At 39.0% G+C, this 70,779-nt stretch overlaps 5 protein-coding genes across 9 annotated transcripts; 2 read left to right on the top strand and 3 right to left on the bottom strand.

Annotated features, from left to right (window-relative positions):
- Positions 1–816: 816 nt before the first annotated feature.
- si:ch211-145b13.6 (ecto-ADP-ribosyltransferase 4) lies at positions 817–4,991 on the top strand. 2 transcript variants are annotated; one of them, XM_041784555.1, is made up of 4 exons: positions 817–903; positions 1,115–1,212; positions 1,311–2,032; positions 4,513–4,991. In XM_041784555.1, the coding sequence occupies exons 2-4, from the start codon at positions 1,153–1,155 to the stop codon at positions 4,583–4,585; spliced, it is 855 nt and encodes a 284-aa protein (XP_041640489.1). In that variant the 5' UTR covers positions 817–903; positions 1,115–1,152; the 3' UTR covers positions 4,586–4,991. The 2 variants fall into 2 exon arrangements, with proteins under 2 accessions (XP_041640489.1, XP_041640490.1); XM_041784556.1 differs by lacking the exon at positions 817–903 and having other exon boundaries at positions 928–1,212.
- Positions 4,992–7,226: 2,235 nt separating this feature from the next.
- Positions 7,227–20,628, bottom strand: tacr3l (tachykinin receptor 3-like). Of its 2 annotated transcripts, XM_041784436.1 has the most exons (6): positions 20,314–20,628; positions 20,029–20,194; positions 16,745–16,933; positions 16,097–16,247; positions 10,151–10,347; positions 7,227–10,052 (listed from the first exon to the last, which is right to left on the bottom strand). In XM_041784436.1, the coding sequence occupies exons 1-6, from the start codon at positions 20,396–20,398 to the stop codon at positions 9,809–9,811; spliced, it is 1,032 nt and encodes a 343-aa protein (XP_041640370.1). In that variant the 5' UTR covers positions 20,399–20,628; the 3' UTR covers positions 7,227–9,808. The 2 variants fall into 2 exon arrangements, with proteins under 2 accessions (XP_041640370.1, XP_041640369.1); XM_041784435.1 differs by having other exon boundaries at positions 20,029–20,628.
- A 7,876-nt stretch (positions 20,629–28,504) lies between these two features.
- Positions 28,505–36,391, top strand: LOC121508583 (N-acyl-aromatic-L-amino acid amidohydrolase (carboxylate-forming) B-like). 3 transcript variants are annotated; one of them, XM_041785529.1, is made up of 8 exons: positions 28,505–28,715; positions 29,948–30,060; positions 30,622–30,848; positions 30,945–31,137; positions 33,263–33,356; positions 33,458–33,565; positions 34,573–34,685; positions 35,015–36,391. In XM_041785529.1, exons 3-8 carry the CDS (start codon positions 30,622–30,624, stop codon positions 35,207–35,209), a joined length of 930 nt encoding a protein of 309 aa, XP_041641463.1. In that variant the 5' UTR covers positions 28,505–28,715; positions 29,948–30,060; the 3' UTR covers positions 35,210–36,391. The 3 variants fall into 3 exon arrangements, with proteins under 3 accessions (XP_041641463.1, XP_041641461.1, XP_041641462.1); XM_041785527.1 differs by having other exon boundaries at positions 29,948–30,049; XM_041785528.1 differs by lacking the exon at positions 29,948–30,060 and having other exon boundaries at positions 28,506–28,715.
- A 1,797-nt stretch (positions 36,392–38,188) lies between these two features.
- Positions 38,189–43,614, bottom strand: cldnd1b (claudin domain containing 1b). The gene is made up of 5 exons (XM_041785006.1): positions 43,419–43,614; positions 42,601–43,165; positions 42,008–42,115; positions 41,170–41,307; positions 38,189–39,759 (listed from the first exon to the last, which is right to left on the bottom strand). Exons 2-5 carry the CDS (start codon positions 42,881–42,883, stop codon positions 39,539–39,541), a joined length of 750 nt encoding a protein of 249 aa, XP_041640940.1. The 5' UTR covers positions 42,884–43,165; positions 43,419–43,614; the 3' UTR covers positions 38,189–39,538.
- Positions 43,615–43,767: 153 nt separating this feature from the next.
- glb1 (galactosidase, beta 1) lies at positions 43,768–57,170 on the bottom strand. The gene is made up of 16 exons (XM_041785005.1): positions 56,991–57,170; positions 55,943–56,112; positions 53,086–53,236; positions 52,151–52,211; positions 51,968–52,062; positions 51,701–51,881; positions 50,478–50,536; positions 50,267–50,388; positions 49,136–49,176; positions 48,432–48,544; positions 48,220–48,294; positions 48,042–48,131; positions 47,849–47,962; positions 46,985–47,116; positions 45,329–45,562; positions 43,768–44,850 (listed from the first exon to the last, which is right to left on the bottom strand). Exons 1-16 carry the CDS (start codon positions 57,036–57,038, stop codon positions 44,599–44,601), a joined length of 1,938 nt encoding a protein of 645 aa, XP_041640939.1. The 5' UTR covers positions 57,039–57,170; the 3' UTR covers positions 43,768–44,598.
- Positions 57,171–70,779: the final 13,609 nt, after the last annotated feature.

Here is a 70,779-nt window from a genome sequence, read left to right on the forward strand (position 1 = left end):
TGCACAGTTTTTAATATTCTTTAGGCTCTAGTAAACCTGAACATAGGGACAGCTTCTCCTTATTTGCTCCCTTTTACATACTGTTACCTATTTCATATTTTCATTTTGCTACTATATTTTTCAATAATAATCTACTTTTAGTTATAGGCTATTATTATTTTTACTCTTTCTCTGTGTTATTTGCTCTGCACCAAGCACCGAGTCAAATTCCTTGTATGTGAAAATGTTCTTGGCAGTAAAACTTGATTTTTCTACTTCCATTCAATGACCTTCTGATTATAACTACCTTTAAATCACTTCAACATTATTGTTGTTTTTTAAATTAAAAACAAGAAACAATGCCATGTAAATAAGGGCAACTAACCATAAATGTAAAAAATACATATAAATATGAATAAGCTGAAATGAAGGTGGATGAAATGGTGTAATAGAAATTGGTGACTCATTCTGCAATCATGCTTAAATTATGAACCTGGATTAAATCAAATTTGACCCACAAGTACAATGAACATGTTATCCAAATGAAGAAAATAGAAGGATTAATATAACTCCTAAATAACGACTACTCACAACAATTCATCAGCATTTAAACATGATATTTTGAAGCTGAACATCTTTACTTAAGATGAATGTTGGTTGAATGCTTGGATTGTTTAATTTATCTGGTTTATACAGACGTTTAGAAATCGACAGAAGCTTACTAGAGTAATTCAGTAGCCTGTTGAGAACAAACCCAAGCTCCCGGTGGCATATTACTTCCTTCCTCAGGAAAGGCAGAAAGGAGTTGCTTGCTGAGATAAGGTTTTCCACTTCCCACCAACAGCAGAGGAAGATCACACCCTGCACGCTTTCATATTACTCCATTTTTCACACACTCCTGGAGATTAGTGTTCCCCTCTTAAGGTATGTTCCTACCAGCTTTTTTCAACATTTGCTTTCAGTTAAGTTTTCCATTATTTGAACTTTGTGAGAGGGCGGTGTAATTGTTGAGGGCTTGTACGAACAGCGTTACTGAGAAACAATCCAGATCATCTCATTTCTGAGTTGTAGAGTCACAGAACTTTTAATCAAGTTTGATCCTGCAGGGTTTTTAAAGCATCTGTTTCTGTTTTAGCCTTTTCTGTGGAGACAAGAGACGAGCAAAGTCTTAAAATGTGGGACACAAGGAAGCTGCTTCTTGCTGGGTTTATTTGCATAGTTTTCTCTCCCAAAGTGAGTATTATCTTCTTCAAATGGTCATCCAGTACTCGTAGGGTTAACATTTGATGATATATATTTTTAACTGTTTAAACTGTTTTTTTCCTTTTAAGTTGTCTGCAGGGGCCACAAAAGTACTGGACATGACCCCTGATGCCGTAGACGACCTTTACACTGGATGCCGTGAACAGGCAATGAAGACGTTCATCGACTCAGGCTTGTTGACACAAGAGCTGGATCGTGATGAGGGATTCAAGAAAGCATGGACTGATAATGAAAAGTGTTCAAAGCTGATCCATGGAGGAGTAAAAGAACACACTACTGCCCTTTCAGCCATAGTTAACGGGGATCAAGATTTTAGAAACACCTTTAATAATGCAGTGAAGAGACTGGGAGTGAACGAAAGCATCTATGAACGCTCTTTCCATTTCAAATCTCTTCACTTCCTACTCATGGATGCAATTAAGCTTGTGCGAAATCCAAACACAAAGCAGTGTAGGACTTTGCATTTACTCACAGACAAATACACAGCACAGGTTGGCTCAAAGGTGAGATTTGGAGGGTTCACCATAGTCACTGATAGCTACAGTGAGCTGCAGAAGTTGGAAGACTGGGATGGGCAATTTATTTTTAACATCACCTCTTGCTTTTTCCTCAACCTGGATGACTCAGTTTGCAGTAAGGATTCAAATATGGTGCTCTTATCTCCAGCTGAAGAGTTCACAGTGATGAATGTGACTAAAGTAAATGACCAGGTGAACGAGGCTGAATACACTGCCATCATTTTGGAACAGCCAGAAATGAGAAGCTCACACAACTGTTACATTTTCTCACGGTAAGAATCACTGTTTTTGCATGAAATGTTAAGGTTGAAGTTTAAAGTTTGTGTTTGAATTTTTTTTAAAGTGCATTAAAGAGGACTTGAAACTAGCAATAGCAGTCACTAAATTGTTGGAAATTGATTACAGAAGAAATAAATCAGCTGAGAAGGGAAATTATTTGGTTGGACTTCTCTTCATGACCATTTGAGCCCCTTCTGCTGGCCTCTGACTGATATTTAAAAATAAGACATTTTGGCTTGGCTTCTTCCCTAAAAAAGGAAACAGAGAACTTTCCCTTCTTTTGTTCCATAAGTGGAGTTCACAGGGCCATGATTCTGTTGTAGACACTTTACATGGCAACTACCAGCTCCAAGAAGAAATGGCAGCTTTTATCCCTCTTTGCCAGATAGACTGTTTCACACATCTGGCTTACTGCCCATAGTCTGTGTTTGAGAAGGGCAGAAGCTTTGAAAAAATCCCAAAGGGTAACAGGAAAAATGTCCTGTCTGTCTCATTCATTATGGGCCAATCAGAGACACAGACACGCCCAGTCCAGGGGAGCAAACTACATAACATTAGCTCAATAAGCAGCTGCTATCACTGTTAAATACCACTGGAGCCACTTAATAAATAAAATTCTTGTCCAAACAAGTGAGGATAAGAGCAAAAAAACATCCTTTCCGCTAAGAAAAGCTTATGGTGCAGGTCTTTGCTTGTTCTTTTAACAAGGAAATGTTTTCCAGTGTGATAAAAAAAAAAAAATGCCCATAAGGCTAAATCAATTCAAATCACCAGTCATCATTGCCTGCAGTAAAACTAAACTGCCTGTAGCTTCTGCCTCGTTTTCTCTGAATGATGCTGATTGGTCCATAAATTCTCAGACCAGGGACAAATGTTGTAGAAGACGCTTTGCAAGATGGATCTGCCCGATGAGACAAAATCTAAGTCAAAAGATGTCTTTTAAAGGTGACAGCCTCTGTGGTCTAAATGGAATGCCTGTGCTGTGCTTTGGTAAAAATATAATACAGATGAAGCAGCAGAGGAAGTTTTTGATCCTAAACCAGCTCTGCACAGCCTTTCTCAGTTCACTTGATTTTGACGCATGTATCTTTAAATGTGAATGAGCCACCTATCCCTTTCACATGCATTTAGACATAGGCTGACCATGAATGTAGGACTAGGTTGGCTTATTTCACATTTTATGGGTCAACAGATACTCCATATACCTGGACGTATGTATAAGTATGAAATACTAAAAAGTGTTTTTTTCCAGAATGTCCTCTTTTATGCAAAACAGTCTGACTGCAGACCGTACATTTCTGACGGCCACTCTCACAGACCATTCATCTGAAATACATGCTAAAACTTTCAAAATAAAATTAAATTTAACTTCCCTTTAGGATTACGTGTAAGGGTTTAGGTAGCCGTTAAGATACCAAAAGTTAAAAGTTGAAAACCTGACCTGCAAAACCTGATGACCAAACATTTAATAAAGCTGAGTAAACAGTCTGCTGACAGGAAAAATGTTCATCCTCCATGAAAACATTCTAACAGAGCAAGCATATGTGCCTCCATTGGCTGTGTAAACTACATAGCTAACATAGCTAAGCTAAGCTCGCATAGCATCATCATAAGTTAGTAGCTAAATTAGCTTTAGCTATGTTTGCCAAAGCTCACATTGCTAAAACTAACTTATAAAGTAATGTTAATTACATAGCTAGCATAGCTATGTTAGCATTAGGTAAAGCTCACATAGCTAAAGTAAGCCACCATTTATTGTGTCTACTTCTAAATAAAGTTTAATCTTGGATTAGACCTCTTATCTTTTCTCTGTTTTATTCATGAAATTTTGCTTAGTCTGTAATGTTTGCAGTATAGCTATTTCATGAAACTGCCAGACTTTGTTCATGAATAAAGCTGACTTTAAAAAAATCTAAAACTGGATATATGTTGTACTGGTGAATTACAGTAGCTACTTCAGTTCTGAAGTAGATAAACGGTCTGTGGGTACCCTCTCCTTACTTCTGATTAGAAATAAAAACATCCCAATAAAAACAAAATTATGATCAGCTGAGAGCCTGTAGTATGTTCTTTTTTGAACATGCACAAAATTGAATGTGTTTTTAAGGAATTAAACTGGAAACATCAGACACTTCATCCAGACATTAAGACCCTATATGTGTGAATGGTTTAACTAGATCCCACAGACAATGCAGAGAGTAAAAAACAACTCAGCTAATTTTAGCTCACACTCCCCTAACTCCTGATTGGTGTTCCCACGTAGATGACATCGCCTGTTTCCAATTTAGCCCGGACTACTTATAAACAAGTGACGCAGAAATAAAGAAATCTTTCAGTTGAAATAAACAAAATGTGTTAGAAATTAAAGACAAAAATACTTGTCTGCAAACAGAAGGTTTAGATTTAAGACTAAGATAAATCAATGTTGTGAAATCTAAAAGAAATCTCTCTCTCTTGCTCCCTCTTTCTCCAGGTCCCCAGCTGTGGTTTCAGCTCAGTGGCTCATGTTGGTGCTCGTGGTTTGGCCTCTCCTCTTTTTATCCTGAAACTCTTGTGGGAACAAATTTAGGACTTCAGACTGCACTGAGATTTGTTACAGCACAAACACTGCTTTGTTTTTCCATTTAAACAGTGAACAATCTGTCCTGCAGATCAGCCTGCTGCTCGCTTTTGTCCACTTTAAAATATACTAAAACTACTTTTAAAACTGCTTCTATGATTTATGCACACTGAAACAGCCTTTCTTTTAAATATAACAGCAAATAATTACTTTAGTCAACTTATGAACAGCTGCCTTTCTTTTGGGATATAAAGACAAAATGAAGTTATTGATATCAGTGTTATTTTCTGCATTTAACAGCAGAAATGTGACACTTTCAGCGGATAATATCAGCTTATATGTAAGAGCTGAGCTGCGTGAGATGCATGAACAAATAAAGTGATTTAATAGTTCTATTTCTTGATTCATCATTTTTGCACCTCTTTGACAACTAGAATGGCCAGTTAGATTTCAAACCTCAGTACATGTTAACTTGACTGACACGTGAGGCAATAGCCTAAATCTCATACTACTGAAAAGCCTGTTTACAGGAACATGCATTTGTGGGATGAGCAGCAGAGCTGAGTATGTGGGTTGAGCCACGTTATGATCAGCAATGAGTCCAGATTTTACCTACAGCAGTTGGATCGCAGGGTCAAAGTGTGGAGAAGACACGGAGAATGCTATGCTGATTATTGCATTGATAGAGTAACATCTTTTGATGGAAGCAGTGTGATGGTGTGGAAGGTCATCTCCTTCATTGGTAAAACAGGGCTTATCATCATTGGAGGCAATCTCTGTGTAGGCATACTGAAATGAGATTCTGCAACCAGCTGCAACCACATATATTGGGACCAGACTCCATCCTCCAAGGTTACAACGCTCGCTCCCACAGAGCAGGGTTTATCAGGGAACTTGGGAGTGGAGAGGATGGAACAGCCTGTCAGCAGTCCTGACCCCAACTCCATTGAACACTTGTGGGCATGCTGTTTGTGCCAGAGTGACCAACACAACCCCATGACAAATGCTGGATGAAGAATGGGATGCCATCCCACAGCAGTGTGTGACCAGGCTAGTGAGCAGCATAAGGAGGAGGTGCCAGGCTGTTGTGGCTGTGTATGGTTCTTCCACACACTACTGAGGCTCCTGTTTGTTAAATTAATCAGTTGTTAAATTGTCAATATGTCATGTTTCCTCAGACTTCAATCATCCAATCCACCAAACACCAAACAAGAGTCAATGGCAGAATAAGCTGTTTGGCATTGGCAGAGAACATCTGGCAATTTATTTATAGGCATAACCCACATACTCAGCTCTGCTGCTCATCCCACATGTGCATGTTCCTTACAAATGTGGCTCCATTTAAAAGGGAAATAAAGAGGCTTTTCAACAGTATAAGACTGATAAATGAGGGCATTATACAGCAAATCTACAAAACATAAATTTCTTTACTTTCTGTACTAGGTTTAGCTCCTGTGAGGAAGTTTCAATTTGTGCCAGTTTTGATACCCCCTTGACAAAGCAGTTGGCTTATGGCTAAATTATACCCTATGTTTCATATATGTACAGATACAGATGGAACTTTCTGCCCGTACTCTGCATTTGTGTTGTGCTTATTTCTGCACCTTCTCAGAAAGCACATAGATACAGATCAAATGTTGCAATACCACTGTGACCTGTGGGGGCAGTGTTGAAACACTGTTGCCACTCAATAATTTCTGACCCTCTTCAAAAGCAAAGTGTTTCCCTTTTCTTTTTAATGTTTCTAGGTTTGCTATGTTAAGCACATTTATGGGTGTCAACATTTAAGTCAGTGTTGCTAAACTCCCTAAGAGTGTGAAGTGTGTGAGGGGGGAACTAGAAGAAGAAGCAGTAAGGATCTTTAAGAAGAAGCTACACTGCCCTTGACAGGGAGGGGTACTAATTTTGAGTCATCAAAACTCCAAAAAACAAAGTCCTCCTTCGTCTTAATGTTGTAGCTGTAATCATTAAAAAAGCCAAAGCTGTGCAAAACATGTCAGTCACCACACGCATTGCTTGCACATGATACCTTGTCTTACATGTTCTAATTCTACAGCTGTAGCTGTCAAAGTTTGTCTGCCTCGTTTACTGTATTATGATCACCTTCTATTTACACATATTCATGACTACTCTTCCGTTTTCTTGTGTGACCTCGAATGAATGTTTCTGCATTTTTGAAGTTGGGTTGTATGAGGTACTTGGTAGAAGTAGTGGCAATAGCCTCCAGTGATTTCAGTGAACATTGGAGGGGGAGAAGCTGGGCTATGCAGCGTAGCAGAAGTGTCAATCCTCCTTCCTGCCTGATGGTGCCCTCTGGTGGGCTTACAGGCTATTGCACACCTTACTTCAGTCTTCTGTTTTGGCCAAAACATTCCTAAAAGCTCTGCACAGTACTGTATATTAAAAATCAGTTTCTGAGTTAATTATGGAATAGATGATTTAAAGTCTGATGACATAAAAATGATCTTCAAAATTTACTCATAACAGTGTACTGTTGTTGATCTGCGTCCTGCAGAAGGATACATTATTTCTGTTAGACACCTCGCCCTGAAGTTAGAACTTTAAATAAAGTGGATGAGCAAACACAGAGGGAATGCCAGCTTTTATTGTTTGTTTTTTACATAAAAAACAAAAATTAAAACACACATTCACTTTATAACTGTAAATGATTTGTGTCTGTCTAGATGCTGCACACAAATATATTTTCCACATCTGTACACTTAAAGAATCTATCCAACAGTAAACAGTTTTATAAACAGTTTTAAAATGGCACACTGTATTTTTAACTATCAAAAACGACAGCTGTAAGCACTTGTGAGGTTACATTCTGTTAAAAACTCAGAGGACAGAAACACATATATAATACTGTCCTCTATCAGATTTAAGAGCATTAACGCTGCTTCAGTAGCATTAATACTGGCAGTAAATATAAGACTACAGTATTTCAGTTACAACCATGTTATATAATAGCAACACACACCATTAAACAAAATGTCAAAAGCAGCTTAAAGTATTCAGTTCAGCTGATGATGTATCCTGTGTAATATATTTAAAAAAATATTTAAAAAAAACTGGATGATTCACAATGAGCTCAGTCAGCATGAATGGTTTGTGATTTCATCATAGAAATTCCTAACAGTAACATCTGAAAGTGTAATATCAATATAACACAGTCAACATCCCCTAAAACAGTACTATTACAGTGTATAAAGTGATATAAAAGAAAAACACTTTTCACACTTTTGTGAAACTATATTTAAAAAGCCCAACAAATTCCTCACATTTGCCAGATCAAATCTCTCTGCAGACTAGGCAAAACTGTATTTTGCCTCACACTGGCCCTCATTTATCAAATGTGCGTACGCCAGAAAACGTGGGGGGGACGCTCATCTCCACACACAGATTGGCACACAGATCCAGATGTGAGCATATGACGCACTCAAATCCCACGCCAGGTCTGAGTTCGCGTACACGAACTTTTCAGGCTGCAGTGATTGGGTTAAGGGTTTAACGGGGAGAGGAGTTATTAGCTCTAAACTATTTAACTGTAAATCAGAAAAGTGTTTAAAAACTGACAACAAAACCAAAAAATAACTTTACATCAGATCATAATGAATCAGCCTGACTGGAGGCTTAAATAATCAAACTAATCTGCTACTGTGAGCGTATTATACCAGGACACATGGCTGGAGGCTGTAAAAGACAGGACGGTATCCAAGGTCTAAAATGTCAGAATTACGACTGATGTGCTGAGCAAGAAATCTATTCAGATTAGAAATAGAAATAATAGCAAACCATTCATCAGACATTTACGGCTTTCTGTTATCTCCTCAAATATGAACAGTTAGAAGAGAGCAGTTTATTAACATGAACAGGCATTTCACTGTCTGGCACTTGAAATTAGCCTACATTAGTTATAAACCTGAAAATGAGGTATAAAACCACTCTTCTCTAAGTTTTAGGTTGGCCTCCTCCTGCTACTTTTTAATAGCCAGCTTTATTTTCCTAATCATAAGAGTTGACTCATTTTTAAAACCTCAAATATAAAGCATGTTGATAATATTATAATCTAAATATAAAGTCTTGTGACAATATCACACAAGTTATACATCACTTATGTATGAATTTAATATTGTAATATCAGCTGGAGTTTAGTTGTCTGCAACATCGCTGTTAACTACAGATACGATTTCCTTTTTAAATATATCTGATCCACTTTAATGCCACATCTCAGGCTGAGAAACAACAAATATTTCATTTTTCCTTAACTTCCCTGACATGGAAACCGATACCCTAACAAAAAGAGCAGGTTTCTTCGCCGTAGTATATCCCCAAATCGTAAACTCAGTGGGCGAGGCCGGCTGAACCAGGAATATACAGATGTGTATTGTTAACACGACGATTGTTTTCAGCTGCAGCATTTATCAACATCTGCTCATTCAAACACCATGACTGGCCAGATATGCATGTTTCACAAATCAAACATGGACCTTGTGGTGAGGTGATTTCTACTCCAAATCTGCGCTTGTTTCCATGCAAGTTTGATAAATGAGGGCCATTATGTTTTCTTCTTACTGAAGCCCTGCCGAAGATAAACCTTCAGACATAAAATCAACCAAAACCATATTGCACAAAAACAGCAGCAAATTATAAATAAACCTATGAAATAAACCCTGTGGATCAATAAAAGGCATCAATCCTGATAACAAGAAAAATGAGACTAAAATGAGAAATACATATTCCTAAGCCTGTACTTGTACAAATTTCCACCATGAACATAAGCAGGAATAGTTTGGCTGTTTTCAGCTTGTAACTGTTGAACACAAATTAAACTTGTGGGATTTGATTTAAAGAATAGTTTTTATTTCTTTGAATTCTGAGAAGGTGTGTGGCTTTTTATTCACACTGGTCACAAGTAATAACCTCTAAAAGTTTTGGTCATGGGGCTATAAAAACATTTATATTTTGGTTGTGTGGTCTGATGAAGTTAGAGCACCTTTTTGCCTGTTTGAAATGTCAATGCAGCTGTTAATCAATGGCTCACATTGCTATAACTACTGACATCAACCTTCCCCCTCTAATCTGATAATCTCTGTAATATGTGAAAAATATATTCACCACACCTATCAGTTACTCATCATTTGTCAGCCTATTAAGTCAATAATCATTTCCGCATTTCTTAGCTTAAAACAAGCTTTTAAAAAAACCCTTAACAGTGTTCTCCAGACTGAGTGTTGACTGTTTTTATAGGCTCAGAGCTGAGTCTTGACCTGTTTCCATGGGAACAGAGACTCTTGTCTTTGCTAACAATGCTGGTGTCAACTCGAGAGAGGGTGCACATGCTGCTTTGGTTCCTTGGTCGAAGTCTTGTGTCGTGAAGTTCCAGCTCATCGTAGGAAGAGACATGCACGAAGGGACACCAGCGGAAAGCCCGCTTAAAACCAGCACGGAACCTGCAACCAAAACCAGCCTCTCTGTTTGTGAGTACGATTCTGTATGTGAAGTTAAACTAGAGCGTCTGTGTTGTTATGGAGGCTGCTTTTGTACTCACCTGCTGTTGAGGCAGCAGTAGATGATGGGATTGTACATGGTGGAGCTCATGGCCAGCCACAGCACTGACAGGTAAACCTGCTGGATGTACTTCCACCTGCTCAGACTCTTGTTGAGACCCGTCACGATGAAGTAGACGTGATAAGGCAGCCAGCAGAGGGCAAATGTCACCACGACAATGATCATCATCTTCACCACCTGCAAGAGGAAGCAGAAATACTATTTGATCTCAAACTATTTGTTTGATCTTGTATTTGCGTATGTGTCCAGCTTCATTATTAGCATTTAAAGCCATCTTAGCTGGTCACTGTACTCGATAACAGAAAGTGTGATCCGGTATTGGATTTCCTCAAGGGCCCCTAATATGCAGTAGCCTGTTATGCCAGTCTGACTAGCAAATATCGCTTTACTTTCAGTTAACAGTAATTAATTGATAACGATACCTTAAGGATGTACTGATTGTAAAAATTAGGGCCAGTGCTGTTACCAATATTTGACCATAAAATCAGATCAGAGTTTGTCCAACAGGTCATTTTTTTCTACCCTGCAAAATAGTCTTAATACTTTATTTATTCCAGCATGAAATGTTTGGCCACAACAGATAAACTTTGATAAATGGTAAATGCTCATGCAAAGTTTATGGTATATTTTGACGTTTATGTCCACATGGCAGTGCTTTGCAAGTGGCATGCAATATCAAGTTCATATCTAATTTCCTGAGTTATGTGAATAAAGTCTCTCCCATTCATGAGACCTTTTTGTTGTTAAAATACTGCCTAAAACTCCCCCCTTCCTGATATTACTCTTCAAAATAAAATTTCATTAATTATTAGAATTCAAGGCTTCAGTTGTGACATACTTGGCAGGAATAGAATGTGTCTATCATTGGATACTTTACTAAACTTTCACATCACACTGCTAACAGACGGGGGATTGAGCTGTTGCTGCTTCGAGAGAGACAAAGCCACAATCTGCTTCTTTAAATGGTCCAAGCCTAAAGAAGAGTGAAATATGGATTAAAACACACCTTCAGCAGGTAAGACATTTGTATCTGCTCAAGTAAAAACTAGACCAGCACTCCAGTAATTAGCCTGCCAGTTAGTTTGACTTTATGATGCAATATGGTCAGAGCACAGCTGCCTGGCTTTGGGCCAAAGCAGAGTCAAAGTCTGTTTTCTGTCACAAATCTCTCTGTTATGATGCTTTTAATGAACCGTAGGCCACCATGGCTGATAGATTTGGGAACCTGACAAACTGTAACAAACTGTATTAAGATTAGCTGCTCAGTGATTTGATATTGTTGAGCATGAGGGAGCCTGAGTAAATCACCATTACATCAGGTGGTGTCATGTGGCACTTTATTTGCTCTGCCCAAGTTTAACCTCGCGACAAAAGAGGGGAACAACTTTCTAATGCTCTGTATCCAAAATTCAGTCACACATAAATCTCAGTGTTTTCACGTTTACAGCAACATAATTAATTATATCTAGTGTTTTTGGATAAAAAATTTGGATTTCACTCTACAGGGACTAACTTTTTAATTTATACTTAATACTTAAGACCTTTTTCAAGTCCCTCATTATACATTAGAGACCCCATTGTATCTTTAATCTCAAACCAGTTTCATTGGTGGCACAGGTATCTGCATGTTTTGTGTAGATTATAAGATAGAAATGTGACAATGTAGTCAAAATACAGGTAGTTTTTGTCGTTGTAGAATACAAATACAGCTTTGCAGTGCTATTACTAACAGACTTTGTGCTAGTATTACCACTCGGCAAAAGCTTCACTGAAAAGCACCTTTTTATTTTTGCAAAATCTTGTAGAATGTTAACAAGCATTGGCCCAAGCCTCAGCTCTAACACCTTGTGCTCCAACCACTTCTCAAAAAACTTGCATGTATTGATCATTTACATGCACACATCACTCTATTACATAATTAACTTGCTAGCTAGGGACACAGCAGAGCTTTAACGAAGCAATGATGGCTCAATCGGCCAGAACATAAACAAGCGTGCAGACTGATGTTGGATCTGCTGGAGCTCTATCAGAATCCCACTTGTAATCAAAAGTAATTATAAAAACAAAAGGAGAGAAACTAGCTCACAGTCTCTTTAGACAGAAATAAAAATGGAAAGAGCTACAAATTTAAGACCTTGTAGTCTTGCATATACTTGCCTTTTGTAACACTGTAACATCCCTGGCTCTCCACATCACCCCTACCAGATATGTGCATCTTGCATGTGCATTGCATTGTATTTTGAAGATGTGCTAAGCCCTCACTCTGAACTGATGTGTCCGGCCACATAAACTGAAAAAATATCAGCTTCATGTTGAAAATATTCTTTATCTGAAATTTCACAGTAATTTTGAATATCTAAAGTCAAAGTTGCTCTTAGTGCCTACAATGTCTTTTACTTCTTTTCTGTTTCCTTCATTGTCATAACTTTGATGTTTCTATTAAACAGGCTCAGAATGGAAGGAAGAAAAGGTCAGTGATGACGCAGCAGACGCAGCAGGTTTCAGGTAGAGTGGCTGAAAGAGTGACACAGAAGCCATCAGCACAATGCAGAGCTGTGGGGGGTTAAAGAAGGCTATTAAAGCCTCTGCAGAAGCTCATCTGGAGGACAGAGATGAGAATGACTTCCTCTTATCTCAAACCCAGATGGCATTTGGCCAGCGTGGGTCTTTGAATTGGGCCTGGTATTGTCTTGTAGCTTTGTTTTATGACATTTATGAAATCTCTTTGATCTCTCATGGCTCAATTTTGCCAGCAATATTCTGCTTCTGATTATTCTTTTCAATAAAGCCCTCCAAAGATTGAAAATGGCACATCTGCACCTGTCCTCTGTGTGTCTGTCTCTACATTTGTGCACTGACAGTGTGAAATCAAAATGGTTGTATCACAAAATACATCACTCACAATAGAAACTTAATTTAAAGTGACTGTTAGGTTTTAAATGTCTTTAGCTTCTTTATGACTGCATAAATCTGACTTCAACTTTGTTTTTATAAGTGGATTTATGTACTAAATTGGGTTTGTTTTGGGAAGTGATTTGCCAAAAATCTTTGCATAATTTGATACAAAACATCTTTCATCAGTAAATACCTCAAACCTCTAACCTCTGCACTCTCTCTGGATGATGTTAACATGTTTTATTTGTGATCTTTTATCAATAAATTGTATTCTTTAGCGTTAATCCACAGCTGCCGAGATAGATGTTTGTCATTACAGCTGTGATGACCTTAATCCCAGTTAAACCGTGGAGACCCTCACAGCCGCTGCTGTGGAGCACACGGAGCGGTCCGACCAATGACGTCTAACGTAAGAGGAACAAGTGTCTGTGGACTCTTCTTAGCAGACAGTGTGGTATTAGATAACAGGTTACAAAAGGGGATATCAGAACAACTTAAACAAGCTGGTGATGGTAGAGGGAAGGTTCCCTTCACAGTGCTGAGTTAATGCACTCTGCTGCTCTGTATGACACTTCATACCCATTTAAAATGTAAGTGGTCCAGAGTGTTTTATCACACTGATTGTGTTGTGTTTTGTCTTCTCCCCAAACAGCACAGTTCACTCCAAACACGTGGACTGTTAATGCTGTTGTGGGCCAATGTGCTACTAATCCAAGGACATTACAACACGCTAATAAGAGGGTAGCTCTGGTAAATATACAGATGGGGATATGACACCAGCAGAGCTTTTGTTTTCTATTCAGACCAAATACTTTTAATAATCTGGACCACACTGCTTTATTTTGTTGCAACAGGGAACCATCTGGCTCTTTTTCCTAGCAAAATGTTGCAGCATTTTAAGAACTTAGGGAAATCTTCTTGATAACTGTTGCTGTTTTTTTTTTTAACAAAGACCCAATAAGCAGATGCTTCCAACCTTAACTCTAAGACAACATTTTGGTAATAACTGCCATCCACACAGATTTGCAAAATGACAAAACCCACTGAGGTATAGGCCAATAACTGGTGGTGAGACTTTGTAATGTAAGAGCATGCATATGCACATGCCCTTCCTCCTACAGGGCAGTGAAGTGTGCAACATACAAGGTGTAGTTCCTACTTCAGGTGATCCTAAACTACAGTGAGTAACTTTCAAGAACATGCTGGCTGACACTGAGCAGCACATGACGTAAGCAAGCAATGACAAGAGGCTGGATTGAATTATGGCGGAAGACATTTGCATGGATGCTGCTAAAGCTAAGTTTTATCAGAACTTGATGATATTTCTTTGTTAAAAGAAGAATAAAGAACAGTGTTGAGTTCATTTTCTCTTAAAAAAAAACAGCAAAAGTTGTGTACTGACATGTTTAAAGTCACTATAGTTTGCGTTATGCAGCTCTCTATGGAGTTTACTTGTCGTAAGCGGCACACCTCTGTTTGAGGCTACGATGTCACGTGTTTTGTTGCTCTGATTGGCCCATAAAGATGTGACGGACAGAACGTTCATCCAATCACCCTCCAATGGACCAGATGGATGAGTGAAACACATCCATCTGGCGTGTCAGGTTAGAAAGCCTCTGTGTTTGGCACTATTTTACATTGTGAGCTTCAGTTACTAGCTACATGTTCTTCCACCTCAGCGTATCTGAACAGTTGTTTGGGTCTGCAGGCTTCATCAGAGGAAACAAAAAGTAACTAATCTAAAACTAGTTATCTCAGCTCAGTTTTCCACTGTAACAGTTGATAAAATGTTTCCATAAAGTAAACATATTGTGTTGACTGTAGTTTGTCTTATTATCAGCCATTAGAAGGAATGAAGCACCAGTCATAAGCTTACTTGGATGATAAATTTCCATTCAGCTCTTCTGGTTGGGGTTGGTTTCTCCAAATTACTTTGAGAAAGTTTAGGTTGGTAAAACTCCAACATTCAGTAAGGCAGGGAACTCTGGATGGGGAGGGATGCAGGCTGCATGCATCTAAGAGCTGCTATCTTTGATCAGAAATGTCCTGAAGAAGTGTTGTAACTAAGTCCCACTCACGACACCAGAAGCTCTCATGAACATGGGCTCACAGTATACACACTTACACCACCAGGTTACTCAGATCTCTCCTGCTTACCAGTCTCCACTAAAGTATCTCTACCTGCTTACTTTCCGAGTCTCCATCTGTAGAAGTTGTTCGTTTGTGTGCGCAGGTTCATAAAGTATCCCCTTATATTCACAGTGAAGAGCCTATCAGCACTTGAGCCAAAATCGTTCATTTTACTGTTGTCTTAGGTTAGTTACCTCCGCCAAGGAGGTTATGTGATCAGGTGGGTTTGTTAGTTTGTTTGTTAGCAACATAACTCAAAAAGTTACGGACGGATTTTGATGAAATTTTCAGGAAATGTCAGAAATGGCATAAGGAAGAACTGGTTAGATTTTGGGAGTGATCTGGATCACCGTCTGGATCCAGGAACTTTTTAAAGGATTCTTCACCATTGGGAGATAGGGCTAATGGCGGAGGTCTGTGCTCTCCGAGTGCTTTTCTAGTGATTTCTTGTTTCCGATAACAAATTCTGCAGACCAAAACAGCTATTCAGATATGCTGAGGCGGAAGGGCACATAGCCGGAAGCCAAAGCTTGCATTGCAAAATAGTGCCAAGTACAGAGGGTTTTACAGTGAAAGATAAAATGCTTCAAAAATGTTTAATAAAGTGTACATTTGAGCCAGCATTGTATTTTGGCTCATTTTTTCCTTGAACTTCCTGAATTATGCAGAGAAACTATACCCATCTGCTATGCTGAATAGCCTAGCTTGTCATCAGCACAATGTCATATGTAAAGGGGCAACACTCTCTGAAATCACTGGAGACTATATTGCTAAGTACATTATACAACCCAACTTCAGAAATACTGAAACACCCCTTTGAAGAAATCATCAGTGCTTCCCCTTTTTAACAAACTAAATGTGTACAAAGTAGTCGTATATTGCTTGATATGTTGCCGTTTACCTTCCGTTTAGCTCTGAGTTGTCCATGATAGTTATCAGACGAGTCTCCAGGGATCTCCCCTCCCCACAAAGTCACACCCACAATGGTGTAAGTGATGCCCATCACCACTAGGGGCAGAACATAGACCAGGACCGTCACAATGATGTGATACCTGCAGAAATGGACAGAAATATTACAGGACTGAAGTTATTGAATGACAAGCAAATATAGACAGGTTAAACAAAATAACACATGGAGATAATTAACCCTTTGATGCACAGTGTCCCTCATTTGTGTACAGTTAATATAACTGCATTTTAGGTTGGTTTATCATGGTTATTTTTCCAACCCCCTTCAGGGCAATGTAAGTAGATAGCAGTATTGTAAGAGTAGTTTCTATCTTATCATCCAAATATTCACTGCTTGATGGTTTTATTCAATCCAAGATGGCTGAGAGTGATGGGCATGTGCTAAATCTTTCAAGCATATCTGTAAAATCCTTTTATTCAAGGAGGTCAACTGAGGTTTTAAAATCAGTGTGTAAAGAAAAGTGGGATTAACATGTAAAATAAATAAATAAGATCTACACATATGTTACAGTCATGCAATATTGGAGTCAAATGCATTAAGTTTGATCATCATGAGATGTAATTCCTGGTTCATTCTCACATGAAGGAGTCATCAGCCATGCGGGGCCAGGCCACATAGCAGATGGTCCTGCGGGGAAGAGTCCGGGTGGTGGAGAAGTAGCAGAGGGGGAAGGCCAGAACAACAGCCAGACTCCAGATACACACGATGACTCCTGTGGTGGCTTTCCCTGACAGACGAGGCTTCAGAGGATGGATGATGGCCATGTACCTGCACGTTAGATGCCACAGCGACAGAGTCAGAACTTTCAATTCCAGGATGAAAACTTGATATAAAACAAGTGGGCTTATAATGCGGCCATTATCACAGATTGGTTTTACAGAAAAGGTCACTGTGACTCACTGACTGTTTCTCAGAAGATTATCAAGGAAAGAAGTTCAAAGCTGTTTGATAAAATGAGTCTGTGGTTCAAGTGTCACCTCCTCCTGAAAGCACTGTCGACTCTGTTAAGTCATGAGTAATTGTAATGGTTTAAAGGGAACTTATTGTCAGTGTTATAATAAAATGGCTGCATTTGCTGTTACCATATATTGTGACAGACAAAGCAACACTTTGGACAGGCTGTGGTATACATCATAAACCCAGACTCATCTATGCAGACAGATAGGTAAAATATACATTTAGAGCAAGCGTTGAATAATTTTTTTCTGCCATGATGTTAAATTATTGTCATGATGATTAAAGTCCAAGTAAGCCTTGTTTAAATGAGCTTTTAAAACAATGGATGTAACATTATTATCAACAGCTCATTGCAGTGTTTTCAACTGTATTGCTAGGGGGGAAAGGGAAGAGAAAATGTGCCCAAAGTACTGTCACAAAACTTTCAATAACCATGAAAATGTGCTCCAGCAGAGACAAGGATCTGCTCTTCTCTAGACTGTACTGACCTGCAGGGTCTTTGATGTTTCATTGGTTCTGGTCCTAAACATTTAATGTGTGCTGTGGTTAGCTGAAGTGGCATCATTGCCAGTGACCAGCTAACTCTCTTCTGTGCATGTCGTGGCTCTATATTCTGTTATCAGTGCAAATGTCAGTGCCCGTCTTGGGGGTATAGCAGCTTCAATTAGGTACAAAAAGATGCAACTGGCCATCTGGAAATTGATCAAATGCCAGAAGGAACACCCAGCTATGGGCCATTTGAGGCACTCATAATGGCTCATTATTCCACTGAACAAATTGCTGAAGATATTTTCTCATCAGTGTTTTGATTTGAAAAGATTTTTGATAAAGCTCTAAACTTTTGCGATGGTCTAAGTTTAGAGCTTCAGCCATCTTTGTTTTCAGTTTGTTCACAAACCAAACAAATGCAGATGTTAAAAAAGCCTGCTAATTTGATATAACTCAGAATGGTAGCATCTGCTGATATACCAAACATATGTCATACACTGCATGGACAAATGTATTTGGCCATAACTGTTAATTATTGAGTTCAGGCGTTTCAATCAGACCTGCTGCTACAGGTGTAAAAAATCATGCACCTATCCATGTAGTCTCCAAACGATTGTGATACAAAATGGGTCATTCTGAAGAAATCAGTGACTTCAAGTGTGGTGCTGTGATTGATGCTTCCTTTGCAATGAGATAGTTTGTGTAGATTTATCCCTGCTGGATATTCCACAGTCAACTGTAAGTGATTTTTTTTTAAAGTGGAAGTGTTTAGGAACAACAACAACCTAGTCACGAAGCAGAGGACCTCGTAAAATCACTGGGGTCAATGACTGCTAAGGTTCATGGTGTGCAAAAAGTCACCAGCGCTCTGCTGGTTCCATACTTGAAGAGTACTGAATTTCCACTGGCATTAATGTAAGCACAGAAAACTGTGTGGCATGAGCCTCATGGAATGGGTTTCCATGGCTGAGCAGCTGCATGCAAGCCTCACATCACCAAGTCCAATGCCAAGTGTCAGCGTGGTGTAAGGCACACCGACACTGGACTGTGGAGCAGTAGAAACATGTTCTGTGGAGTGATGAATCAAATTTCTCTGTTTGGCAGTGACAATTCCCTCCCTTGGTGCCCTACTGTTTGAAAAATTTCTGCATAAGTGTGCTCTCTGATGCCCCTATAGGTAGATAAACATGATAAAGTGGCTCTCGAGAGCCCTCTGAATCGAGAACCTTTGACAAAGTGCTCTCTCAAGTACCCTTTAGATGAACCAAATTTGACAGCGCCCTCAATGGTGCCATTTAAATGGATGAAACATGATAAATTACCCATCATACTGCCCTTCCAGTGAACAATAAGTGATGAACTATTCGCCAGGGCACCTGAGAGTGCACATGTCCAGCGGTGGAGACAATACAATTAAGTGCTACAAGTTCCTAGGTATAAAATTTATTTTGCACTTATATCCTTCTTGTGCATCTTTATGAAATCAATTTTTTTTAATATTTCATTGTTACTAATCTATTTCACAGAGTTTTATGAGCTGTAATCATAATTAAAAATGTTGAATATTATCCAGCTTTTGTAACTGTTTTATGTAAAATATTTGACAACTTTTTTGGCGCTGGTGTCCCACTACATACATCAGGTGCCCTTCGTTACCATCTTTGCTCCTGCCCCTCAAACATGGTGAGTCAGCCCCTGTCATGGGTACAAAGGAAGAAGACTGAGAAGCTCTGTCATCTGTAAAAAGGTCTTGAGTTGGTACTGATTAAGATTGTTTGATTGTGCAAACCACATAAATAAATCAAAGATCAAAAATACAAAAGATGTTATAATTTTCTTAGAGAAGATGTTTGCTTCAAGTTAAGTATTTTACATCTGAATACTAGATTTCTACTAAAAACACACAAAAGCACATTACGGCTTGATTTACCAGCATTATATTAGCTTCTTGTGTAATGTAGTAAATTTCACTGTAAGAAATAACTATAGTAATGACACCTTTTAATATTACCTGTTGCTCCTTTGATCCCTATGTCAATTTAGTTGCTACCATTTTTCATTGTCTTCCTTATACTGTTGCTTTTCTACTTATCCTGCATTGCACTGCTTAGGGAGAAGTTTTAATTGTTGCACAATGAAAATAGAGACTTGAAACTCAAAGGAGCATTATGTGCGCCTTTGAGATTAAAATCACAAATCTCTCTAAGCAAAGCTCCAAGACTGTAGTTCAAGGGATATGCAGAATCATTTTCACTCTTAAATGTGAAGTTAGGCCAATGTAAAGGATAATGAATGAAAGGCATGTTGAAAATAAAATGTGAAATATCTCACGTTGTAAAATAGGGGAAGAACAAGAAATCTGATCTAATGCATATGGTCACTTTTATGGCATCTGTATGGTGGTATCCTTCTCCTACCTGTCTATAGCTATCGCTGTCATGCAGTAGATGCTGGCGAACACCGCCGTGACCGGGAAGAAGTTGTGAAACCTGCAGTAGACCTCCCCAAAGTACCACTCTCCGTGCGCAGCGTAAATGAAGTTGATGAGCGTGTTGAAGGCAGCCATGGACGCATCGGAGAAAGCTAAGTTGAGCAGAAAATAGTTTGTGACAGTTCTCATCCGCTTGTGCGCCAAAATAATCCAAATCACGATCAAATTTCCGAAAACCGCCACGGCGAGCACAGTGCTGTACAACACGGACCAGAGAGCGATGCGCCACGCGGGCTGCACGAACTGGTTTGTGTGGTTACTGCTGCTGCTGCTGGCGGTGGTACTGTTGGTTTCATCCCGTTCAGAGGCCATTTCTCAGCGGTCCTACACTCTCCACTGCTTATGAGGGCAAACCACACAAATCTGTCTGGCAACTCAGATGCGCAACGCGCGCGCGAGGGACTTTACATGTGATCAGAGAGAACGAGAGAGGAAAGAGAGAGAGAGAGGTCCTGATGCTGCATAAACACAGGGTATCAGCTTCTTAACCAACTAGTTATAAATTGTCCACAATTAGTATGCACAGTTTTCACATGCTGGTGAACCTCTGCCCATCTTTACTTCTGAGAGACTCATACACCTGCTGCCAATCAACCTAATTAACTGCAAAATGTTCCTGCAGCTGGTTTTATGTGTACCATTTACTTTCTCAGTCTTTTGTTGCCCTGTCCCTACTTTTTTAGTTGTGTTGTTGCCTTGATATAAAAAAGAGCTAATATTTTTAATAAAATTGTAAAATATCCCACTTTCAACATCCGATATGTTGTTTACACAGCGCCCCAACTTTTTTGGAATTGGGGTTGTGTAATACAGCTACTATTTTTGAATTAAGCTATTAATAAATAAGTTTTAAAAATGCTTTTTCTGGTCTCAGACTAGTCACACACTTATATTGAAGTAGTGGTAATTTAGGCAGCTATTTTTTATTTTAGTTTTAGTCTTTAGATGAACGAAAACTCAAAACATTTTAGTCTAGTTTTACTCCATGAAAGGTCCTCATATTTGAGTCTTTACTTTTAGGCCAAATCTTGCCTAAATCTGATACCAATTCATTGTAGTGTGTTCTCTGCGCTCTGCCAAACTTGGGGTCCCTGCTTTCTACAGCTGAGAGGCAGAATAGCTATAGATGCGTTGCATTTTGACAGATTTACCCACAGTGGATAAATATCAAAGATTTTGAATGTCCGACAAAAACTAAATTACATTTTAATCTAGTTTTAGTCATCTTGATGAAAACTAAACTTAGTTTTTGTCAGTTTTGGCCATCAAAGATCTATTTTTGTTAGTATTAGTCTAGTTTTTGTCATGGAAAAAAAGGCTGTCGATGAATAGTTTTAGTCATAGTTTTAATCGACAAAATGAACACTGTGTGAAGGTGCCTAAACATAATAGTAAAGCTCAGTGGTGTAGTGGAGCCTGGAGAAATGGGTTTATTCTCAGCTCTGTGCTCAGCATCTCTCTCTCAGCAACAGTGTTGAAACTGAGGTCTGTAAAAGTATCTGCCTCCCAGAGAAAATACCTAATTAGTGCCTTTTCTCCTGCTGAGCACTGTTGCCAATTAGCTTAACTCGACCTGCTGTGCTTGTTTTTAGGTGCTGCGTTACACAATGTGTCATTTCCTGTCAGTAGACCACTTGTCAGGTGTGACCTCCTTTAAGATAAAGCATCTCCTGTGCACTCTGATATAGACCAGTGGAGTCTACTTTTATCAGCCAGTTTATCCTAAGAATACACAGCTGTAGCAGAAGACCTGGAAACAGGTAAAACGTCTCTTTCCTCTCAGCAAGACCTCATTACCCAGAGGCCACCTCTTTCAGGCCACTCCCTGTCTCAAATGTCACGGTTCAAACCTCCTCCAAACACACCCTTTCCCCTCGTACCGAAAAAGGTCACTGGTTAGAAGAAACATGCTCATTATATCGTTAGCAGCTTTAGAAAAAAAATCCTCTTTCTCTTATTAATAATTCAGGATTTTTTTTAATCACAAGGGAAGCAACAGTAGGGAAGAGATGTGTGTATCTCTGTCTGTTGTCTGTGTGTGACAGGATCATGTTTGATTTGTGTGTGAAGCAAATGACAAGAAGAGTTTGATACAGGTAAGTCAATACAGGCCCTGTGGGGACGAGTCAACTTGTAAAAGTGCTCTACATCATTTCATGTCCTTAAGAAAATCAACAACAGCGTGGATGACTGATGAACACAAACACCAACAACACTCACTTCACCTCAGAGAGGAATTCAGCTGAATATTTTAGTCACAGGTGGTAAATGTACACAACTATTTTTTGCAAGTAAAATTACAGGTACTTGAGTTAAAACTGACTTACATGAAAGTAAAAGTACTGATCTATAAAGTAAAGTATAAAAATGTAAAGTTTGCTTTAAGTATAAAGTACTAAGTAGCTGATGAGGAGTTAATTATGATCTTTTCTTATTGTCAAGGACAACAAGAGAATTTGTATCTCCAACTAAAGCAAGGTGGGTCTCCTCTGACAAGAACAAATCATCATAGTCATAAATGGGCAAAGCATACAGTACTGATGACTATTACAGACTATGCACCCTTTGCAAGCACCCAATGTCAGAAGCAGGAACTCCAAGTGGATAACTTCACTCATGGTGCCAATGTGTCTCACATCAAAAAAACAACCACAATCCACCAGAAACATGATCAAAAGTACCCTAACAGGTGTCATAGTACAACAGGAAAAATCCAAACACAACTAGATACATATTAAACACATCTAAACACTCTTCCCAAGTACATGAAGGAAAACTCCACCCACGCATCCCCCAGGTTTGAAATCAGAGTGGGCGGAACTTAGATCAGCTGACTCTTTACAGAGTTAAACTAAAACGGGTGGATCAACCCTGTCACGTAACTCAAACAACAAATCTGCATTAGCATATATCAGCCAATCAGAAAAAGATTTCCCAACGTCTTCAAACGAATCAGAAATGATAGATACTACCAGTATTGGTGGATGCTGATTTAACTTTACTGTTTGATCTATGTCGTGACTTTCCCTTTAATTCTGTATCCCATTCCCTTCCCCATTCTTCGTGGCTGTATTGGACTTCTGGTTTGCTTAATGGGCCTTGTAATTCTATGGTGTCTTTATTGTTTTTCCAACCTGTCAACCTCCTAATCCACTCAGACTTACAGTATATCCTGGAACCCGCATCAAAAATGTTGAAGGCATCTGAAATGAGCTTGGACTATTTTGAACAGGATATCTTGTCAATTAGAGTTCAAGGATCTCATGCTCTTCAGGACTGAAACAATAGTGATGTGTGTTGGTGAACAAGACAATACAAAGAGCTGGCTCTATTATGTGAACGGTAAGATCTGTATCCCATTTGAGAGCCGCGTCATATTCTTATTCTTATTACTATTATATATTTTGTGTGTCTCTGTGTGTTATTTGATTGATTAGTAGGGATTATCTTTTCTCCACACATGCACACCATGTATTAGAGACACAAGCTTGATAGTGTAAAATTAATGTTACAGCAATTAAACACAATTGTGGTAAAGTCCCAGTAAATATCAAACATATGTCATGACATTGCTAAATTTTGCAGGCCAAACTGGTACCCGAATGTTGAGCCGTTTGGGAGCTGAAAGAGCCAGCTCTTCTTGGTGAGCTTAGCCAAACGACCAGATCTCTAAAAAAAGAGAATTCCCATCTCTATAAAACCCAGTCAGAACAAATCTAAACTTAAAACAAAAAAGTAAAGCAATTTGTGTTTGGTACATTATTTCTTTGTTGTAACAATGCTTCTTGGTAATAAATCTTATACCGTTGGAAAGCCTGTTTATTACCCTTTTAAATGGTGTCACATTTGTAAGAATCATGCATTTGTGGGATGAGCAGCACAGCTGAGTATGTGGGTTGCGCCCATGAAAAATGTGCCAAATCTTCTCTGCCAATGCCAAACAGCTTATTTTGCTGTTGCTATTGACTCTTGTTTTGAGCTTCTGGTACGCCCAGGTGCGTATCAGGTGCCTGACTGGCAGCACCTGTGAGCATGGGCCCTGATACAGTGGTCAGTAGATGTCTGCTTCAAGAATCGGCATGCCATGTTTGACTGATCTGGATATGGCCTGTCAGTTGGGCAACTTCAAGCTGGTGTTCTACAAAACCAAGTTGTGGCATTGTTTGGAATAAACCCTAGTACCATCTCCAAACTGAAGGCCAAGTTCCATATAATGGGGAATGTCAGAGACAGGCCGTGAAGTGGGCGTCCCAAGAAGACAACACCCCAAGAATACTGTTTTCTCACCCTGTCAGCAAGAACTCTATCCTCCAAGATAACAACACTCGCCCCAACAGGGTGGGGTTTATCAGAGACTACCTCCAGAATTTGGGAGTGGAGAGGATGGAATGGCCTGCCAGCAGTCCTGACCTAAACTCCATTGAACACTTGTGGGATCAGCTTGGGTGTGCTGTTCGTACCAGAGTGACCAACACATCCACGTTGGCTGACTTGCGACAAATGCTGGTTGAAGAATGGGATGCCATCCCACAGCAGTCTGTGACCAGGCTGGTGACCAGTATGAGGAGGAGGAGCCAGGCTGTTGTGGTTGTGTATGGTGCTTCAACACACTACTGAGGCTCCTGTTTGTTGAATGAATAAATTGTTAAATTGTCAATATGTCATGTTTCTTTAGACTTCAATCATCCAATCCACCAAACACCAAACAAGAGTCAATGGCAGAATTAGCTGTTTGGCATTGGCAGAGAAGATCTGACACATTATTCATGGGCGCAACCTACATACTCAGCTCTGCTGCTCATCCCACAAATGCCTGATCCTTACAAATCTGGCACCATTTAAAAGGGTAATAAACAGGCTTTCCAACGGTATAAGATTTATTACCGAGAAGTATTACAACAAAGAAATAATGTACCAAACACAAATTGCCTCACTTTTTGTTTTAAGTTTATATTACTACTGTCATACTTCTGTCATCAGACTGTGGGATCGCCCCCTCCTGACCATTTGAAAGAATGCATAACCATAACAACTAGCGTCCCTTTTCTGTGTAATGCTCTCTAATAATTCAGGCTTGCAGGAGTATAAAGACTAACAAGGAAACAGCATAATTAGTTATTTTTGAGTCAGCGTATCAAAAATCTTGTTAATATGAGGGAGTTTTCCCTTTCCTCATATGGCTAGAGATGCCGAATACAATCTTTTAATCCAGAGGCAGATTTACCTCAGATATTTTTCAAATGTTTTGGGAGATTTTACTCCAGAAAGTTGTTAACACTGACAAGGTTTACCTTTAGATTATTTACATTTGATATAACTTCCTGAGTTAATATTACCAAATTTAGATGTATGTAATCTTATGTGTATTTACCTAAATATAATACTTATTTGATGGTTTAGATCTTACAGGATTAAACTGCACTGACCTTACCTATCATAAAAATGTTGTTTGTTGTGCATCTTTCAGTTTTGATATTTGTTATTCAATCAAACAAATCTGAGAGGTTTATACTGGTTCAGTTTTTAGCATCTGTTCTATAAATACATGTAAATCCATGAGATGAATTGATCTGAAGTCACAGAACACCAGGAAATGAGTTCAGATAACAAAGAGAGCAGAAATAAACACATGCTGCTGCATTAAATAATAATGCTGATAGTTTAGTTTCAGTTTGACACTTTATCTACTTCTTTTGTTTCCCTCAGGAGAAATCAGAGAAGTATGAACATTTGGTGTTGGTAGAGAGCTTTTCTGCCATCTTCTGAAAGGAAAAACATCTGTATGTCTGCTTGAATCTGTAACCTTTAGACATGCAGCTGAAGGGAACCTGTGAAATGTCATTTTAAAATAAAATAATGACCAATTGTGATCGCTATCCATTACATTATAAAAGTGTAAGGTCAAGGCTTTGTAACGCCTTGGGAGGATCAACTAAATGTCATCAGATGCCTCGTCTAGCAGTAGGAACAGAATCCATTTGCAGCTCAGTGGATTTCACTGAATTGAAATAACCTGAAATGAAATGAAAAGAAATCCACTGGATTAAATTAAGAGACAGAAAGAACGAGAGGATAAGAGACGTCGAAACAGAGTGAACAAGCGAAAGGAAGCAGCTTATAATCAAGTGACTGATCCTGCAGGATTACACGTCTAAATAGAGCTTTAGGCTCCCCTTCAGGGAGAGAGAGAGAGAAACTGAAGAGGGCAGATGGGTTACACGGGGGAGAAGATTGGAAAGATGTGAGGTAATCAACATTTTTACATACAATAGATTAGTTACTCCCAAACTGAGGATTAGTGTCTTTCCAGTGTGCCACAGGATGCTTTTAAATGTTTGCATTTCAATGAGTGGGCCAAGAAAAAGTAAGACTGACTGTTTTGAACTATTTAAATGAACATGTTGGAGTTACATGGGAGTGAGGGTCTGCAACCTACCCACTCACTGATCGCACTTATATTTGTCATAGTGAAAATGTCTAAATAGCTTTGAGGAAAAAAAGTTCATCAGAGAACTTGAGCTTGTGCAGAAAGCTTATTCATGTTCTGAGATGAAGTTAAAGGGTATAGATGTCTGTAAAGCATGTAGTGGTTTTAACTGACAATACTGGGCAGAACGAAGTACTTTTAGGCCATGTATGGGCTAAAAAAATTAAGGCTGAACTAAGATGTGTAATTCCGAAAAAGTCCATCTGAGAGCACTATTGGGTCTAAAAGTGGTGAAAAAATTGAGAGGGACCCAACTGCAGTCAAGATGGCCGACATGGGCATCGCTATACATCCAATCCATGCTGGAAGTCCCAAGCAGAAGTTTCTTCTTCATGTCTTCATGTCTTTTTCGTGCCTAAGCCTAACCCTTGGTGCTGGATCTCAAATATATCACCTTCCCCACTGCCTTACCCTGAACCTAACCACTCGGGTTTTAATGCCTAAGCCTAACCTTAGACGTATGGATTTCTGGTTGAGACGTCCGGTATGGATTGGATGTATGTCAGCCATCTTGTTTGCATCAAAGTACTCTTGAAAACATTGTTAAGAAGTGACAAAAATGGGTCATAAGTGGCAAAAATGGGTAAAAACAATGGTTAAAACAGGCGAAAACAAGTTCAATAGGTGTTACAAGTGAAAAAAAAATCAATTTAAAGTGGCAAAAATGGGGCTAAAAATGCAAAAACTGTCAGAAAAAGTGGTGATACAGGATTAGAAGAGGCAAAAATAAACAAAGAGGGCAAAAGAGTAAAAAAAAATGGTTAAGTCTCAAAAAAGAGTCAAAGGAGGCAAAAATGGGTTAAAAGTGGCTAAAACATGCAAAAAAAAAAATGTGGTGAAAAGGTGTTACAGCAAAGAATGCTTGATGGTCGTCATGCTTGACATGTGACGATGCTATGTGTTTCTTTCGGCAGCCACGGTCAGGGCATCTCTCATCTTTGTCCAGGCCTTTTCACCCCTTGTAATATGCACAAAGGGATATAGGATATCCACAGCATGACCAGGGGCCCACGGCAATCTTACCATCTGCCTGCACAGTACTCTTAAGGTGTAGACGTTCTCATTTTCTCTACAAATTATATTCCCATGCCTCTGGTAATATGCAAGGACATCCAGAGCACAGCCTGGGTTGTGTCAGTCCTCCTTTGCACCTGATGATGCCCTCAGTTGGCTAAACATCCATGCCTTAATTCCGCCTCAATTTTTGGCCCAATCATGCCAAAAATGTATGCACTATATTGCATAATCAAGCTCTCTATTGCTTTGAGCATTTTTCCCCTGTGATTATTGTTTTTTATTCTTCATGCTTGTTGTTTGATATAAGTCATGGGAAGCCATAAAACATTTCACTATAAATTAATGTGATGATTACCAAATGTCTCGGATTTGTTTAAAACTTATTTGAGAAAAAAACAAAGTCAAAGGGAACAGTCAGAGCTCTTACAAGTGTCTCAAGATATGATCTAAATATCAAAACTTTTACTTTTGTGCTAATAACGTAACTAATTTCATTTTGAAAAAATATTCAGAAGTGCTGCATTTCTTTATGTCAGTACTTTTTTACATATAATATGATAGCCATTCCTTAATATAGGTAACAATATTATTATTCTATCCTAATTTAATTTATATTGTGGCTAGAATTGACAGATTCCTGATTTTTGGGGTCACCCCCATGTGGCCTGTCTGATTTTATTGAACATTAGAGACATCATGTAAACATGGAACTCAGTCTTGTTGTTGCTGTACTTGTTGATGTTGAACCCCAGCCTAGAGAGCCCTCAGAGCGGCTCCTGCTGGTTTGTAAGAAAATAACACAGAGCAACTTCCTGTGACATCAAGTGTGCTTGAAATTTGATCTCAAGAACGTACAGAGGAGGGCTGGAGGAAAGGATCCAAAGACATAGAAGTAGGAAGGCCGACCCTTTGTGGAAACATCCTGTTTGTGTGTGTTGATCTAGCTTGAGTTTGCGTTCACCTCAGCCTAACATGTGAATGGTTAACAGCTGGAAAGAAGCTTGTGTGACTGCAGGTTGTGAAATACTGCTGTAGGTCTGCCCTGATTCGACTTTCCTCAAAGTTCAAAGGTTGCTGGAGCTCAGAGAGCTGAGCTGAGGGACTCAAAGGTAAGACCTGCAGCTGTGAACGTTACTTATTTTATATTTTTAACATGTTGGTTTTATGTGCTGTCTATCATGTAAGTTGATCCGAGGAGAACATGCTGTGCAAAACATAAACAAACTGTGGGTGCAGACATTCAGCTGGCTATGACTCTTTGAATACCTTGTTTTCCCATTCATTTGAGCCTGTGTGTCTTTTTTTCATATTGAACTTTATCAGCTCTATTGAAGTCAGAGAGGCTCACTTTTTTACTGTGTTTTGGCCTATATTATGGCTGTTTTGCATGACTTTCTGGCAGTGACGTGTGAAGGCATTCCTCTGTATTAAGTTCTCTGTGACTGCTTGTTTTTGGGTGTTGTTGAAAGCCTGGGGGACATTAACTCAGAAGTCATGCCAAAGAAATTCATTCCAACACATTCTCAGTGATAATTATACAAAGAAAGTTGTGGTTTTTTGGAGCCTCAGACACCCTTGTTACATTTCCCACAGAATGCTTTTTAGTTAAATTTGCATGATAATAATTAGTGTGTTTAAAATGACTCATTGTTTGTAACACACTGTCATGTAGTTTTAGGCAGTAAAATGTGACATTTAACGTGTCTGTTGTGCTCTTTGATGGCAATTACGACTTTGTCAATAAAGAAAAATATATAAAATAATATTTTACATTTTATTTTACTGACTGGCTCTTTTTAAAAGTGCATTCCATTGTTTTAGACAACATGACACTGTAAACTCACCGCTCGCTTTATTAGGTACACCTGCTCAACTGCTCCTGCAAATATGCAAATATAGAATCAGCCAATCACACAGCAACAACCAATGCATCTAGGCATGTGGACATGCTCAAGGTGATGTGCTGAAGTTCAAACTGAGCAAGAGAACAGAGAGTAAAGGTGATTTTAGTGACTTTGAATGTACCATGGATCTTGGTGGTCTAGCAGGCTTTCCCATGGTTTACACCAAATTCTGACCCTGGTGAGCTTGTAATGGGTTCAGTTTTCTGCTCTGAGCTGACAAGAGTGCCCCCAAATGTGGTCTCCTGCTGCACCTGCTTCAAGCTTAGACACTGTTTAGCTCTCAGAGATGCTCTCTGCATACATCACAGGTTGTTATCTGAGTTATTGTTGCCTTTATATCAGTTTAAACCAGTCTGCTCATTCTCCTCTGACCTCTGCCATTAACACTGCATTTGGCTCAGAGAACTGCCACTCACAGGATGTTTCCTCTTTTTCAGACCATTCTCTGTAAACCCTAGGGATCGTTGTGTGTGGAAAATCCCAGCAGATCAGCAGTTTGTGAAATACTCAGGCCAGCACATGTGGCTCCAACAACCATGGCACGTTCAAGGTCACCAAAAAAATCACCTTTCTGGTGCTCAGTTTGAACTTCAAGACATCATTTTGACCATATCTGCATGCCTAAACAAATTCACTTGTTGCTGCCTTGTGATTGGCTGGCTTTATAAGCAACAAAGTTCAAGGAATAGACAACAGCCTTCAGTTTGTGAATGAGGGGAAGTTATCTCCTCAATCATTCACAAAATGTTCAAACAGACTACAACATTCTTTCATGTTATTAACAGTGTTTAGTTAAAGTTTACAGCTTTGCTTGGGTTTCATTCAGTATCTCTGAGACTGGGCCAGTCACCTATTAAACTAAAATACTCACTGAATGTAGCATCCATCACTTCTTCTATTCCTTTTAAATGATAGTATGTGTGGGTCATCTATAGGCTGAACCGGATTTCACCCTCCTGTCACTGGTTCCTCTTCTCTCAGCATGTTTATGTTTTAAACTGGGTAGGGCTGTTATAAGACATGTTAACCTCAGCTCTATTACTAATTGGCTTCCTGAGACAGACTGAGGAAGTGCGAGAAAAAACTTCCCTCATTTTTTTCCTGCAAACAGATGGAGAGTGTCACTTTCCCACCACTGTCCCGTATTGCCATTTGTGGTGGCACCCATGGGAATGAGATGTCCGGGGTGTACATGGTGAGAGAAATGCAGAAACAGAAGGCAGATCAGAGAGGATCTGTTTCTATAACCACCGTCCTGACAAACCCACGGGCTGTGGATGCCTGTAGAAGATACATAGACACAGATCTCAACCGCTCCTTCACTGATGCCTCATTGAGGTAACAACTGTTTCAAATTTTGAGCTTAATACATCTCAAACAACTAGGCAGGAATATATTTATATGAACTAACTCCTCTTTTCTTCCTGCACTCAGCACCCCTTTGACAGACTCCACACCCTATGAGCTGAGGCGAGCCAAAGAGCTGAATGCTCAGCTCGGGCCTAAAGGAAGTGAACAGGCTGTGGATCTGCTCTGTGACCTTCACAACACCACCTCCAACATGGGCATCTGTCTTATCTTCTACTCTTTAGACTGGCTGACCCTGCACATTTACAAATACATACAGGTCAGTGCTTTATCCAGTTATCAGGACAAATGTTTCAGAAAATCATCTGACCTCAGGTCATGCGGATTAAGATAGGAATGTGACCAAAGTTGCAGGAAAAAAGGTCAACCTCAGAAGGGCGTTTGACCTAAGGACAGAAATATTTAAATATACAGTGCATACAAAAAAACATTCACCCCCTTGGATGTTCTACCTTTTTATTGATTTTATAAATCATTCATCGTCAATATAATTTGGCTTTTGTGACAAAAATCCCTCAGTATTGTCAAAGTGAAAGCAGATTTACAAAGCAATGTCAGGTAAATAAAAAATATGTAATGTAAAATATGTGACTGCATTAATAGTCACACCCTCCAAGTCAGTGTTTAGTAGAGGCACCTTTGGCTGTAATCACAGCACTGAGTCTGTGTTGTTAGGTCTTGGCTTGCACATCTGGACACTGCAATTTTACACATCACGTATGAACAGCACTTTTGAAGTCCAGCCACAAATCTCTATTGGATTGAGGTCGGACTTTTGACTCTGCCACTCCAGAACATTTACCTTGCTGTCTTTAAACCATTTCTGTGTAGATTTCACTGAATGCTTCAGGTCCTTGTCTTGCTGGAAAATAAATCTTCTCCCAAGCCTTAGTTCTCTTGCAGACTGAATAAGATTGTCCTCCTAACTTCACAAGCCTACCAGGACCATGAAGCATCCCCCCAGCATGATGCTGCTTCCACTGTGCTTCATAGTGGGGATGGTGTGTCTTGTCTGGAGGCCAAAAAGCACTATTTTGGTCTCCTAAGACCAAAGACCTTTCTTCCACTTCACCACAGAGACTCCTGTATGCCTTTTGGTGAACTCTAAGTCGAGTCAAGTTTTCCTCAATGGTGGCTTTCTCTTTACCACTCTCCAGTAAAGTTTTGACTTTTGAAGAACCCAGCCAATAGTTGTTGTATGCAGAGTCTCTCCCATCTCAGCTGCTGATGCTTGTTCCTTCAGAGTAGTCCTAGGTGTCTTGATGACCTCTCTAGCTTGTCTTCGTCTTGGAAAGTCAATCAGGTTGTGAGGACGGCCTGACTGAGGCAAATTTACATGTTCCATATTCCTTCCATTTCTTGATGATGAATTTAACTGAACTTACACTTTTCAGTAACCTTTTCTCAGATTTGCCCAAAGTGTTCTTTTGTCTTCATGGTGTAATGGTAGCCAGGAATACTGATTGGCCAGTGACTGGACCTTCCAGACCCAGTTGTCTTGATATAACAATCACTTGAAACACATTCACTGCCCTTCAGTGATCCACAATTCACTAGCTGTGAGACTACTAGTACCAATTGGCTGGACCTCTGTTAAATTAGGTCAGTCAATATTCCTGCAGTAACTCCGTATGCAGTTATTTTACTTACATATTTTTGATTAACTGGGATTACTTTGTAGAAATTGGTTTTCACTTTGACATTAAAGAGGTATGTTTTTTCTGTCATAAAAGCCAAATTATATTGACCATGACTGATTTATAAATCAATGAAAGGGTAAAACAAAACGATCAACATAACTTGCTTCATTTAGAAACATGATCCTATAAACCCCATTTAATCTCATGTAGCTTTTGTAACCGTTTAGATAATACCCAGAAGCTTACTTTCACTTCCTAAGTGCTTTCACGAGTGATACCAGCAGGATTTTTATTCAATCCACTTACCAGCTACCAATGTTACTAATACAAAGATATTTTTGAAATTTGACATAAGAGGCAAACTTTTCACATGCAACATAAACTAAACAGTGTGTTATCAGATATGAGAGGAATGTAAATCAGTAGCCTGCTGCAGCAGCTCTGCATAACTTCAGTCATAGGGTGTAAATCAAAGGCAGTTTTACCATTAGGCAGACGTAAGCGATTGTCTGGGATTTCATGCACCAAGGAGATTTCACTCTCAGCTTCAACAATCCTCAAACTAGATTATACTTGAAGTTACACATTTCCTGGTGCAACCCAGAGCTTAAGGCTCAATGTTAGGATCAGCATGACATGTTCCAGACTCCCAGAGAAAATGGTTTCAGCTTGTGATGTTAAGGTTCAGTGGTCTGTTATGTATCAAAGCATGCAGTACTGATAGTCTGCTTATTTGGTCTTCAGAGCAAGATGACCTCAACCCCTGTGAGAGCAATCCAGTTGGATATACCCCTGTCTGAGGCTTATTCCCTAGAGGCAGTGGGCAAATGTGGCTTTGGTAAGTGTTTTCTGCCTGCCACTGTGCAAAGGAAAAGCTTTTTTGGAATAATTAAATGAAAAAGGATAAGATATTGGTACTGTTCCTTGTATTTTCTGCAGCACTGGAGGTTGGTCCTCAGCCCAATGGCGTGGTCAGAGCTGATATCTTTAACGCGGTGAAAGAGGCACTAGACCTGATGATTGAGTGGCTCCAGAGATTTAATTCAGGTGAGAGACATTTACATAAATAGAAGATATTTGTCATTAAGATCAGCAAACTGCTTGTAATCTTATCCCAGAGGTGGTCAAATGTAAGGCATTTTCATCTTCCTTAAATTAACTTAATTAGCTAGGGGGTAAAATACTCTTATTAATGAACTATACTTTAATTGATTTAAAATTAAAACTGATGACAAAACTGACATAACCTTTTTTTTTTACAGTTTTATTTTTACTCCCAATTCTGATGTATTGTTGTTGTTTTTGTGGTTTGACAAATTTGCACCACAAGTGAAGTTGTTGCCTCAATTAGAGTTTACACCTGTGACTTTAGGTGAACCTTAAGGAGTCATAGTATTCTACATCAGTATGTATTGTCTTGCTTTGAGGTTGACTATGCCTTCTTTCGTGCCAGAGGTGACCCAACTCGCAAAAGATTTTCAAGAGTTACAGCGGCTCTGTCCTACTGCGTAATATGAAATGCTTTCAAAAGTGTAGTTGATATGTAGTGTGGTCCAAAAGGGTTAAATGTAACTCTATATGAGCGTAATTAACACTGTCCATTTTGCTGTGAATTTTATTTTATTATAGAGGTGTGACTTTACCTGAACAACCTGGTTGGAGATCTATTCTCTTTTGTTCTTGCTGATAAGGAGAGATCACATTTCACTGCACAATTTGATGCTTGGTTTAATACTGCCCCTGATATAAACAGAAGAGTTACAGATTAAACCTACTGAACAGCTTGTGCTCTCTCTGCCACACTGCTTAACACGGGAGCAAACAGAAAAAGACACACACACACTCATGCTGCAGTCTGTCTTCATCTTTCCTTGTGTTTATGAACAGAGTGCAGAAATATCATGGATTTTAGATGTCCAACAGTCTAGCACTAACATTTCCTGTCTTCCTCTGAGTAAAAAGGTTGCCTGCATACAATTTAGAGTCATATTTTGACAAAGTTGACAAAAGGAACACTGATTAAAACTAAAAGCTCTTACTTTTTTTGCCAACAGGAGAATCTTTTGAAGGAGGTGAAGTTGAAGCATACACTCCTGTGGCTAAAATAGACTACCCAAGGGATCCTACAACCAGTGCGATTACTGCTGCCATACACCCACAGCTACAGGTAAAGAGTAGCTACACGCGTTTCATAATAACGATGTACCATATGTAATAAGAACAGTTAAAGTTGCAGCTCTAAGACTCTGAAATAAACAAGGAAAAAATGGGTGGGGATGGTCCCTCGAACCAACCAATTAAAAAAGTTTTCAGTTTAATCTCTTAGAAAGAAAGTGATCAACCATTTTCTCCCAAATGTCAAACCATTTTGTTAAGCATCTTACTTCCAAGCATGTTTAAATTTTCATGCATGATTTAAAAAAAAGAAGCCATTTACTGGATAAAAACGTCCCTGATGCACGATGACTCACTGTCATCTGTCTCTGCCTTTTCCAGGACAATGACTTCAAGCTTCTCAAACCAGGTGACCCCATTTTTCTGTCATTTTCTGGGGACACGGTGAGGCACGAAGGAGAAGAGCTCTACCCTTTCTTTGTAAATGAATGTGCCTACTATGAGAAGAAGATTGCTTTTCAATTAGCCAAGAAGTTCACTTTGACCCTCCCGTCCATAAGTGTGAAGAAAGACTGAGAGCAGACCGAAGGAGAGCAAGGCGGACTGTAGCCAGGTTTTAAACTGCAATCAGAAGAGAAATGAATGCACTACACATGTGATCACGTTTGTCATAATCTTAAGTGCACAAATTCAAACAATGATGGTTAAAAAAATTCTACAGATGTCATAAGCAATAATAAGAATTTTGCTTTACACTGTATAGAAATCAAATGCAACTCTCTGTAAGAGTACGACCTCTGTGAGGACTCGTCACACCAAAGATGTTTTTATACTTGATTTAGTGATATTGCACAGATTTTGGAGTAATGATTCTCCAAATGCATGTTTTAGTACACTTGAATATTAATACTTTGAACTGTGGAAGAAATGCACAACTGCATGTCTGAATAAATGTTGAACGGTTGGTAAGTGATCCTGATGGTGTGAAGTGACTGGATACGATTTTTTTAAGCAAACCCAAGATCCGTGTGCTCTGCAGATCGGATAAGTGCTCAGCGAAGAAGTCCCTAAACCCAGTTAAATCCTTACTATTTGCCTGCACAAGTCAACCGTGCCGACTGATGGACAGAAAGAAGTCAACACATCACCAGAGCTGTCAAGTGGGAACCCCCTTTCGCTAGTGTTTTGTCCAATTAGCCTTCCAACACCTCCAGAGGGTTGAACAGTGATCTCCAGCATCCCAGAACCACCCCTCTCCATGCCAGCATGGAAACATTCTCTTTCTTATCTACGCCACCACATGGCCAAACAGCATTGCCACTTTCAACAGACCCAGGCTTAGCAAGAGGGTGGAAGTAACAGAGCTAGGGTGAGACACCCTGACTGGGGCTGACACTCTACCTCCCCTAGCATGACTCATAATTGCAACCATCACTCAATATTCAGCCCCCAGTGGGCATTTTTTCCTCCTCATCCAAATCCACTAACTGGCCAGAACCTTGTCCTCTGACATCTCCCTAACTGTCTTTCGCGAACTCTGTTCCTGCACTCTTAGATTTCTGAGTAATGAGACAGTTGACCTTGCCACATACCCTCTACACCCCACATCTACTGGACAAACTCTGACTTTCCATCCTAACTGTTCAACTTCTGCTCCTAAATCTGCATATCTAAGCATTTTCCTTTCATATGGTTTCTTCACAGAATCATCCCAGTGAACTGTCAGCTCTATGAAATAAACTATACACTGACCAGCAGACCGTAGAAAAATATTTGAAAGAAATTTGATCACACTTTATTTTGGGTCCTAGTTACCCAGAAATTATGTAGTAATTGCAGAGTAATTATATAGTAATTTTAATAGTAAGTATAATTATCTAATATTTTCTCAAAAATACGTTGGTAATACTATTTACTTAGAATGCTACCAAGAAAAGCATTCAGAAATTTCCTTAAAACTCTAAAACAAGCATTAAGAAACTACCCCATAATTACATGGGAATTATGGAGGAAGGACTCGCCTCAATTCAGTGAGCTGATATGCAGAAATTACCCCAAAAATAATGAATTATGAAGGGAGTTTTTAAAAATTTGTAAATAAAGGCATTCAGAAATTACTAAGAAGTTACTTCAAATTATTCAAGAAGGACTTACTTTAATTTAGTGGACAAAAATAAAGAAATACCCGGGAATTATCAAGCAACTTATAGAAATACTATTATCTAATTTCTAAGAAATGACTTGGTTAACACTAGGTAAATACTTTCTTAATATTACCATAATTGTGAGGTATTGCTTGGTAAAATTCCAAATTATTACTTCATTTTCAGCTTATTTGGAACAATTGCTAGATAATTACTGTTATTAGAATAAAATTGCCATGTATTTACTCTAAAATTATTGAGTAATTACTAGGTAAAATTATTGCTGCTGGAAATTTAAGAGTTATAAGGCTCTCTGGTTTTACTCATTCAATATATTCTAAAAATAACATCACAATGTAGAGCAAAATTAGTGCCTAAAAATCTGTTTATTCTAAAGCAAAAAAGTCTACAGTCAAATTTTTCATCCAGAAAAGTGTGACACTATGTGACACGATGCAGGCTTCAGCTGCACATCATTTAAAACTCAAAATACATTTGACATTTAAGGAGAGAAACTGCAAAAATGTCCTCTTTTTCCCCCCTCTTCCACTAGGATGGCTACTGGCCTGAATGTTAACATGAAGATACCAGCTATGACAAAGATAATGGCTGTTAACCACGTATGAAGCAGTCTCAGTGACTTCACCCATTGGTTCCTGAGGTGGACTTGGAAATTCTGGCTCATCCTAACTTTAGGTCATAGAAGTTACAGGCAGAGGGAAGGAGCCGAAGCAAATCTGCCTGCCAATTAAATGATACCACATTAGAGAGAGTAAACACCATCACTGCTAGGATTCAATTACAGCATGTAGGCCTATGACCAAAAGTACATTGAACTGCTGATAAAACAATGTAACTATGGCTATTATTATTTTCCTGCCTGTTTGATTGAAGAGATGCACACATTGTTAATTTAAATTAAATGTTTTCATAGCACTGGCTGAGTTGGAGAGGTACTTACTGTTAAAAGTCCTACTGTCAATCACAGAATGCACCTTCTGAAAACAATGAGATTAGCTATTCAGACCAAATTTGTTTATTTCTGTTGGATTTATGGACCTTTTTTTTCAAAAGGGGTGTTGAGAGTTTCTGGGGTTTTTTGCTACAGCCTCAAGAGGACACAAGTAACTGCAGTTTATTTCAAACTTCCATCTTAAATTCAATTTTTCACACTTGAGGTAAATGCTTGCTGACAGCAAGCATTTCCATGCATCTGGTTATTCATGCTAGTATGCAAACATTTACTACAACACTTCAGGATATAAAACTAGAGCTCTAATTGTCAATAGATTTTTTTAAATAATCATCATAGAAAACTTGCAATAAACAATGTGAATGACAAAAAAACACATTGAATCATCAGAATTTATGGTTTGCCAATTCTGTTCTAAAAAGACTAAAAAACTACAAGTCAGTAAGTGACAGATTTATTGTTACAGAATCAGTTACAGTGTGCTTCAGAGTACATATAAACATTTACAAAAGCAAGAGTGTGTGTACACAACATACATGTAACAAAACCTTGTGATATGAAAATACCACAGTTTATTTTTTTGGTGCTATGAAGTAGGAAATTCATCACAAAAATCTATGCAGATGTTGATGTGATGCAGATTCATCAAATTTATTTGCAAATTTAGATTTTGCAAACTCAGTTCATATTTGAATTTGTCAGTCCCTCAGTTCATATTTGAATTTGTCAGTCCCTGGCATCTTTGAATGTAGGATATCATAGACATTTAAATAGGGTTAATTAATGCAAACCTGATAATTGGCAGTCAAACCAGTCAGTTGAGTGACTGATGAAACTAAATGACCATGATTAGAAAAAAAACACCTGAAGTGCTGCAGCTAAAAACAGTGAAACTCCTCTTCAACAAATGTGAAATGGCAGTAGTGTAATTTTGGGTTGGAACATTTGAATTTAAATGTTACAAAAAGATCACAGTTTTTTCTTGAGTGGCATCAAATCAAAGGAACTTTTACATTCAAATGAACTGCATTAATAAATACTAGATCTGTAAACACAGGAAAATCAGAGGTGAGTGGTTACATTTGAAGGAAGGTCATTGAGTAACACAAACCACAGAGAGAAATCAACAATTACCACAGTCAACAGAAACATCTGCCGAAAAAAAGCATGCAAAGCAAAGGCTGCATTTCTTAAATAATACAAGAATAAACATAAAAAATTACAAAAATGGGGCTTTTAAACTTTCATGCACTTAAATGTGAAAGCTACCCTGGCTTAGATAAGTGAATATCTTAAGTTTTGTGCAAGTTTATGGTCTGTTATTGATTTAAGGACAATATGGTGATGAGCAGCTTTTGAAGCAATGGCAACTGAAATGAAGGCAGAAAAAGAATTGCACAGCAACACAGCTCACACAAAACAATAAATCACTCTTTAAATCCAGGCTAAAATAGCTAAAGTACAGTAAAGAACATGCTTTTTAAGGTACATCTGAGATGCTAAAAAAGGCAGAATAAGACAAATCATGGATATGACACCCTTTTTGTTTTGTTTTTTTTTTACAAGCACTTAAGATGATTAGCTGCAAAATGGTTTGGTTTTTTTTGCTATACCTGATACAATGTGATAATTTCATCTACTTTAGATGGTGAAAAAGGAAGTGAAAAACTACAACCAGTACAGTTCTTTGACTTGCATACTTTTTTTTCTAAGAAACAAAATTATGTAGAAATTCTTGTCTGTTTACCAGAAAGCGGTTTTCAGGTAACTTGTTGTCGTCATCTCCCTTTAGGCTACTCTGTAAGCAGTCATGCGGGTGTAGTTTTTGCGGTGGCTCCTGGCCGCCCACATGAACAAAGCAGCAGCCATCATCTGCAGAGGGAAGGAGATGAGGGCGAGGTAGAGGGACCAGCCCAGCGAGCCCTCCACCCCTTCAGGTGGTGCGGAGAACTGGTGGAGCAAGTCCACCCCGGCCAGGAAACAGCAGACGCTGCCCAAAGTGCACAGGCCTGATGAAAAGAAAAAAACATGAACGGTGCACATTACATAGGAGAAGATTTAAAGAACACAATGAAAATATATCAAAGTGTCTACAGGCCTTACGGAGCCTATGTAACATATATTTTTCAGTTGGGTTCTTAAAAAACCTCTGGTATTTCTAAAAGTCTCAGTCTTAAATCATCGTTTCAGGATACGTCTTGTTAAGGTGGCTGTCATGACAGAGCGTCCATAAAAGACATGACTTGTTTGTTGCTGCCATGAAACCTTGGATGCTCTGTGAAAACTGTTAAATAATGGAAGCTGCTGGTGCTGCTTACTTGTGATGGACCATGATTATTCTCTGCCATCAGTTGCGACTTCAATCGCCCAAACTCATCCCCTGTAATGTGAAACTCCCAACCCTGAACCCTCCTCAGAAAGTTGCAGCCCCACTGAGCATTTCCAGGTTGATTAGAGGTCAGGCCTGCTGCTCAGAGCACCCACCTCTGTGTCTTCCCTCTTGATTTACATTGAGGACTGTTCAATCAAAGCTGCACTGAAGAGGGAGTCTTCACTCTGCAGTAAACCAAGGTTTTGGTTTCATGGATGAATTTCTCATAAAGAAGGAGAAAGGCTGTAAATAACAATTCCTGGTTTGCGCTGTGAGCCATTTCAAAATGCTAAGTGAGTAGCTTTTAGCATGAACCAGGAAGGCCACTTTTTACAGCTTTTCTCCCTCTTTATGGGACATGCATCAATGAAACCAAAATGCTGTTTAGCTGTTTGGTTTATTTGATATATACCCTTATGGAGTGCTGTTTTGTTAAACAGAGTTGTTTGGATTTAGAGGCCTGCCCCAGATTTTTTTAACTCTGCATCAGAAATTGAAAAAATAAATGTAAAAAATCTAAAGAAACTTTCACATGTACAACTAAGAAAAGTGATAAAAATGGAACCTATATATTTTTGACAGATGGATTGATCTATAAGTAAACTGACCTGACGATTAAACATTAAAAATTATGTAATTATAGTCTTGGGTGAATAACAAATGCCAAATTTAAAAATGTGCCCATTGAAATAATAAACAAAAAACAGCCTTCATCAGTGAGGTCGTGCTCAAGTTCCTGCATTATAAACAATTCAAGTGAACTTTCTGAACTTGAAGACCTGTGCTGTTCAGCTTTCTCATCATTTTACTAATTTACAAGAACAGCTATGAGCAGTCACATGGTTACCAGCAGTCTTGACTAGCTATACTTTACTTTGTAACTTGTTACATTTCTACATCACACACTGACATAAGTAACACCTTAAACCCTTCAACTACTTTGTCCCTCAGAAGCTCATAGTTAAGCATAAGGGCCCTGACATTTCTTTGTCATGCTTCTTTCTGTGGTTCAAAGCTGGAATTCAATTTATGCAGATGTCTGTCTTACCTGCAAGAAGATGGAGCACTCCAACCCCCAAAGTGGGCGTGAAGCTGCGGCACAGGCAGGCACAGACCCCAACAAGGCCACTCAGAAACACCAAAGCCAGAGATACCAAGGGCAGGAGAAACTGGCACCTCCACAGGTCTGATAAAGAGAGGATTAAATTAACTAAAACACTTTTACAGAAATGTGATTGTGTGTTAAAATATGGGAGGTGTACAGCAGAGCAGTGAAATGGGGCAAAACACAAGAAGGTCACAGTTTAGGGCACAATCTGAGGGGAAGGATCTTTTCTGAAATCTCAGACAATTAAAGGCATATCTGACAAAGACAAAAAAGCACAGGAAAAAAAAGGACTGTGTTCAGATTGAAACAGTCTAAAATACTTCCTCTACTGTTAATTTTGGCAGTTATTTCAAATTTAGTCTTGATTTGATTTAAATTTAATAACATTTTAGTAATTTTTGCTTGTGAAAGTTTAAGTCTTGATTTAGTTGATTAAATTTTTAAAAAATATGGTCCAGCTCTAGTTAACAAAAAGCGATTACATTTACTCTTTAGTCTCGCTCATTCTCCTTTACAAAAACTAAACACATTTTTGAGTTTTTTTCTTATTAAGGATTGTTTTTGTCTTAGTTCCCTATCACCCTGTCTTCCTCAAGGAAAAAGGTTGTCAACTAACATTTAGGCCACAGCATTAACACAGCTGTTTTTTTTCACTCTAATTAATAGCCTTTGGGTACACAACCCATATCGACAGAAAGACTGACCAAAGAACAATGGTACACCACTAAAGAGCAATCTCAGACAATTTAAATGGAAAAATATACAAAAAAAGACTCACATGTTCTCAGCACATCTTCTTCACCGTTGTCCTTTCCTGTGAATTTGTACTTTGGAATAAACTGCTGAGGAAGGGTGAAGCTCACACACTGCGTCTCCAACTTTGGGTCTAAAGTCAGAAACAAAGACAAAAATTAAGCTTAACTATTTATCATGACACAGGATGCAATGACTTCCTACGTAATGTATCATGATGAAGCACTAGTTAAATTGTTAGGAAATTGATCAAAACCAGTGCTTCAAACTGATAATTAATGGCAATTCAATACACCAAGTTTGAAATCAATGCTACTCTGCTAAAATACAACTATGCACCATGACTTGACTTGAAAACAGATTTCATTAACAGCTAGTTAGGAAATCAGTGAACAATAGTCTCAAAATCACAGAAATACACAATTTATTTATTCATTTTACACTTTTGAACCAAGATTTCACATCATGTGCCAAGTACAGTAAGTAAATTTGACATACTTTTAAACACAGTGAGTTTATTTTGATCAGCATGGTAATGAATTAATGGAAACTTAATGACTAAATAAATAGTAGTCTGTGAACCATGTAGAGATGTTTGTAATGCACAGAAAGTCTTACCTGGTTCTTTAAACCAGTGTGTCTGTCCAGGCACCAGGATGCACCTCCACCACAGGCCCAGGGTGCCATTCAGGCGAAACATGGTGTCACTATAGGACTTCTCATCAAAGTCTCCACTGATGAACTCGGAGGCATTACTTTGCAGTGCTCCCTCATGCTTTACTGGTGGACTGCTGTACTGGTACCAGTGCTGGGTTCCCACAGCCACAGAGAGGTAGACTGTGGCCAGCAGACTCAGAACAGAGCCGATGACCAGAGCTGTGGCATAGCGATTATCTACCATGGTTTAGATGGAGACAGCTCGATTTGAGCCCGTGTTTACACTGAGAAACTGCTACCTGATATAAACAATAAAAGAGGGCTGGCTCCAACTTAGTGATAAAGCCAGGCTGTGTGGTCAAAGGTGATATTTCCTTTTGATGTTTGGGCACCAAGGCATGTCTGTGAAATACAGTAGGATAGTATAATTGTGTCAGAGTAACATAAACATTGTACTTTAATCAGACATGTTGCTCCTTCTCTGCTGCAAGCTGAACAACGTCCCAGACATGGAGACGTCCACGACCTGCCGAAAAAGAAACACGTTGTAACATTATCGTATCATATCATGTTTATTTAACTATTTAGCCAACAGGACGACAGTAACCAAATGCCAGCTTGCTCTGAATGTGACAGGCAACATCTAACAAGAGACAGCTTCCTTAGCACCGCAACCAGGTGAATATATCATAAGCTAGCTAATGCTAATCACAGTGAGCTAGTGCTCGCTACCTCAGTGTAGTAACGGTTAACCGTTACCGTTCGTTCTTCATTTTTACCTCGTCGCTGAGACGAAGTCCAACACACCGCTTGACTTTAGTTCATTTCCTCGATGTTATTATTATTATTTTATTGCAGCAGGCCTCCCCCTCCTTCCTCCTAAGTTTTCTTTTTCCTCCTCCTCCCTCAGTATTTTTCCTTCTCGGGGAGTTTGGGAGTCAGTCCGTCCCGAGCGCTAACGCCACCCTCTGGACCGGAGTGTCACCCATAAACAGTCCCGTCACTGTGTTTTTCGGTCATCCTATTCTTGCCTTTTTTCTCTCTCTTTTTCTTCTTCGTCTTTTTTTTTTTTTTTTTTTTTTACCAGTTTTTTGCTCTCAGTAGCCCATTTTCACCACATTATTTCTGCCACTTTTAACCCATGTAGACATTTTTTCCTTTTTGCAATTATTTCATTACTTTTCTTTAAAGTTATTTCAGTTCCTTCTTCTTTATCAATCTATCATTCAAACTGATATTACCGATGCTGAAATACACTCCCAAACATGACATTTTTCCAATATTTTGCTTCTCCATGAATTATGTTCCTGTTTTTATTTAAAACATCTTCAATAAAAAAAGACATTTAAAAAACTAAAACCATTTGTACCCATCCACACACATTCACACACAATTGACACAGTAGAGGGAGCAATTAAGTGTCTATGCCAAGGACACATCCACATATGACTGTTGTAGCTCTCAATCTTCTGGTTGAGACGACTGACTCCACCTACTGAGTCACAGCCGCCCCGCTTACAAAAAAGATTATAAGAGTATTCCAAAATAGTTTTTAATTTACCTTCTCAAACATCCAATCACAGTGCATGAAGTACTTCTTTCAAAATGCGTAAAAGCAACAGATTAAAACTCCCACAATGCATCCAACATATTTCCCTGATGTGTTTTAAAAAAAAAAAAAAACATTTTCTAGCATACAGGCTGCAGTGGTGTGTTGGCAACAATCCCAGAGTGGACAGGAAAAACCTAAAATGCAAATGTACCAATAGAATCAGTGAGGCAGAGTCACCAAGAGTTCATTAAATCACACCGATGATTTGTCCAGGACTCACCAACTTAAAACATTAAAAGTACATTTCTAAAATCATATCTTCTCTGAGCTCAGACCAGTGCTGATCCTGAATCAGTGAGTAGTGCAAAGAGATTCCTTCGGTGCAGCAGCGAGTTCCTTGAATATCACTACAAATCGCTTCGAGTGAAGAGCTTCCTGTACAGCTTTAGGTCAGACTGCACTGTTGCATTGAGGATAGGGGTGGTGGTAAACTCCACACTGCATGTCCCTGAGCTGCAGGGAGCCTCCTCCAGCTCCAGGACGGTCACATTGTTGGGCACAGCCGTAGTCAGAATGTGGGCGGGGACAAAGAGGGTCACCTGAGGGCCTCGACTGGGCCAGTAGCGTCCCAGGTTGAAGCCGTTAATCCAAACTTGACCCTGAAAGAAAAAAAAAAACAGATTGTTCATTGTCATAGTTTCCCTCTTTTTTCTTCAGCTCCCTCTCTTTCTATTCCTGACTCCCTCTTCTTTTTATGTATCTTCCCCTTCTTTTTATTGTATTTACCTCCTGTATTTTTCTGAATCTCCCTGTTCTCTATTCCTGCATCTTCCTCTGTTCTCTTTCTTTCTCTTTCTTTTCTGATTTTTGAATTTCCCTCTATCCCTTTACAAACCCAACACAACTTCAGTAGACGGCTGTTCAATATGAGTCTAGTCCTGCTCAAGATTTCTGCAAAAAATGATACAAAATGATAACTCTATTGTGAAAACTCTTAGGATTCTTTCTTTTCAGTGTTTTAATCAATGACCAATGTCCATGTCATAAGAAATTAATGTTCCCACCAACAATTAGGGTTATGTTCCTGATGCATTTATCACATTCTACCAGTCTTTCTTAGGGAAAAGTGTAACTTGCCTTCTTCCACTGGGGCAGCTGGATGTAAGTGTCCTGTGGGAGGTCAGGGATACCATCAGGAATGACAAAACTTCCCTTGTAGAATGCTGGAAGAGAGAGAGCAGCAGGTGCAGGAGGAGCTGTTGGTTTTGTTCCACCAAGAAGGCCTTGACTGACTGCATCATCGACACTGAGACTGTACATGGTCCAGCTAAGGAGTGCATCTGCCCCCAGAGTCAGGTTAGACACCAGGCCCTGACAGGAAAAAAAATCAAAATGAGACATGAAAAAAGGAGAGAAAATGCAGAGAGGGAGCCTAAGTATGAGCATGTCTTAGAGAAACTCTAGAAAATTGAAAGGATCCATTAATTTTTAGTTAAAACAAACAAATCTAAAACCAAAAAAAATGCAATTAAAAATTTAAAAGTAATCATTTTTGATTTTCTAAACTTAAAAATCTCAAGTTCTATACTTAAAACACTATGAAGTTTTGAATTTACAAAAAATGAAACCAAAAACAATGGCTTGATCAGAATTGTCATGTGGATGCTGTCAGTGTGTCATTTTCTTTTGAATGGCAGTGTCCAGCAATGGCTCTACAAACTCCAGATGCTGAGATAATTATCCTGTGATGATTCTGGGCTAAAATCATAAGTAGTTCCTTTTTGCGCTGTTCCAGTGAAACGTATAATTTGATTACGTTTCTAACTGCAGTGGTTCTGCAAGCCAAACAGCTTTACTGGTACAATTTTCTTCCAAGCATTCTGCCATTTTCGACTTTATAATCTAAATAATTTTAAATATGGTTCTTGCACATTTCCAACATTTTAAAGTAGAGAATTTTTTTTTTTTCTTGAAAATTTATGAATTTATAATCCCAACATAAATTCAATTATTAATTATCATTAATCCTATGTTATCTCCCCTTAAAAATTAAAGCCCAGATCAGTGAAGGGCTGCAGTAATGGCTGTCCTTCTGTAAGGAGGATCTCTGGAGCTCAGTCAGAGATCTTGTCACCTCTCTTACTTAGGCCCTTCTCCCCCAGTTGCTCAGTTTGGCCTAGTGACCATCTCTCAGTAGAGTCCTGGTTGTGCCAAATTTCTTCTATTTGAGAATTATGGAGGCCATTGTGCTCTTGGGAACCTTCAGTGCAGCAGAAATTTTTGTTGCCTTGCCCAGTCCTGTACCTTGCAAGAATCCTGTCCCTGAGTGCAGGCAGTGCCCTTGACCTCATGGCTTGGTTTTTGCTCTGCTATGCATTGTGAGGCCTTCTATAGAGAGGCTTGCATTCCAAATCATGTCCATTCAGTTTGTTTTGCCAAGGTGGACTCCATTCAAGATGTAGAAACATGTCAGCAGCAAAGGATTTTGCAGAGGATCTGAATACTTATGTCAATGTGACATTTCAGTTTTTATTTTTTATAAATTTGCAAAAAATGCTGCAATTCTGTTTTCATTTAGTCATTATGGGCACCAAGTGTTGATTAATTAGAAGTAATTATAAGAAATAATTATAACAACTGCAGGATCAGGTTGCAACATAACAAAAGGGGTACTGAATATTTTGGTTATAATATATTTGGTTGTTGTGAAACCATTCCTCACTGTTAAACTTGCCAATGAGAACCAGATAAAGCATTAATGTGTACTGTCGTGTAAAATAAAAATGTAATAACCTTAAAGTCGTTGATATTTTTTCCATAGTTGATTCGGCCCATATTCTCTACCAGTATGTCCACCTGGCTGCCAGCTTTTCCGGTCACCTTCACAGTTATGGCTTTGTCCCTTTCAAGAATCCCCATCGGCACCTTGACGAGAAATCAGCACAGATACAGTATGACAAAACAATAATGAGACATAAGAAATGTTCTCCACAACTTATTCCTAAAACCTCCTTTTGGAAACAAGTTTTCATACAAGTCAAGTGGTGTGTTGAGCTGCATTTCAACAGCAATGCTGTATTAATGTGGTGTTATAATAATAAAAAATGTAGCTTACAATTGAAAACATTGGGAAATGGGAAAACACCTTGGAAATTGGGAAAATATCTTGCACATTTGATGCCATATTGCACAGAGACATGGAGGACAAAACTCAAAGTTTAATCCTAGAGGCAACTCATCTTAATTCTAAAAATTACATATGGATAGGAAAAGAAGCCTTTCAGTTGAGAAGGAAAACACCAACAAGAACCAAAACCAAGTCCATTTGCCTTTAATATTAAGCTTTGAATTGCCTTGACCTAGATGACTGAGGACATAAAAGACAAGACAGATGAAAGTTACACTTGAGTTGGCTTAGGTAACTAAAAGTTGGTGTAAGGTCACCTCATCCCATTTGTTATATGCAGTATAGAATAAGATTGTAATAGCTACTTGCTGTACATGTGGGGACCTAGATGAGATGAGTGACACATTTAAAAAGTAGCACCCATGATGTACCCAAATTATGACTTTGAGCTCTTGACTCTACCAAAGTTGGAAAGTCAAGTACAGGAATGGGACCAACAGATAAACACCTGAACATGACATAAGACTCACCCCGTCTACAGACACGTATGCTCTGTCATGGACCCCGTTCAGTGGAGATGACAGAGGAGTAGGTGTGCTGCAGTCAAAGGGCAGAAGAGTCCTGTACAGCACATAACCAAAGGCCTACAAAGCAAACATGTATGCAAGTGTTTAAAACAATCAAACAACTTGAAAGTTAAAACAAAAAAGAAATAAAGGATACCTGGTTCAGTTCAATGTAAGTCTGAGGATACACGCTTTTGACTGGGCCTGAGAAAGAAAGGATTTCTAAGGCATCTGACACAGTCTGGAGCTGTGAAGACAGAAAATTATGTCTTTTTAAAAAGTAGGTTTTTTAATGATGATTTGACTTTTAAAAAGGCTTGAATAATTTCAAACACCTGTTTCATCATTACAGTCCCATATGCAAACTTTGGAGTTGTTGGTGGTACCGGACCCTCTGGTATTTGGTGGTACTGTTATGAAAAGAAACAGCAGTTCTTCCCATTTAACATCAACATAATTTTTCTCATGGTTGTTGCACTTGAACTTTTCTCCTTAATGGTACAAAAAAAAAACAGCTAGAGTGATATTAAAAGCAAAACCTATTTACCATTTTGATGACCTCTCGAATAGCAAAGTATTTTTGTGTGAGGTCTCCTGCTTCCGTGAGTGGGGCGTCATAGTCGTAGCTTGTGGGCTGCGGGGCATAGGGTCCATTGGCACCTGAGGTATCAACAATCATAGTTGAAACAGAACCACTGCTTGAGTGGTAATGGCAGAAAAAATAGCAAATTAAAACTGATGAGCGTTCCATTAGTTTGTATATCGACCTGCAGAAGGCTTGTAATACAATAGATCAATGACAATTATTGAGAAAATTGATGATGTATGGGATACAAGGTGTTGCTCCTTACTGGCTGGAAAGGTGTTTAGAAAACAGACTGCAAGTACTGTTAACTTATGTAATAAGTTACTTTACACCCCTGTTTGTAATGCTGTTTTTGAGATTGACAAGTGAAATGCTGGTATCTGTTGTTATTTTCTTTGCATTTCCTGACACTGATAGCTTTAACTGATCAGAATGTATGATAAGCTTACATATGCACTTTGCTTCTGCCTATTCCTGTTCAGTCACAACTCAGTAAATCACTACTGACCCTGTGTGAACTGTCTCTACTGTATTTTTTGTGTCTGGGTTTTGTTTGATGATCTAATTAAAATACTACCACCACTACTACTACTACTTACTGTCTTGGAAAGAGGAAATTATACTGGCTCATGAAGGGATTACAGCATCTGCCAATGCGCACTCACCATTCCAGTATCCAAAGTTTGTTCCTCCTATAAACATGTAACTGAAAAAGACAAAAAAAAAAACAAACAGATTAGAAAAACTTTAAAGGGGACATATTTTACCCTTTTAAGACAAGTTTATATTGGTCCCCAAAACATGCTTGTGAAGTCTGTTGCTGAAAAAACACTCCACTATAGGATTTTTGTATGTCTAAGAAACCCTCTGTTTCAACCCTGCTCAGAACAAGCCGTTTCTGTGTCTGTGGCTTTAAATGTTACTGAGCTGTCTGACTCTGCCCCTCCCAGGAAATGGATGTGGCATAATTGATGTAGCTCTCCTGACCCTCCACTCAGCTGGCAGCTGAGTGGAGGAACAGTAGAGGAGGGCAGAACTTTCTTCCAAGCGGGGAGGGCCAACTGAACCTGGGGGTGGGGGCTAACTCCCCACATGAAATCATGAGGGGAAAAATCTAAGGACAGCAGCTTGTTTCAACACACATTTTCTGAAAAGTGTGTGTGTGTGTGTGTGTGTGTGTGGGGGGGGGTTCCAGTACTTGAGGGGATTATGGACAGGCCAGGGGCACATATTTTACAAGAAAAGCCTGAAAAAGTGATTTCTGCATTATATGTCCCCTTTAAAGTAGTTAGAGTCTCTCTTAGAATAAACCAGAGGTTTGCCAAAAATAAAAGCATGTACATTTCTGTCATCAACTACAGAGCATCCAGCAAATATGACAGTCAAATGTTGAATCTCTCATGCAGCTTCCAAATTCAGCAGGTGATCTGTACATTTTTATCTGGGGGGTAGCCCAATGTGGCCACTTTACCACACGTCTGCTGTACAAACTATTTCTGCAGTCATGCTTAGTCATCATTTCTGTGTACTGTTTGTACATTTGCTTAAGTTGCTAACAATTGTAGCATTAGGTTAACTCGGCATGATTGTTTTTGTTTTTTCTTTCAGCAGATACATCTGCATGGACATATGAAGAATGCCTTCGTTTCCCTGTATACAATAAATGTGCAGTGTGACTGTAACCTGTTGTTTTAAGTCTTCTTTGCAGCCCTCCTGCCCTGTGGAGACCAGGTCCCCTTTATCAACCCTTCAATGGCCTATGTGTCTAAATCTGTCAGACTTAGCTATAAACTCACAGGTTAACATTTGCTCCCATGGACAGGATCTCGTTAAGAGACTTGGCGACTATTGTAGACGACACAACAGAATGAGGTGAGCCCCAATGGTCTAGCCAGCCAGTGTAAAACTCCGAGTTCACCTGGAAACACAGCAGAAAAGCTTGTGAGCTTCAGAGAGGAGAGCCTGTTTGGTTTTAGAGCTCAGGTGATATCAAGTGGGAACACTTACCAAAGGTCCATGAGGCTCAGCGTGTCTCTGAGCTTCAAAGGCTGCAGTTACATTTCCACCTAACAGAATAAACACGGATATTCTGGCATGATAAAGTACAGCTTCCTCATGACTTCTGACTAAGCTGCAATGTGACCTAGGTCAGTTTGTTTAAAAAAAGGAAGTTGAAGACTCATGTACAGTCATTTCTCTAAGAACCCCACAAAATGCCACACCAGCTCACTATATTAAAGTTAATCTTTGAAAAACATTTCATGTTCTTAATCATTAGATTGAAAATTAAATCAATCTGTTTAATGAGCCTTTACCATATAATATAATTAGGGCTGTCGAAAGTGAGTGAAAAAATTAATCCTGATTAATCTCTAAATTTCTGCAGTTATTTGTGATTAATTGCATTGGCATTTTTAAATTCAACAGTTTCCATTTAAACTATGGATACAGACCTGCTTTTATAGGTAGATCAAAGATTACAACATGATCTTAACCATGGCAAAAGGAATTATTAATGATTGAAACAAATAAGAGGACAGTAGAAAGGTAAATGTTTGATACACCCAACGTGTAAATATCTTTTGATCTATCTATCTGAGCTGTCCGAGTTTTTTAAACCGATGTGAAACATTAAGGAGAAGTGGTGTACTTGTTTTCATATCACTGTGGCTGCTGGAAGACGCTGCAGCGGCTTACCCAAAGTGTGTTGAAAGGGACAGTAAAGCATGCAATTAATCATGTTTTTAAAAAATGAATGCACTAATTGTGGAATCTTAGTTAATAATGATAGATGTGATTAATCTTCACAGCCCTAAATATAATACCATAGGTCACATTTCCATATGATATATGAAACAATGTTGTACAGTAAAGTAAATATAAATATATATAATACTAATAATATATAATACTATATATAAATATAAAGTATATATAAATGATATTTCACAAAATATTGTGGCATTATACAGTATGAAAATTTGACTCCAGAGCACACAATAAACTGTCTCAGCCTATTGAAGGTAGTATAACAGTTTTATTTTTTTAGCACATTTAATCTTTTGATTAAATACTTTGATCTGCTGCTTCCTCTTATTTTTTAATTTTATGTCACTTCTTTTACCTGACTGTAAAGCATTTTTGGCAAGTGTCTATGAAAGGTGCTACACAAATAAGCTTTGCTTGCTTGCAGTAGCAAAGAGCATATTGACTGGAAACTGAACACCTACCTGGCCCAAAGTCAACAGTTGCATAGAGATCTTGAATGGAGCCACACTTCAGGTAGCTAACCCCAGCCCCATCTGTGGTGAAAAGTACCACGTCATCGCCCAGGTGAGACCGGAATAGCTTGGACAGGTGGCGCATGTAGTTGTAGTCACAAGCAAAATAACTGCCGTATTCATTCTCCACCTAAAAGAACAAAGGCACCACTGGAGGATAAATAATACACAACAATGAATAAAAACATGCAGATATGCTAAGAAATCCACACTCACCTGTACAGTGATGATAGGCCCTCCGTTCTGATAGAGATACGGCTTTATCATTGGCAGCAACTTCCCCATCCAATCATCAACTGCTTTGATGTAATCTAACAAAAACAGATCATAGTGTTGCACAAAATACAGCAAGGGGGTGGGATTGTATTTCATCATTTATCGTTTATCTTGGACTCCCACCTGGATCTGAAGACCTCAGCACAATGTCTTTCTTGTTAAGAAGCCAGGCAGGGAGGCCGCCCTAGTCAACAGAATACAGCAGCAGACAGCATAGCATTAGTTAAATAATCACATGCAGTTAAAGATCCACTCTATAGTGATACTGCCTCAAAGTTCATGTTTTTCATATTAAATAGGGCATATACACATAAACATGAAAAACAATGGCTTTCTAACAAATCAAAAATCCCTCCATACATCCAGATTAGAGTACTGTTCCTCTTCTCTGACACTGCAAACACTCATTGTTCACAAGAGCACAACACATACATGCACCATTAATCCATTTAGCCTGCATGCAACATCGTGTTTACATACTTTAAAGGCTGGATTGCATGTGGGTGTGCTTCGACATTTCGGATCTGATCCATAGTCAGTGGATTTTGGATTATCTTATTGCTTTTAAAACATGACTGACAAACTGCGAAAGATTTGCTAAAATACATACAGGAAGATGGATGCTTCTTTAGCCTCCAAATGAAAAAGCTGATGCTGGCTGACATCCTGAGAAAGGTAGGCATACATAGAGGCTAGCTACAGCAGTCTATTAGACGATGAGAACTACAGTAAGTAGAAGACAACCCAGTAGATGGAGGATATGTTCAAAGAGGTAGTTGATGATTTCAATTTGATGTTGGATTGTTTGAGGGGTACATTTTTCAAACCAGAATTACATTTAGATTCTGGTTGCTGCGGCCTAAAAGCACTGAACTCCTCAAAAGTTTCCTGGTGTGGTTGTATTGGTACCCTCTTGTTCATTAATAAGAGCAGTTGCCGTGTTATTGTATTATCCCCTTTCTAATGTGGGTTACAGCAGCATCATAACACTTTCTTATTTAAAAGGAAAAAGCTAAAAGGAAAGTCTATTTCTGTCCATCTCTGACAAACATGCTCACCATGTCCCACTCTCCACATATGTATGGTCCAGGCCGGAGGATGACCAGTAGGCCGATGTCGTTGGCCAGCTGAAGGAAATGCTCCACGTCTCGGTCTCCACTGAAAGTATAGCGACCTGGAGATTCTTCATGGTAGTTCCAGGGGATGTACCTTCAATGTGACAGAGACATCAGTTTAATCCAAACAAAACACCCACGGTTTTTACAAGGTTCATAAAGCTGATGTATGCATGACACTGTTCGTATGTACCATTATAAAGAGAGCAAGAAAAAAACAGAGTAAAGCAACATGGAGTAATGAGAGATGGGACTGTGAATCACCAAAGAGAACCCATATGTGTAGCTCAAACCTAAAACTTCAGTCTTTAGAAAACTTGTTAAAGTTGAAAGTTGAGTTTAGAGACTTTAACCCTTAGAACACACCTAGAAAGTTTAAGGAATGGGGATGAACAAAGGGAAAAAAACATTTTAAGCTAATATTTGCCAGTACAGATATCAAGTTGATATTCGGTATTCCTACTGTTGTATATAGTTTCTTTTCATTCTGTTCTCTGCACTTGTAATAAGTGTGTTATTTTTTATTTTTATTTCTTGTTTTAGTAATATTTCTATGTATATTCCTATATTTTATATATTATTTGTTGTTGTCAGCAGCTTACAGTTACTGGACAACTGTAATGCCCAAATTTTAATTCCACCTAGGATTATTTCTGATTCTGAAATGTAGTGCTTTATTTGACCAGCACTTCAAAATCCCAAAATCTACACTTTACAACCAATTAATTTTAAAAAGAAAAAAAATTCTAAGCTGTGATAACTGACCTGGGGCTTTATTTAGATAAATATCTAAAAGGGTTAATCCCTTCTCAAAATTGTTTCAGATTACTCCTACAGTATGCAACTAGAATGGCCGTCTGAGGTGGCAGACCCACGCCTAAGCAGTGCCACCGAGGAACTCACGCTCCCATTGAGTACTATGGAGTTCAAAATTTGAAGTGCGAGGAAAACTGAACGGGTGTGCGGATCATCACCAAAATCTAATCGATTCTTTCCTGTCACTATCCCAATATTCCCTGAAAGTTTGGTGAAGATCCGACCTTCTGTTCTTGAGTTACCTCGTACACATACAAACAAACAAACAAAAAAACGAACAAAGATACAGAACCCTTTACATAACCCCCTGCTGATTTCATCGGTGTGGGGTAATAATCACTGAGTATGGTGAGATCTCAGAAACTGGTTTAGCAGGAGGCCTTTAGCCCTGTCACATGCTAACATTTGGAGACTCATACAGATATGTCACAGTTAACAAATTCTCTCAGTCTACATTCACAATACAGTTAAAAGTGACCCAAATCATTTTGCTCAAATGTGACTCATAAATGATTTTTTTCCTGGTAGAGTAATGAGTGAAGGTCACATTGAATCTGACATGTTCATACGACATTGAGGCTACTTTCACACGTGGTTCTAAATCAGATATATCTCATGTTTTGGGATTTGACTGCATTCTGACCAGTCAAGTCAAATTCATGTGACTCTGACATCATTCTGAAGCAACACACATCACAGGTGTGTGCTTGCGGGCCACAGAACCAACAGAGGCAGGAGTCCTGTGCTGAATGATGACAAACAGGGAAACCAGCAGTTATAGAGGCAGTCAGAGGTGGGGCAGTGAAGTGTTATGCCTAGGCAAGTAAACAGACCTGCTTTTTTAAACAATTTCAAAAGAAATGGCTGAGCACTGCTGTTACGGCCTCTGATAAGGCAAAGTCAGAGTTGTTTAGGTGAATCCTGTTTTTGTTTGGACCCTCTCTCACCCTGATTGTGTTGCAGGTCTGCCACACCTCCCCCGCCCCATTCTGCCACACCTCAGGAGTCTGCAGCAGCTGAGACTGATCTGGCTCATCTGAGAGCTTACAAAAGACACCTGAGATAGAGCTTCAGTCTCTCTCCCTCCACTCCTGGGCCATGATGTGTGTTGACCTAAAGGTTGTAAGCTTGCTCCTGTTTGCCACTGATTAAATCAAACAATTTTAGTTAAAGACAGAGGAAGGGTAGGGGAAACTCTGCCATTTTTGTTGGGTTTTGGTTTTCTCCTGTTTTGTGGTCAGTTAGGTAGTTTAGAATTGTATTTTAATTTTGGTACAGATAGTCTAGGTTGGTTCTTTTGTAGTTAGATTTGGGGTTTTTGTTTGTTATTTTGGCCTTTGAGTTCCCCGAAGTCAATACTTCCATTTTCGTTTTTCATTAGTCAACTCTTTGTTAGCAGGCTTTTTCCTTTGTTCACCTCTTGGTCAATTAAGGGTTAATTTTGTTATTACTTATTGTCCTTGTAAATAAATATTTGAAACTTTTGTTTCTAGTCGGGAGTTTTTTGTTAGTTACTCTTGTTTGGTTTTATAAACTTATTATGTTACTCCTTTTGGTTACCCCTAGATTACAAAAAAGGTCGTAACAACTGCCAACGAAGGATGTGGCTGTAGTGTCAAAGAAAAGCCAAAATCATAAAAGTTATTTGTAAAGAGGCTAAAGGATCCAAACAACGTTGCAGTCATGGTTAGATCATGTATCTGTTTTATGAACTGGACAGTATTTTGGGGGATAAACCCAGCTGTCAGTTTAGTTTGGCGGATCAGGACTATGACCTTTTCACACAGCAGTCTGCATCTAGAAACTATATTAAAAATGTAATGTGAAGAGCAAACAAAAAATCTGATCCAAGCAAGAAAAAATCAGAATCGAGCGTTATGGCCTGCAGTATAACATAGCCTATCTTACTCTCTACAGCAGCTGTAACCTCAGCCTGTGAGCTGATGAAATGAGAAAAAGAGAATGAAACACGAGGCAAACGCACGTCTGGATGGCGTTCAGTCCTGCCATGTACATCTTCAGCAGCCGGTCCTTCCAGTACACTCTGGGGATCCTGCTGTAGTGGATACTTCCTGATATGTATCGAAACACGTCTCCATCCTTTCTGAAGCAGTCATTCTTGTAGTCCACGCTGAAGGATCGAGGTTCTCCTAGCTGCAGGTCAAAAACACAAGACAAGTTCATGCATAGCTACAGGTTTTTACTGATCATGACTTACAGACAGCTGAGTCAGCTTGTGTGGTTAAAGTTTGCTGCTTTTATGGCACAGGGCTGGCATCTCAGCTGACTTTGGATCAGCTGGTAACCTTCACTGTCTGTGAAAGGTTTGAATACAGTAACTTTAACTTCTAGATCAAACCTATTTTTATAAATTCTATTTTTTTTTTCCTTCTTTAGTCATTAAAGGGCTGATAAGTGTTTAAGACCATAATGATGAAAATTTGCCTGAACTGGTAGGCCTATAAAAAGATGGGCTGCCATGACAGCAGAATTTTAAACAGCTATGTGACAGTAGTAATCAAACTAAATTGGCACCTTTTGGGACACTACTTCTAATAAAGTCCCTTGCAACCAATATTGCCAACTTTTTCCTCTTTTTAATAGTTAATGACTGCAAACGAACTTATACATGCTCTCTAAATTGCCAGCTTTCCGCACCATAACTCTGCCAACATATTTGAGCTCCTTAGTCAGGGGAGGTGTTTACTTGTGATTTGTTGCTGACTTTCTCAGGTACGAAAAGTTTATTCTCTTTTAAAGCCCTTTCCAATACTACTGAGCAGCAAGACGAACATTGCATTGTTTCAACATATATTGTCGAAAAGTACCGTAATGTCATTAATAATGACAACCTTTAAAAAGTAGTTATTACACACAAGTACATATGTAATGTTGTTGTAATGAAATAGCCGAGTTTAGTCCCTTGTTTGAGTTCAATTGTCAGAGCTTTTCATTTACTGTCTATTTTATAAAAACAATAATAAAGGGAAAGCTCCTCCAGTGCTGACATTAGAGGTGGTCTCGGTACTTACTGAATGTGCAAACAGCAGCAGCGTGACTCCAAATCTCAGCAGAGACATGATGCGTGCTCACCGAGTAAAGCAGTTTTAGATGAATGTAGCTCTCAGTGTGCGGTTTACTTAAGCATAATGCGCTCCCTACAGAGCTCACTTCCTTGAGTACACTGTCAGCGTTTGAATCACTGTGGACTCGTGAGGGTACGGAAGTAAAATCATGTGACGCTGCATTGTCTTGATGTAACAGCGCCTCTTAATCAGTAGGTGGCGGCATTGTCCCTTTTCTAATTTTCTAACCGTAGCGTTTTTTAATGAGGTGAGTTGGCATGTACAGGTGTCATGTCCAGTTAAACAGCTACGTCATATTTTTAAACCCATCTCCAGGTCAATCGGTCACATTTTTCTTACACTAAATGTAGAATTGAATACATTGTCCTCAATGTCATGATTTGGACACCACTTAATATCCACACATTGGTTTCCAGCTGGAAAATAGTCTGCTGGTTAAGTTGTTCTAAAACAAATTTAACCTTATCCTCTTTTTACTGCCTCATTTGTTTAATTTTACGTTGGTTATGATTATGTGTAGTTCTGAAAATTAGATGTTAGTCTTTTAGCTGTGAAAATGTAAAAACCTGTGGTCTATGGGTTGACAACATGCGTCACTGCTTAATTGATTCTTATGAATTGGTTTAAACTTCCTGGAACGTTAATAACTTGTATATTCAGAGAAACAGATCATAAAACGTTTTCCACCCACCTTTTTTCCCAGTGAAATATCAAATTAAACCACATCAGCTTTCATTTTCGTAGCACTTCACAGCAGGGACGAAGCTAGGTGTTGCCTACATCAGGGGCTTAGCCCAGGACTAGGGAAGTCTGGGGGTATTCTCCCGGTGAGATTTTTCCTGCTTTACAGATGCCATTTTCATTGATTTATGCCGTTTGTATTCATGGAATGCACATATGTTATTTGGGAGAACTTAAGGTACCTATTAAAAACAATTTCTTTTAAATGAATTGAGTTTACCTTATCTAATAATAAACACATAAGTGTTGAGTTTACACCTGTAACCCTATTACGTATGTTTTTAAAATTCCCAAGGTCAAATAGCATAACAGAATGAACAACTTATCATTTATAGGTACTATCTGATCAATTCCTTTCTGACTCACTCTGTTTTCTGCTCTCTCTTCCTCCTCTAATCTTTAACTCTCTCCCTTTCTATCTCTGCTTCACTCTTTTACTCCTGGATGGAAGTTATGCTGCACTGAAAGAATCTAACAGATTCATGTAACGGACGTGCCTGTGTGTTTAGGTTTAATCAGAGTGGTGAGTCTGACCTAAACGGCACAGACACAAGTAGAAACATGACGTGAACGAGCTGTGGGCTCGGGCTGAATTAACGTGCTGTATGTTGGCTGTCTACTAAATCATACTTTAGAAACTTTACCTGTGTTTTGACCATCTGGTGTCGTCTATGCTAAATGATTCTTCATTCAACTTTGGTCTCGCTACCGCAGCCTTGGCATTTACCAAAGATTGCATATTGATGACTTCACCCCCAATTCACGCACAATCAGTAACTTATCAGAGGAGCGAGTCGCTCTGAGACCAAAAAGGTTCAGGGCTTTTATGAAAACATTTGGGGCCTAAGCCCATGTAGCCACCCCCTAACTCCGCCGATGCTTCACAGCACAAAACAGTTAATCGAAATTGCTTTTTAGTGTTCCTTTTTAGTGTTAAGAACAACATTAAAAGGAGACACAGAGGAAAAAAGTCAAATCAAGGGAAATAAAAAGTGGTCAGATGGGATTAATAATGTCAATAGTACTTGTCATAATAATAACAAGCAATTAAATAATGGCCAGTTTCTAGTAAGTAAGACTTTACTTCAAATTATGCCAATTATTCTCTATTTTAATCAAACAGTAAGATGACAAGAAAACAGGAGAAAATTAAAAATGTTTAAAACTGTTTCAGAATCTTTTATATATTTTTTGCACTTTTTGGATGGACCCCTGGTGTCAGTTTCTTCTTTGGCCACTTTATTTCTATGTGTGTTACCATTGCTAGTACTATCCATTAGGAGTGTAGAAGTGATGAGTCAAATTGGCTTGCAGATGTGTTGGGATTGCTGTTCTTTGGACCCTTAGATGCACATGACTACTCTCTTTCACAAGTGGGTAGAGAATGTCCTGAAACAGAATCAGTGTGTTTGTGTGCCATTTTTGTTATTTTGGTCAATAACATGTTACAGCCTTTAAAATGAAATCAAAACAACTATATCTCAAACAAAAAGAGACCAGCTCACACCTCACAGATTTAAGGTTGAATGAAAAATCCAAACTTTATCAAAATGTTCAGTGACAATGTAAATTAACAATTAGTTCAGTTAATCACTAATAAGTTCTGAAGGCACTGGCCAAACAGGACAAGAGGAGAAAGATGGGAGTGACCAACCCAGCAATGGGCCGGGGGCCTGCACCATACTCTGCCTAACCAAAGCTTAGTATTGACAAGTAAGAACAAATCACATAAAATTGGACTACCAACAAATTATAGTACAAACTACAAAGCAAAACCCAGCAATCTAGATGTACGGGGCAGGAACAAGGGAGAAGCAATCCTTGGAAGCCAACCTACTCTTTGTACGGTCTTTGTCCTGGAGAGTGTGTGCCAGCCATATGATCCTCCTCTCCAAATGCAGATCACTCTCAGGTGTGCCACAGATTGAGGGAGGAGAGAGACAGGCTGCAGACCAGACCGTTACAATACTCATATGCAGGTGCATCTAAAAAACATGGAATATCATGAAAAAGTTCATTTTTCCTCTGATTTACTCCAGAAAATTAAACTCCCATATATTCTAGACTCAGACAAAGTAAAACATTTCAAGTCTTTTTTGTTTTTATCTTGGTGATTTTGGCTTAAAGCTCACAAAACAAAAAATCACTATCTCAAAATATTACAACATTGTGGAAAAATCCAGGTTTTGTGAGCCTTATTCTCTCACTCTGGTTTGATACACACAACTGCAATCATGGGGAAGACTGCTGACATGAAAAACTGTCAAGAAGACGATCACTGGCCCCCTTCATGAGGAGGGTAAGCCACAGAAGGCAATCGCTGAATGGACAGGCTGTTCTCAGAGCCTGATCTCTCAATTGTGGTAAGAAACAATGCAACAGTGATGAGCTCGGCCTTCAGAGGATTGTCAAACAAGTTTTTGGGAAAACACAAAAAACCTAAATACACATTATATGATATTTGTGAATCATTTCAGGCCAAAAGGCTTAAGCAATCGATGCCTGTTGGCATACACAGAACGCTGTCAGTTATGTAACATATACGAATAAAGTGATTCAGGCCAATTTCTGAACATCCCATTGCAACTTAGCCCACTTAAAAACTGAATAAAACTGCTCTTTAATAACATGGTGCAAACTCAAAACTGAAATCAGTGTTAGCTAAATTAAACAAATGGCAGGTAAATCAAACATTGATGAGGCATGCCCATCTCCTCACTTCTTCAACTGTTCTTGGCCCTTCTTTGTTTGGTTCTAGTTGTGTAGGTCTTGGTGTGTGGATTTTTTAGGGTGGGTGTGTCAGTGTGTGTCTGGGTGTGTAGGACTGGGTGAGAAGGTGTGTGGCTTAGGGTCTAGGTCTGTTGGTCTTGGATTTGTGTCTCTGGGTGTGTGCGTCTGCATGTGTGGGTCTGGATTTGTGGGTATTTGAGTCTGGTTGTGTGGGTTTCAGGGTTTGGGTGTGTCTGTGGGTCTGGGTTTGTGGGTACGCCACTGGGACAACTTAACCCAGGCCCTTTGGCACAAATCACCCCAGCCCCACCATTTTGAAAAACTAGCATGATCCAGCAGTTTAGAGCTAACATCATGCTAACTGTATAGACTCATTGTGTAGCCTACTAAAGCACTAAAACATGTGTGAAATGTTTTCAAACTTGTCTATAATTGTTCAGACACAACAATCAAAAAACCTTGATCATAGAAATTTTACTTTGAAAGGCGAAAAACAGCTTTTTGAGCTAAAATGTGCTTATCTCTTATGTCATGTGTCTCCCTTTTATGCAGAATGAGTAAAATGGATGGCTCTTCAAAAATATGTCACATTACCAATTTCTTCTATGGTTTTCTAGAAACAAGGGGTGGCACTACTTCCCCGTTGGCACAAATCACCCCACTCTCCCCTACGTGCAGTTCTGAAAATTAGATGTTAGTCTTTTATTGTAAAATGTAAAAACCTGTGGTTTATGGGTTTGACAACATGCGTCACTGCTTAATTGATTCTTATGAAATGGTTTAAACTGCCTGGAACGTTAATAACTTGGATATTCAGAGAAACAGATCATAAAACGTTTTCCACCCACCTTTTTCCCCAGTGAAATATCAAATTAAACCACATCAGCTTTCATTTTCGTAGCACTTCACAGCAGGGATGAAACTAGGTGTTGCCAACATCAGGGGCTTAGCCCAGGACTAGGGAAGTCTGGGGGTATTCTCCCGGTGAGATTTTTCCTGCTTTACAGATGCCATTTTCATTGATTTACACCACTTGTATTCATGAAATGCACATATTTTATTTGGGAGAACTTAACGTACCTATTAAAAACAATTTCTTTTAAATGAATTGAGTATACCTTATCTAATAATAAACACTTAAGTGTTGAGTTTACACCTGTAACTCTATTATGTATGTTTTTAAAATTCCCAAGGGCAAATAGCATAACAGAATTAATGGCTTATCATTTATAGGTACTATCGGATCAATTCCTTTCTGACTCACTCTGTTTTCTGCTCTCTCTTCCTCCTCTAATCTTTAACTCTCTCCCTTTCTATCTCTGCTTCACTCTTTTACTCCTGGATGGAAGTTATGCTGCACTGAAAGAATCTAACAGATTCATGTAACGGACGTGCCTGTGTGTTTAGGTTTAATCAGAGTGGTGAGTCTGACCTAAACGGCACAGACACAAGTAGAAACATGACGTGAACGAGCTGTGGGCTCGGGCTGAATTAACGTGCTGTATGTTGGCTGTCTACTAAATCATACTTTAGAAACTTTACCTGTGTTTTGACCATCTGGTGTCGTCTATGCTAAATGATTCTTCATTCAACTTTGGTCTCGCTACCGCAGCCTTGGCATTTACCAAAGATTGCATATTGATGACTTCACCCCCAATTCACGCACAATCAGTAACTTATCAGAGGAGCGAGTCGCTCTGAGACCAAAAAGGTTCAGGGCTTTTATGAAAACATTTGGGGCCTAAGCCCATGTAGCCACCCCCTAACTCCGCCGATGCTTCACAGCACAAAACAGTTAATCAAAAGTGCTTTTTAGTGTTCCTATAGAGAACAACATTAAAAGGAGACACAGAGGAAAAAAGTCAAATCAAGGGAAATAAAAAGTGGTCAGATGGGATTAATAACGTCAATAGTACTTGTCATAATAATAACAAGCAATTAAATAATGGTCAGTTTCTAGTAAGAAAGACTTTACTTCAAATTATGCCAATTATTCTCTATTTTAATCAAACAGTAAGATGACAAGAAAACAGGAGAAAATTAAAAATGTTTAAAACTGTTCCAGTATCATTTATATATTTTTTGCACTTTTTGGATGGAATTAAGTGGAATTTAACTGCAAAAGGCTGCTTAAATGGGCGAAAAGTGGCAAAAATAGGCAAAAGGGGGCAAAAAATTGCTATAGCAGGGTTTATACAGGAATCCTAAAGTTGAATTTATTACCTTTTAACACCTTTTTTACTACCTGTACAATATTTTTTACCACAAACACGCAATATCTGTGCTCATAGCTGAGCAGTTGCACTGCTCTGTGTCACACCAAAAAATGAAAAAGGGAGCTGCTCCCCCCTGCTGCTTTAGACTTCATAAAATCTCGAGTCCATCCAACCTGATTTTGAACCTCCAAGGGTTGAGCAGTGTGCTTCACGTGCGGTGAGGCACCCTGCTCAGGTGGTGTGGTGAGGTAAAATAACTCAAAGCACGGATGAGTTTTCTTGAAGGTGCAACATTATGTCCCCTGGTACTGCCTGTTATGGGACCTCGTAACGTTTGCCGGTGTTTTGTGCAGCCGCTTTGACATGCTGTTATTGTTTAGGAGGGGGCAGGATGAGTGTTTGTGAGTGAGGGACAAGTTGTGCCTGCTTTAGGGTTCCCCCAGGAACATATTACTCAGATATACATTCCTCTTTCTAAAAAACACAGCATTTCAGTCAAATTCATTCAATTTCCACGATTTCCATGTGAAAATTGTAAATTCCATTTTAATTGACCAAGTCCACGATTCTGTTAACGCAGAAATCATAGGGCCCTACATTTATGGTGTTTTTTGCACACTCTACAAAAAAGGTTCCCGGTCATTCCCCATGACCAGCTTAAGCCAGTCTTTAAATCCTGGGTCATCAAGCCAACATTGTGAAAAACTTACATTTTCCCATTGTGATGCTATTCCGACACCTAGCGTGCAAAGAAACAGACCGGGCAGCAGAACCAATCGAGGCTATCAACACCAACCCAGGTCCTGCCATCCTGCTCACACATGTATTTTATTTTAGATTTTTTTTTTTAGCTAAACAAACTTAAAACAAAAATTCAGGATCAATGCAAAAGTCATACTATATTGCAGGGGTGATGAAAAATTTACTACCAAGTCAAATTGCGTGTTACCTTTTACTACCTTTCAATGGCTTTAATTTGAGCTAATTTCATTTACTACCTTTTACTACCCCGTGGATACCCTCTTAAAGCAGGATTAAAGTGGCAAAAATGGGTGAAAAGTGAAAAAAACAAGTGGCACAAATGGGAAGAATGTTTCAAATTAAGACATAAAAGAGCCACAAATCATCACAAAATAGCCACATGTGGCTCTAGAGCCATGCGTCTAGTATCACTGCTCTACCTTTAAGTTTGCTATGAAGTACTTATGCTCAGGTGATATATTGATACGTGGTGTGGTGGGAATTTTGTATGTTTTGTATATTTTAACCTCTGATTTAGTTAGTCTGTAGGTTTAGCTGTGCATCTGTCTTATTGACCAAGGAATGACCTGGTGAATCCTTTTGTTCCAACTCCACTGTAAATCACATCATGATCACCACAGGGCAGTAAGTCATGAGCTGAGCAGCTGTATGTTGTAAAAGGTCATAAAGACCACTTTTTGGGAAGTGACCATCTGTTTTATTGCACCCCAACTGAATTACCCTTCTGCTCAAGAAGTTCTTTGAAGGTGGTCAAAAGCTCATGTGTTTGGTCAACTGCTCAAAGGCATGCTTTAGATGGTATAAAAAGGGGGTCCTCCAGTTGCTCAGTGGGCAAGCCTCATCACTGCTAAACTGCTGTGTGGTTGTGTGTGGGTTGCTCCCTCTGAATCAGAGAATTAAACTCTTGATGCATGCTATCTTACCAGTCTTGTTTTTTGACTCTCCATAGGTAATCAAGAAATTTCATTAACAATGGTCTTTCGCTATGTGAGGCTCCAGCCTTGAGAAAGTTCGTGAGAAGGCAGATTTTTACTGTACCGGAAAGAGGGATTAATGTGTTAAATGGAAAAAGGGAGGCTTGAAACAGTGCCTGGACTCAGACATTGTTCAGTTCCAGTTAAGTGTTTTTGTTTTTTTTTGTTACCAAAGGAATGTTTAATGATTACCAGGTAATGTCGTGTAGCTAGGTGCATAGACACAAACAACAATCGGGAACACAAAAACACGACTTTGCCCTCCAGTTTCCCATGAGAAAAGAATTAACTAGCAGAGAGGTTTCACTTTCCTAGACTTAAAGGTTTCGGAAAGGTGAGATGAGGTTACTGCCCGTTACTGCCCATTTGCTATTTTAAGTCATTTTCTTGCCCCATAAACCCCTGTTTTGCTTTTTTTTTTAGCCATTTTTAGACACATTTAAACCATCTTTGCCACTTCTTGCCATTTTTCACCACTTTTTCTGCCAAATTTTTGCCACTTTAAATCCATTTCTGTCACTCACAACACATTTTTAATACTTTTTGACTGCTGTTCACCATTTTTATTGACAATTACATAACTATAAGAAGATTTTTTGCCACATTTAACAATTTCTGCCATTTTTAGCCATTTTCAGCCACTTTCAGCCATTTATTGCCAACACAGAGTGATAATAACTTAATAAGAATGTCAAATTAAAGTTAAATGTTTAGAAGTAAACCTGTTACCTAAACTTTTCTTCGCTCTCTTAATAAGTAACAGTGCATGCAATTTGATGCTGCATTGTGTTCTACTCCAGACTGTAACAGTTCTCTCCTCAGCTCTCTCCATCCTTGCTGTCTGTCTATCTGCCTCATATCAGAGCACTACGTTAATACAGGCACGTATTGGCTTGTTAAGCAACCAAAGGGAACTATAGTATCTACAGAGGGAATTATTAAGCTAACTGTTACTCGAATTTAACATCATTTGGACTTCATAAAATCTCGAGTCCATCCAACCTGATTTTGAACCTCCGAGGGTTGAGCGGTGTGCCTCGCATGAGGTGAGGCACCCTGCTCAGGTGGTGTGGTGAGGTAAAATAACTTAAAGCACGGATGAGTTTTCTTGAAGGTGCAACATTATGTCCCACAGTACTGCCCCTTATGGGGCCTCGTAACGTTTGCCGGTGTTTTGTGCAGCCGCTTTGACATGCTGTTATTGTTTAGGAGGGGGCGGGATGAGTGTTTGTGAGTGAGGGACAAGTTGTGCCTGCTTTAGGGTTCCCCCGGGAACATATTGCTCAGATATACATTCCTCTTTCTGAAAAACACAGCATTTCAGTCAAATTAATTCAATTTCCACGATTTCCATGTGAAAATTGTAAATTCCATTTTAATTGACCAAGTCCACGATTCTGTTAACGCAGAAATCATAGGGCCCTACATTTATGGTGTTTTTTGCACACTCTACAAAAAAGGTTCCCGGTCATTCCCCATGACCAGCTTAAGCCAGTCTTTAAATCCTGGGTCATCAAGCCAACGTTGTGAAAACTTACATTTTCCCATTGTGATGCTATTCCGACACCTAGCGTGCAAAGAAACAGACCGGGCAGCAGAACCAATCGAGGCTATCAACACCAACCCAGGTCCTGCCATCCTGCTCACACATGTATTTTATTTTTGATTTTTTAGTCAAACCAACTTAAAACAAAAATTCAGGATCAATGCAAAAGTCATACTATATTGAAGGGGTGATGAAAAATTTACTACCAAGTCAAATTGCATTTGTTACCTTTTACTACCTTTCAATGGCTTTAATTTGAGCTAATTTCATTTACTACCTTTTACTACCCAGTGGATACCCTCTAAAAGCAGGATTAAAGTGGCAAAAATGTGAAAAAAACAAGTGGCAAAATGGGAAGAATGTTTCAAATTAAGACATAAAAGAGCCACAAATCATCACAAAAGAGCCACATGTGGCTTTGGAGTCACGTGTTGAGTATCACTGCTCTACCTTTAAGTTTGCTATGAAGTACTTATGCTCAGGTGATATACTGATACATGGTCTTTGGCTATGTGAGGCTCCAGCCTTGAGAAAGTTCCTGAGAAGGCAGATATTTACTGGACCAGAAAGAGGGATTCATTTGTTAAATGGGAATTGGAGGCTTGGAACAGTGCCTGGACTCAGACATTGTTCAGTTCCAGGTAAGTGCTTGTTTGTTACCAAAGGAACATTTGATAATTATCAGGTAATGGTGTGTAGCTAGGTGCAGAAAGACAAGGAAGTAAATCAAAAACACAACTTGGCCCTCCAGTTTCCCATGAGAGGAGAATCAACAAGCAGAGAGGTTTCACTTTCCTAGACTTCAAGGTATTAGAAAGGTTAGATGAGGTTGAGAGGTGAAAGAATGCATGCAGATAATGAACAGGGGATCAGGCCTGTCCACAAAATTGGCTGGTTCCCAGAAAACCCAGTAAATGGGCCCTCCCCAGTTGTGATTTATTGATGATATCAATACATGATATCATTGATGCTGGTGTCCTGGCTACAGTTATTTCATTTTGAAGCTTAAAAGTGTATGAAGTTGTTGAGTTATTGGAGGTTTTTTTTGTCCCTTTTTGTTGCCTCCATTAACCATTTCTTGCAACTCTTTAACCACTTTTCACCACTTATTTCTTCATTTTTTGGCACTTTAAATCAATTTCTGTCACTTACAACCTCATTTTTTCCAATTTAGGCCAATTTGTGCACCTTAAATCAATTACTAACACTTTTAACCAATTGTTGCCACTTTTTAACTGCTTTTCACCACGTTACTGCCCATTTGCTATTTTAAGTCATTTTCTTGCCCCATAAACCCCTGTTTTGCTTTTTTTTTTTAGCCATTTTTAGACACTTTTAAACCATCTTTGCCACTTCTTGCCATTTTTCACCACTTTTTCTGCCAAATTTTTGCCACTTTAAATCCATTTCTGTCACTCACAACACATTTTTACACTTTTTGACTGCTGTTCACCATTTTTATTGACAATTACATAACTATAAGAAGATTTTTTGCCACATTTAACAATTTCTGCCATTTTTAGCCATTTTCAGCCACTTTCAGCCATTTATTGCCAACACAGAGTGATAATAACTTAATAAGAATGTCAAATTAAAGTTAAATGTTTAGAAGTAAACCTGTTACCTAAACTTTTCTTCACTCTCTTAATAAGTAACAGTGCATGCAATTTGATGCTGCATTGTGTTCTACTCCAGACTGTAACAGTTCTCTCCTCAGCTCTCTCCATCCTTGCTGTCTGTCTATCTGCCTCATATCAGAGCACTACGTTAATACAGGCACGTATTGGCTTGTTAAGCAACCAAAGGGAACTATAGTATCTACAGAGGGAATTATTAAGCTAACTGTTACTCGAATTTAACATCATTTGGACTTCATAAAATCTCGAGTCCATCCAACCTGATTTTGAACCTCCGAGGGTTGAGCGGTGTGCCTCGCATGAGGTGAGGCACCCTGCTCAGGTGGTGTGGTGAGGTAAAATAACTTAAAGCACGGATGAGTTTTCTTGAAGGTGCAACATTATGTCCCACAGTAGTGCCCCTTATGGGGCCTCGTAACGTTTGCCGGTGTTTTGTGCAGCCGCTTTGACATGCTGTTATTGTTTAGGAGGGGGCGGGATGAGTGTTTGTGAGTGAGGGACAAGTTGTGCCTGCTTTAGGGTTCCCCCGGGAACATATTGCTCAGATATACATTCCTCTTTCTGAAAAACACAGCATTTCAGTGAAATTAATTCAATTTCCACGATTTCCATGTGAAAATTGTAAATTCTGTTTTTATTGACCAATTCCGTGATTCCGTTAACGTGGAAATCATAGGGCCCTACATTTATGTTTTTTTTTTTGCACACTTTAGAAAAAGCTTCCTGGTCATTACCCACAACCGGCTTAAGCCAGTCTTTAAATGCTGGGTCATCGAGCCAAAGTTGTGAAAACTTACATTTTCCTATTGCGATGCTATTCCGACACCTAGCGTGCAAAGAAACAGACCGGGCAGCAGAACCAATCGAGGCTATCAACACCAACCCAGGTCCTGCCATCCTGCTCACACATGTATTTTATTTTTGATTTTTTAGTCAAACCAACTTAAAACAAAAATTCAGGATCAATGCAAAAGTCATACTATATTGAAGGGGTGATGAAAAATTTACTACCAAGTCAAATTGCATTTGTTACCTTTTACTACCTTTCAATGGCTTTAATTTGAGCTAATTTCATTTACTACCTTTTACTACCCAGTGGATACCCTCTAAAAGCAGGATTAAAGTGGCAAAAATGTGAAAAAAACAAGTGGCAAAATGGGAAGAATGTTTCAAATTAAGACATAAAAGAGCCACAAATCATCACAAAAGAGCCACATGTGGCTTTGGAGTCATGTGTTGAGTATCACTGCTCTACCTTTAAGTTTGCTATGAAGTACTTATGCTCAGGTGATATACTGATACATGGTCTTTGGCTATGTGAGGCTCCAGCCTTGAGAAAGTTCCTGAGAAGGCAGATATTTACTGGACCAGAAAGAGGGATTCATTTGTTAAATGGGAATTGGAGGCTTGGAACAGTGCCTGGACTCAGACATTGTTCAGTTCCAGGTAAGTGCTTGTTTGTTACCAAAGGAACATTTGATAATTATCAGGTAATGGTGTGTAGCTAGGTGCAGAAAGACAAGGAAGTAAATCAAAAACACAACTTGGCCCTCCAGTTTCCCATGAGAGGAGAATCAACAAGCAGAGAGGTTTCACTTTCCTAGACTTCAAGGTATTAGAAAGGTTAGATGAGGTTGAGAGGTGAAAGAATGCATGCAGATAATGAACAGGGGATCAGGCCTGTCCACAAAATTGGCTGGTTCCCAGAAAACCCAGTAAATGGGCCCTCCCCAGTTGTGATTTATTGATGATATCAATACATGATATCATTGATGCTGGTGTCCTGGCTACAGTTATTTCATTTTGAAGCTTAAAAGTGTATGAAGTTGTTGAGTTATTGGAGGTTTTTTTTGTCCCTTTTTGTTGCCTCCATTAACCATTTCTTGCAACTCTTTAACCACTTTTCACCACTTATTTCTTCATTTTTTGGCACTTTAAATCAATTTCTGTCACTTACAACCTCATTTTTTCCAATTTAGGCCAATTTGTGCACCTTAAATCAATTACTAACACTTTTAACCAATTGTTGCCACTTTTTAACTGCTTTTCACCACGTTACTGCCCATTTGCTATTTTAAGTCATTTTCTTGCCCCATAAACCCCTGTTTTGCTTTTTTTTTTAGCCATTTTTAGACACTTTTAAACCATCTTTGCCACTTCTTGCCATTTTTCACCACTTTTTCTGCCAAATTTTTGCCACTTTAAATCCATCTCTGTTGCCACTTTTTGACTGCTGTTCCCCATTTTAATGGACAATTACATAACTATAAGAAGATTTTTTGCCACATTACACAATTTCTGCCATTTTTAGCCATTTTCAGCCAATTTTTGGCCATGTTTTGACTGCTTTTCACCATTTTACCACCCATTTTTGCCTTTGTATCCTTTCTTAACCTATATTTGCTGTATTATTCCTTTCCTTCCTCTTTAAATCAATTTTTGCCTCCCTTTAACCACTTTTTGCTTCTCATTTCTGCTAATTTTCACCATGGACCATTGTTTTCCTGACCTCCAGAGATGAGGTTGCTCAATCGAATGGCTACATGATGCTGATTTTGGTAAAATCACAGCAACACATGCATAAGCACAATGTACAAGCACACTTTATATGTATGAACTGAAATGTGTAGGTTTTGCTAAAAACCACAAATAAGTAAATAAATATAGTCATCCTCCACAGCCAGCACCAGAATTACTACAGTGCAACTGATTACTATCATTTTTATCAGTTCAGGCCCATACTGCTATACTGCTCTACTACTCTGATACAAACCAGCGCAGTGGGCAGATGGTATCTTTCAGTAGTAGTTTAGTTTAGTTCTGTTCATAAATTTTATGAACAGAATTTCTAGGCGCAGTCAAGTGGTGGAGGGTGTCAGGTTCGATAGCCTTAGGATTCCATCTCTGCTTTTTGCAGATGATGTGGTCCTGTTGGCCTCATCGAACACTGACCTCTGGGATGGTTTGCAGCTGAGTGTGAAGTGGTTGGGATGAGGATTTGCACCTCTAAGTCTGAGGTCATGGTTCTCAGCCGAAAAAAGGGTGGACTGCCCACTACGGGTCGGAGGAGAGTCTCTGCCCCAAGTGGAGGAGTTCAAGTATCTCGGGGTCTTGTTCAAGAGTGAGGGA

Source organism: Cheilinus undulatus, linkage group 4, assembly GCF_018320785.1.
Source record: "Cheilinus undulatus linkage group 4, ASM1832078v1, whole genome shotgun sequence".
NCBI lineage: Eukaryota > Metazoa > Chordata > Actinopteri > Labriformes > Labridae > Cheilinus > Cheilinus undulatus.

Excerpts from the sequence above, each read along its gene's own strand:
- tacr3l (XM_041784435.1), bottom strand. The coding sequence starts at position 20,414 with ATGGCCTCTGAACGGGATGAAACCAACAGTACCACCGCCAGCAGCAGC. Across the intron at positions 16,248-16,744 it reads ATGGCTGATGACTCCTTCAT|GTATCACATCATTGTGACGG; the intron begins GTGAGAATGAAC and ends CCATTTCTGCAG. Across the intron at positions 10,348-16,096 it reads AACTCAGAGCTAAACGGAAG|GTGGTGAAGATGATGATCAT; the intron begins GTAAACGGCAAC and ends TTCCTCTTGCAG.
- glb1 (XM_041785005.1), bottom strand. The coding sequence starts at position 57,038 with ATGTCTCTGCTGAGATTTGGAGTCACGCTGCTGCTGTTTGCACATTCA. Across the intron at positions 56,113-56,990 it reads TGCTGCTGTTTGCACATTCA|CTAGGAGAACCTCGATCCTT; the intron begins GTAAGTACCGAG and ends TTTGACCTGCAG. Across the intron at positions 51,882-51,967 it reads GGCCTATCATCACTGTACAG|GTGGAGAATGAATACGGCAG; the intron begins GTGAGTGTGGAT and ends TTGTTCTTTTAG.
- LOC121508583 (XM_041785527.1), top strand. Across the intron at positions 31,138-33,262 it reads ACATTTACAAATACATACAG|AGCAAGATGACCTCAACCCC; the intron begins GTCAGTGCTTTA and ends TTTGGTCTTCAG. Across the intron at positions 34,686-35,014 it reads CCATACACCCACAGCTACAG|GACAATGACTTCAAGCTTCT; the intron begins GTAAAGAGTAGC and ends TGCCTTTTCCAG.
- si:ch211-145b13.6 (XM_041784555.1), top strand. The coding sequence starts at position 1,153 with ATGTGGGACACAAGGAAGCTGCTTCTTGCTGGGTTTATTTGCATAGTT. Across the intron at positions 1,213-1,310 it reads GCATAGTTTTCTCTCCCAAA|TTGTCTGCAGGGGCCACAAA; the intron begins GTGAGTATTATC and ends TTTCCTTTTAAG. Across the intron at positions 2,033-4,512 it reads AACTGTTACATTTTCTCACG|GTCCCCAGCTGTGGTTTCAG; the intron begins GTAAGAATCACT and ends CTCTTTCTCCAG.
- cldnd1b (XM_041785006.1), bottom strand. The coding sequence starts at position 42,883 with ATGGTAGATAATCGCTATGCCACAGCTCTGGTCATCGGCTCTGTTCTG. Across the intron at positions 42,116-42,600 it reads ACACTGGTTTAAAGAACCAG|ACCCAAAGTTGGAGACGCAG; the intron begins GTAAGACTTTCT and ends TTCTGACTTTAG. Across the intron at positions 41,308-42,007 it reads AGAAGATGTGCTGAGAACAT|ACCTGTGGAGGTGCCAGTTT; the intron begins GTGAGTCTTTTT and ends TCTCTTTATCAG.